The sequence below is a fragment of the Chenopodium album genome, chromosome 1 (assembly GCF_948465745.1).
Source record: "Chenopodium album chromosome 1, dcCheAlbu1.1, whole genome shotgun sequence".
NCBI classification, from domain to species: Eukaryota; Viridiplantae; Streptophyta; class Magnoliopsida; order Caryophyllales; family Amaranthaceae; genus Chenopodium; species Chenopodium album.
Genome location: NC_137834.1, coordinates 42,403,959 through 42,476,047, shown reverse-complemented (window position 1 = coordinate 42,476,047; position 72,089 = coordinate 42,403,959). Strand labels below are relative to the sequence as shown.

The window sequence follows — 72,089 nt, the reverse complement described above, 5'->3', positions numbered from 1 at the left end:
TTGCCAATATGCATCAAAGTGATTTTGCTTTACATATTCATGATTATTTATATATGAATTATATGTTAGATGCATGTTTAGGATTTCAAATGTTGTGATAATTAATTAAGTTCACTTAAATCAACCAACATAGAAACCCTTGGTCCCTAAATTTTGAGTAAATTTGTCGTTCCAAAACATCACTTATCGACCTATTGAGAGTAGTGATGGGCTACGCCAAAGCGAGGCATCACTACTACTCCCCAGACTCATAAGGCATACCGGGTATGCAAGTTGGTTTTGGTTGTACTCAACAGTATGAGTGATGGTGTCCTAACATGTCGTGGCAAAGTGGATAAATTGTTGAGAGAGCATTTGATGCGACGATTTATTCAATCAAGAGTGGTTTAGAGCCATTAGCAAAGTGTTGCTTACCTTGGGAGATTGAGTGCTAAGACAAGCCAAAGCATGCTTAGCCACTCTTTGTTTCCTTGGATCTTGGAATCGACTTATTCTCGCCAAATGGGGACAAATTTAATGCGTGGATAAGACGTTTAATAAGATTGAAAATTTGCATGAATACCTTTTAATTTTCAAACTTATTTTATTATTTACTTGATAAATGGTTATACATTGCACTTATATTTGTAGAATTCCTAATCAAACTGTATTGTTTTTCATGATTGGTAAAGGAAATCTTTGAGAATGGTTCTCAAAGAAAAGTTAAGCATTTCTAAAATACAATTCTCATAAATGACTTTTAACGACAGTTGGACATCATATATTCAAAATACTAGGTAGTTTTGATTAAACATGAAGTATTGAGTTGCAAACTCAAATTTTCAATATTGACAACCAACATATCTTTTCTCTTAATACATAGATGAGTAGGACTCATTGATGTAGTAATTCAAGCGTGAATTAAAGGAAAAGATGGAACTTTGGTTTACGGTGCATTAGATGCTTTATTATGCCTAACAAAGTATAAAAGTCAAAGACTTTTAAAGAAATGGTTCTTAAAGATTATGAGATAAAGTATGATAAAAAATATAGGAAACGAGGAACAAATAAAAGGAATGAGATTCCATTTTACTAAAGAATTCATGTTATTGAAGTTAACTTAGCAACTCATTATCTTCACAAAGTATCGGATACTGCTTGAGTGTTCCACTTTGAAAGTGACCTCAAACTATTGAAGATAAGCTAAGTTATCAACTTACAAGCTTAGAATGAAGCAAGTGGTGCTACATCAGTTGTAAGGTTGTATGCTTTGTTTAAAGACCTTTAAGCTAAGGCTGGAACAAATAAATGGTTATTGTGTTCCATAATCAGCAATTGATCCGTTTACACACGGAAAGACTCACATTCAAAGCGATGAGCAATAGTTGCAAAATTATTTGAATGGCATGGTTGTCTAAACCATGAGTCAAGAGTGCTTGATCATAGACAAACATTTTCTTAACATGATAAACTGGCAAAAGCTCAAAGTCATGAGCATGATTTGCGTTCTGAACATCTTTAGAAATGTCACATCAACAAGAACGTACTCAAGGCTCTATTAGATAGGCTCTTGATAGTTGATCGATTCGGAATCGTTCTAAGATAAGCAAGTCTTACTTGTTGAAACCGACAAAGTAAAGAGCTATTGTTCTTGGTATAGACAATTGACTCCGAAAGCTAAAGAGGATTCATTTACTTCAACGTTTCACAAAGAATTTGAAATAATATGGCTATATTCATCAAATGTGAACAAACTTGACCTTGAATAGTTCAAGAGTTCAGTGAAGTACAAAATCGACTTGGCAAGATATCTAAACGTCTAGATTAGATAGAGCGATATTTGCTTGATCCAAGCGTGACCATCACAAAGTCATGAAATTGAAATTTTCATAAACAACTCCACAAAGAACATAGCTTGTCTTCATGGAGATCTCGATGTCATTTGAAAATGACTTGAACAAAGATCGTTCACAACCCTTCCTATAAAATTCTTAAAGATTTTGTAATCCCCCGTATTTTTAAATAATTTATAAATGAAATTTTATTTCATTTATAATGTTTATTGGTATTTTTTTCTAGAATTTAATTTCAAAAGTTTCAAATTTTTAATTTGGATCGAAAATTATTTTAGTACAAGTTATTATATGTACCTTCATTCTATAATTCATGTCCAAATAAACAAGACCAAACTCACTTTACTTACTTGATTGACCCATTAATTTTATGAGGCCCAATCTTAATACTTACCATACACAACCCTCTCTCTTATAAATACCCCATTAATCCCCAAAATTTTCCCCACACTAAAAGGTTAGTAAATTCTCTTCTCTTTAATTTTTTTTCCCTTATTTTTCTTTTCCTTTATTTTTCTTTTCTTTTCCCTTTTTCTTGTCTTTTTCCTTCTTTCCCTTTCCTCCTCCATCACGTGAGAAACTGTCACTGCTGCCCTTGTTCATGGCTGCTGCCACCAGCCACCACCAGCGCGCCTCCCTGCTACCACCCATCTGACGCCTGCAACCACCAGGCAGCCCAGTCGTGGCTCCTCCTTCTTCCTCCTTTGTTTCATTACCCTGCTTAATGTTAATTCAATTTGTTTTGGGTTTTGATTTTGTAGTATAAAGATTATATTTTTAGTATCAAAATCATGTTTTTGATAGTTTCAACTTATAATTTCATATTATAATTGTTGTTTTAATTTTCAGATTTTATGAATTATAAACCTAGGGTTTTAATTTGTTTAAATGGGGATTTTAGGGTTCTTATGACTAATTAAATTGGGGCTTTTGTTCCTATTGTATTTCTAATAATTAATTAAGCATAAAAACATGTTTTTATTGAAGTTTTAAGGACTTTTAATCAAATTTATTGCTAGAAATTTGTTTAAGTGTTAATTTGTGATTATTGGTTGTTTTCTAGGAGGTGATTATTCTCTAGGAGACTTTTAAGTGACTAAACGTGGCACAAAGGATTATTTATACGAGGTACGTACATGTCTACTTCTTTGTAAGTAATATCATGTTTAGGTACCAAAGAAAAGAACTTAGTTTCATGATTAGAGAACACTTGGATGAAAATTGTTTGGTTATACATTTAATTAATTCATGTGCTTATGTTTATAAGACGTGTTTTGGTGATTTGATTATGTTTGTATGGAATTATGGATGCAAGCATGTTGAATTATATTGGATTAATTGTTTGTATGGAATGTTGATACAAGCATATTTTTATTGGATTGGTTTGTTAACCACATTTGGATTATTAAAGGATTGGAATTGAATGGTTTAAGTGGAATGAATTTATTAATTATTCCACAAGGTTGTTATTTATTTTATTTATTACTCAATCATGACTTGTTAGTATGTTGAGTAAAGGTGGATTAAGCCGAAATGGCTAGGTAAGTTGACTATGTTCAACAATTTTGGATAATTTGGAAGTTTAATGGAATTAAAGGTCAATTTGTGATGTGATCACCATTGTCCTAAATAATATTAAAAATGAATTGATGTATGATTGTTATGTATGGTCTACTTGGATGAGTCGGCTATTAATTAAAATTGTAATCACGTAAAGTGAAACATGGATGAGCAATAAAATCTGAAAAGCGTGCACTTCTAGAGTATTGACAATTATGGGTAGGGGTACACAATGGCAGCCCGTGGCTTTCCGAGGCTTGTTTGATCAACATGTCCTCTTCTCTTTTGGTATTTATATTTTTATTTTATAATGAAAGTTAGATGGGATCCTAGACTATCTTTGTGAGAATGGAGTCGCGCCTATTCTTGCATCGCACTAAACTTTATTTTAAATGGTCATTTGGGACCAAAATGATTTGGTGGATTGGACAACCTCGTCTATTGCTTACTCCAAATTAAATTAATTAAATTAAATATAAAGAGTCAAGTGTTTGGAATTGATTAGCAAGTATGTTGAGTCGATTGAATTGTTTAAGTGTAGGGTCTTGATTAATGAATTCGTGTTGTATGTTTATTTACTTTAATAAGTTCAGCATGCTAGGTTTTGTGATTTGTAGCTTGTATGTACTCAGCTTTGCTGATTGCGTGCTTTGTGTGTCTTTCTTTGGTCATGGCTTTCGCCTTTCAATGACCCTGTGATGATCCAATTATTACACTTGTACTATTGGGGAGCAGTATGCACAGGTTAGCTTGATGATGTGAAGTTTAGGGATTTAACATACGCATTGTCAAGGGATTGGTGTGATTGAGAGTATTCGTTCTTTGTGTTGAACTTATTTATGTTTTACTATTCTAATTATGTTTTGGGATTTTGATTATTGGTTTGGTTTTAAATAAGGGCCTTTATGGTTCCAATTTGTAAGCTTTGACTTATTGATTTTCTAAACTATGTTATTTTAAATACTTAAATTTGATTTTCCGCTGCGATACTTTGATAAAGCCTTAACGTTTTAACACGTGGCGGTAGCATGCCAATGATTCTCCACTATTTTATTTAAAGTAAGTGGTTTGGAAAAGGGAGAATTATTGGGGTGTTATAGATTTGCACAAATGACTAATGTTACACTAAACAAAATGTCGAAGCTAAGAAAGGACGTCATATTCAATTATGGATAGAATTATCTTCTAAATGTCTTTTCAAGTATATATCTAAAACTCTAAGCCACAGTGGGAGTTCACTGGCTCAGTGGGAGCTAAGTGACTCACTAGGAGCTCACCGGCTTAGCAAGAGCTAGGTGGTTGAGTGGGAGCTTAATGGCTCATTAAAGGCTAAAATAGCTCAAGTAGGAGCTAACTGTTTGTTTTACAACGAACTTTTACCCAAAGACAATATACATGTCTCTTTGTAAGAATTCAAGTGAGACCACGGGAATTACCTCCACAACCTAATTGAGAACATAATGTTTGTTGCTCTAAGTGATGTCTTTCTGGAAAGTAACACATTTCCAAAACGATAAGTGGGAGGAAAATGAATCTCGATGACAATCGAGCTTAGCAACAAACTAGAACTAAGAATCTCGAAAGACCTTAAAAGGGCTTCGTGAGAATACTTGATCAAGAATAATCAAAAGGACTTTACAAGTGCCTTAAAAGAGAATTCATTACTCACAAAACTTTTGAAAAGTTGGAGTAAGATCAATAAAATCAAAGGGCTTTGGAAGCGCCTTGAAACTCGGTGTTTGATGCAATAACCCCGTATAGGTATAGAATTCACCAAAGGCTTGGGTTGAATCCTATAAATTTTCTATTAAGTTAGAAATAAACCTTAGACTTACAAGCATACTATTTACTATTAGATAGTAAAGGAATAATGCCTTGTAAGATAGCTGCGACAAATCCAAATTCCGAACAATGGTTAGAGGCCATAAAAATCCGAAATAGACTCCATGTTTGAAAATCATGTTTGAAATTTGATTAATTTGCATAAAGGGTGAAAGACCCATCGATTGCAAATAATTTTTCAAGGAGAAAACTAACAAATGTGGAAATGTATATTCATACATAGCTAGATTGCGTTCCTTCTTGTAGCTAATGCTTTTCTGTAGCGGTTGAAAAGGATACAATTAAATTCACGGAGTTGATTTTAATAAAAACCTATTCACCAATCGGAATGCTAAAGTCTTTTCGTGATTGTTTTAGCAAAATTGCTCATATGAAATATGGGAAAATAGATACCAAAACCGCCTTCCTAAAATAAGATTTTGGAAGTGACTATGAAAATAGTCTAAGGGTTTTGAAAATCTAAATAAATTCTAGATTTAAAAGCAAGCTCAAGGAATCCGTCATGGGATGAAGCATTGCATATAGGAATTGGAACATGTTTTCTCATGAAGTTAATAAGAGGATTGACTTATGAAGAAACATAGAAATTCTTATGAATAAGAAGTTTAGTGGGAGCAAAAGTAAATTATATAAAGGTCCAACGAAAAGTTTATGAACTCTATATCAAATGCCAAATGCATAGATTTGAAAGTATTTTCGACAATGGACCAAGCAAAAGACGATACTTATTACATATTAGTATTAAGATCTATTATATAGACTTAATAAAATGTTTGAACGTGTAAAGGATTTTACCGTGTTAAACATGAATTGAAGGACTTTGAAAGACTTTCGACCCGTATGTATAAAACTAAGTAAATGTTGGAACTAAGTATAAGATAGGCTAAATACTAAGTCAAACAAGAAAGACTCTAATAGAGACTTTCGACCATCACACAGCAAACAGTTTAGTAATACTTAGTGAAACTGAATGAGCAAAAATGTCACATGGATGGAATAAGATTGAGAATTACTCTACAATTTAATCCATCATGTATGCTTTGATTGGAATCATCGCAGGACTTACTTGCTTAGAGCATGTGAAGTATGTATGTAGTATCAATCAACCTAAATCTATGTAATAGATCGTTAGATTGTGGCCAAGAACATCTAAAGTACTTGGATAAGTAACAGGATGAGTTCTTGACTTGTGGAAACAAATACAATTTGAGAATTGATGTTGCAAGCACAAACCTTAACAAGAATTAGATCCTTAACAAGGAAGCCGTTTATAAGCATGAGCTAACAATAAGTCGTGGCTTGAGAATGGTAACATGGACCTGCATCCATGTGTAATGTGAAGGAATTTAAGGAAAATTTCCATGATCACGAGTGATTAGGGTATCCCAAATCATTGTGAGCCGTTTGGAGTGAAACCCAAGCAAAGAATCATCAGGAAGTCTACTAAAATATATGTTAAGAATAGTGTTGCCTTAATGGCATTAATAAAGAAGATGTTCTATGGAAAGTTCGTTGCTGAACGTTAATGATTGTAGGTTGTCAAGTTGAAGGTCTCAATCATGAAAATGAGTGGGAGCCATCACTTGGAAAATAAATCCTAAATCACATATAATCCATGACACTCTCAAATTTTATCATCTTATTATGAAAGTGATTAGTAATGGAGATGCTATGATTAGCAAAGTAGTTATAACTAAACCTATGCAATAAGTGAACGACAAAATTCACAATTGCATGAAAGAAATCAAGCATATTAGATATGGGTGTGATTTCTATAGATGTTTTATAAAGAGTGATACTCTTAAAACATTCATAAAAACCATTAATCATAAGATGAACCATTCAGGTTTTGGAGTAATTTAAAATTTCATACAATTTTTATCACTCCGTTTGCTATTTAATTATGGTTTATAATTAAATAATGAGTCCATTCGATTCTTGGAATATTCAAAATAGGGTATCAAGACCAGTCTTGGTAAGGAAACACCTATTAAGTGAACGTTGAATATTATAATCAAAAATTATCCCTAATCGAGGTCATTTAAACAATGGACAATTAATGACCAGTTGAGATTAGTGTGTAGTTTTATTTATAGCACCGTTTCATGTGCTACAAAGACATGATTGTCATAAATCATTTGCACAGGTATTGGTTTAGAACCATACTGGATCAACCTATGAGAATACTTTAAGATATAAAAAATCGTCATAAGTATACTTCTCATTATTGCTATTGGAACCTTTTTCCTTGACCATGAGTATTGTGAGCTTTCTTGTTTGAGTACTAGTCCGCTTTGATGATTGTCAAACGACTGCCGTAACTGGGGATTATAACGGCATCACTCAGGCGGCTAGGTCCTCTTTGTAAGAGAAGCTACATTACAAGATTGGAAATGTCCCCCGATTAAAATTAGGGAAGATGTCTTTGTTGTTTACAAGGCCTCTCGTAGAGCGAGACTGTAAAAATGCGTGGCCGTGCTCGGATGTTTAGAAATTATTTATTTATTGACAATCAGACTCGGAATCGAGAAACACTTCTTGACGTAATAAGGATGACAAAATATTCTTACCTTATAGTTCATGAAGAGACATTAAGCGACATAGGAAAATGGCTATACACTAAAAGCACACTTGCCCGGAAGGACAAGTGGGAGATTGAAAGGAATGGTGTCCTTCGAACAAGTGTATTATTTTGATAGTGGGTTCAGAATTATTAGAAAGCTAATATATTAAGTAAGGTCAAGTGATCGGAATGCCTAGGTGGAGGTCGCTTCCGATAAATAATATTAATGTAAAATTAGAATTACAGCTTAATCTTGACTGAACCCTTTGGGTCACACCCAAGCAATTAAAGAATCAACTCGACGAATTAATTCGGGAGAAATTAATGAGTCGCCCGAGTAATTAATATTTAGACGTCGGAAATTCAAGCTTGGAGCGTCGAAACCGAGCGTCGGAGAATCTCAAATGTCGAGCAAAAATTTAGGATTTGGCAAGACGGGAAAATGCTTCAAGTAACAAGTAAAATTAAAGCCACGTGAAAGGCTAGGAAAGCCACCAAAAAGGAGCGTGCATGTGGCAGCACACATGGAAAAATGTCATGTGGCAGCACGCATGGCAGCACATGTGGCAGCCACCAAGTGGCAGTGCGCCACGTCGCAGCGCGCCACGGTGGCAGCGCATGTTGCAATGACTGTTAACCCGGGTGATGGGTCATGGACATAGGCCAAAAGAAAGTGGCCTAACCGAACCCAACTTGGGGCTCAAGGTTGGGTGACACATTGTTAATTCACAATGCATGTGAAATGCCTTGGGGACCAAGTGAGAAAGTGGTCCTCACCTAACCATGTGACACTTGTTACTTGTTCCTTGGTTTATTTAACTAGGGGTTGAATTCATCAAACTTTCCATGTGGGATCTTTTTGTGAAAAAATCCTACGTTGGAAGATGAGTGAAATTCACAAGATATCCTTCCTTATAAATAGCCAAAGCATGGCTTGAGAATTCTTTTCTTGAGTAGGAGTTCAATAGGGCATTGCATTTGCAAAAAACTCTTAAACTCATATAATACTCGGGTTTTGGTCGGTCCTCGCTAACCTCGAGGCAACGGACCTAAAAGTCGGAAGTCGTTTTTGCGAGTGGATTTCAATTGGAGGCTCTCGTGTTTTCAGGACTAATCTTTCAAGTAAGAGCCCATTTGGTCGGGCGAAGCACGCTCCAAAAGGTAATCGTTTTATCTTAATCTTGTGTTTAATTTAATTATGTTTATGGTTTTATTTATTGCGAGTGCGGTCTTGTTTTTGGGTTTGTTTCCGCGATGAGTCGGACTCACCAAACCCTAATATTTCTCTACCCCTAATCTTAGTAGTTTAGTTTCCCTTTCATAATATTATTTTGTTACTTAATAATTTAGATTGCTTAGATTAATTAGGAATAGAAAGACTTGTTTCTCTATGGATTCGACCCTACTTCCCTATCTACATTAGTAAGAGGATTTAGGTAATATTTTTGATTAGGTGATACGACACGAACAATTGATTTAGGAATTGCAATTATCGATTGGTTTGGATTGTGATTCTTTTAGTTTGTGATTCGTAGAGACATTTAGCTTAACTATTAGGAGATAGCTCTTTAATTCCAATTGATTGCTCTTATCATTAGTCTTCACAACCTTTGATTGGCATGTTTGTCCCAAGTTGTTGCACTTGTCATAATTACTTGTTGATCCCCATTCCAAGTGTTTTATTCTTTTGGTTGTTTGTTTGTTAGTTGTTGTAGAGAATATTTCAAGCATTACCCCAAACTTGAACCCCACTGTGATCATACACTTAAGCATGTGGCGTCCAAAGGGAAAGAAGCTAGAGCAAAAGAGTCGCCAAAAAGTTTTAGGAACTTGTAAACCGTTCATAGTGTGAAGGTTACACCCCTTAACGATCCAGGAGATCGTTAACTCCAATAGGTCTGGAACCAAGAATGGAAGTTTGGGGATGAAGGTACAAATCCAATCTAAAAGAGAAAGAACCTGCCCTAATAATAGGCCTCTACTTTATGCTTCTCGTATTCATGTGCGCTTTCTGACTAACATGCAATCAATAAGATTAACCCTAAACCTGTTTAATCTATGTTGGTTGAATATTAATGCACAAATAAAAATTTTATTGGCGATCACTTGAATTATAATCAAATTAACCCTAAACAAGATTATTAATCATCTTATTAAGCGTGATTACAAGAACCAATTCCCTTTAAACATGCATAAAATGCGTGATCAAGCAATAACAATAATGACAATCAAGCAACATAATATCAAATTATATACTCCCTCCGTTACATATTACTCGCAACAAATGGGTATTATTTGTGAGACATAAAATATTCCTTTGTTGCCAGTAATGTGTAAAGGAGGGAGTATAAGTTATCCGTCAATTAACAAATAATTTGAAATAATTCGTAAATTAACAAATTATGTAAAACAATTTATAAATTCACAAATTACGTGAAACAATTCGTAAATTAACAAATTACGTTCAATTATCTAATTTGACACAACAATAATCATAATCACAACAATTATAAAAATAATCATGTTCAAACATAATAATTATAGCAAGATCCTAGGCATGATACTAACAAAATTAATAAAAAAAAACCCTATCATGTCACTAAACATATAAAAATCAAAACTTTAACCCTAACATGATACTAACATGTTATTAAGAAAGAAATAGGAATCATTCTTTTAATCATACTTGATATTAGAAATATTAATTAACCCTAAACATGATACAAGGAATCAAAATAATAATCTAAGCATGATTTCTATATCATAATATCAATTTAACAATTAAATTACTTACTTGAATGCCTCGTATCTCTTTCTAATAACAAAATACACGCATTAGAAACTTCAAGGAAAATATAAAACAAACAATTAAATTATTAAATTAAATAATTGATAGAGAGATTTGGGACCAAACCCTCAGAAATATCAAACATTTCACGTCTTGGGCGAAGGCAACTTCAAACTTGGATAGGTGTGTCTAGTGCTAATGTATGAGGAATTGTGTTTGTAAAAGGCTAGGATAGAAAGAGGGAGAAAGGATAAGCTTTAGCTTAGAGAGAGAAGAATTAGAGAATTCTGGTTGAGAATTGATGATTGAAAACGGAGGTCCAAGGACCCTATTTATAATAAAATAGTCCGAAAATGATAAAAACGAATTAGAGTTTCAAAATGAATAAAACACGCCTCTGTCGCCAGGCGACAGGGTCAGTCGCTAGGTGACAAACATGTCGTCCGGCACTGCAAGACATTTTTTGCGGATTTGTTTTTTATCATATCTTTTGATCGATAAATCCAAATAAGTCATATAATATGTCGTTGGAAATCTCTTGAAGTCTAATTTTCAACCCAATTAAAATCAAATTAAAATATTTTGTAGATAAAAAGATATGGCAAAAATAGTGGAAGGGTGTCAGTTTTGAATAGAGTTTCGTATTCCATTCATATCTTTTTCGTTATAGCTCGGAATTAATATTATAAAATATCATTGGAAATATAATTTCAATATCTATCCAATCATATAAGATTTGGATGAAGATTATGAGTCACGAAAGTAATATCTGAACACATTCCATTTCGTACAAAACAAGGATTCTCAAAAGGAGTAGTTTTATTCAATTTCAAACTTTTTGAAACATAATTATCAATCCTAACTCCATTAGGATTTAAAAGAACCTTCTAGAGTATTCTAGAAGACTATAATCAATCCTAATAACTTTAGGAATGATAATTAATAATAGGCCCTGCTCTAGATCATTGGGACGTATGTAAGAACCAAACCGGGCCCAGTTTAGTATTTTGGCCATAACTTCCTCATTATTCATCGGAATTGGGCTTATAAAATATCGTTGGAAAGGTCTTTTACTACACCATTATTGGACCCATATCATGGACCAAACTAAACTGGAATGCACGTTTTTCATAAATAGGGTAAGAAAAAAATATTTTCAAAAACAGAAAGAGATATTTTAATAAAAACATCCTCATCACTATACTTTTCACACTTTCGCTTCGTTCGATAATCAAATGACATGAAAGGTATGCATCACTAGGTTTGGTTTTGGGGAGACACAAATGGGTGTTGTAGACACCTAAAAATGTCTCCCAAAAACCAAACCCGATGATGAACAACCTTTTACCGCCATTATTGGTCGGGTTGAGTATTTAATCTTTGGAGTGCTTAAATCCATATTCAAATCCATATTTTCATTTCATAAACCAACCCAATTCTATCCCATTTCCCCAAACCTTCACTTATTTTCCTCTTTTCGTGCCTTTAAACCCAAAATATGTCATTTCGTATCCTTTAAAATCATTCATTTCGTGTTCTTTTTATAAAACGTTTAATCCATTTTATTTTGGTCCATAATCTGGGTCCAATGATTTAATAGATATATGGGGCTTTAAAAGAGATTTCCAACGATATATTATAAGCCCAAATCCGAGTTATAACGAATAAGTTATGGACAAAATATTAAACTAAGCCCAAACCGAACCTAAGCCCACCTTACCTACGACCCAATGATCATGTGGAGGGTCCAAATTATTTAATCCAATTCCTAAACCAATTAGGATAATTGGAAGCTTCTACAAGTTTCTATAAGATCTTAATTATCCGTTTTGAAAAGATAAGATTAAAGAGTTTGAAATTGAATAAAACTCCTTTTTTTAAAAAGTCCTAATTTTATTCGAATTGAAAGACATTCAAAGATAGACAAATATTATTTTCGTGCCTCATAGTTTTTATCAAAATTTTATATGGTTGGATAGCCCTTGAAATTATCTTTCCAATTATATATTATAATATCGATTCCAAGCTATAACGGAAAAGATATGAATAAAAATGTCAAATTCTATCCAAAACTGACACCGTCTCACTATTTCGTCCATATCATTTATTATAAAAAATATTTTAATCTGATTCCAATTGTGTTAGAAAGTATATTTCAAGAGATTTCCAACGATATCTTATTCATCTTATTCCGAATTCTGGATCAAAAGATTTGATAAAAACAAAAACCGCAAAAATAGCAGTCTATCGAGTTTTATTTCGATTTAATTCGGATCTTATCTTGTTTTTTTCGACCCTTCTTTTTTCTCTATAAATAGAGGTCATATCACCCCTTTTTCAATCATCAACAATCTTGAGTATCAAATCCTTCTTTCTTTCTCTCTTTTACACCAAAAATCATTCTCTTCTCTCTCTCCCATATTCTAAGCCTTAAACCTATATTCCTAATTACATCATTCTTCCCTTAAGCACTCCAAGGAGTTCATACAATACCCAAAGTTCTAGACTTAAACCAAGGCGTGAAAGGTATAAATAACTGAGGGTTTGGACCAAATCACCTCTAGTTTTTATTTAATTTAATTTTCATTTGATTTATATTTTTTATTGAAGTTACTAACAGTTTATTCATGATGTAGCAATATAAAGGAACGCGCGAAATGTGAGTAATTAATTAATTTAATTACTCTTATTTTATTTTAATATTGCTAGCATCATGATTAGGTTATTTTATATTTGATTTGGCTAACGCTATTATGGTTAAATTGCTTCCAATATTAATGTTTATTCTATTATTATTTATTGATCACCATATTGCATGTTTAAAGGGAATATGTAATTGAAAATCACGCCTAATAAGATAATTTGGACGACCGGTTTAGGTTCCTTTTTAATCTTGTTGTCAATTGAAGTGATTACTAATATTTTAGAATTATGTGTTGCATTAATATTTAACCAATTTATCCTAATAATAGTTTGGAGCAAATTGAATATTTTGTTTGTATGCCTTTGAGATCGCAGGAAGCACTTTTCATTATAAGAATCGAGTAGAGGCCAATACGGGCGAATGTGACTCCATGACTCACTTCGTACCATCATCCCCGATCCTCCTTTCGTGGTTCCGAACCATATGGAGTTAGTAATCTCATGGATTATGAATGGGGTGTAACCTTCACGGGTCAATCGTCATCGTTGTCCTTTAATCGTGGTTGCCTTTTATGATCCGTGAACGGTTTACAAGTTCCTTAAAAACTTGTTAGCGGCTCCCTACTTTGCTTTGTCCCTAATCGTAATGTTAATTCCCACTTCCTATGATTGCCAAGCATATTCACACATGCTTTAACGTAGGCGCACTTCGAACGACGCCTACAGGTGTCTACAGTTGTTAGTGTTCTCTATTTACCTTTGGCTTTGACCTAGCTTAGGCGCCCAAATTGAAAGCACTTGAACAATACCGTTCCTTTTGGTTTGACCCCTAACTTGCCTCTATACTTGTATTTAGGTTTGTTAGTGTTTATAAATTTAGTTTGACTGAGGGAGGACTAGTCAACGACCTAGGTTCACCCTTCATCACGCCTAACGTAGGAAGGTGACAGGGTAAAGTCGTACCCCCTAATCAAAAGTAAATACCTAAATCACTAACTAAGGTAGATAGGGAAGTAGGGTCGATCTCCACAGGGAAACTAGTCTTTTTACTCCTAATTTATTATTATAATCTAAACTATCTAAGTAACCAATATTTAAAGTTGAATAAGAAACTAAACTAAAAAGAGTAGGAATAGGGAGAAAATAATATATGAAGGATCTAGGGCATAGGTTCACCAGTAAATAATACTCCAGGGTAAATCAGGGTAATCAATCATTGACAAGGCATAGATAACATGATTAACAGGCTCTCGCAATTTACTAATCAACATAGATCTAACAGGGTCTCGCAATTTACTAGATCTAAGTTCTTATTGAAAATAGCCTTTAATATCAAATTAACATCTGCTCGATTCATCAATTTAATATTGCTATACTTTTACAAGCCGCAATTGTAAAACATTAAAACAATCCAATAAGAAATTATCATGCAATACCAATAATCAATAATAGTCAATCATCAATGCATCAATTAACCAGATTGTAAAGGGCTCTCGCTACTTATTACAATCACACAATTAATTTATCGGTATTAAATCTCATCTCTCGAATCTTGACTTAACCATTTATAAATTAACTTGCCTATTGAAACTAGACCTAAATATTAATTCTCATCTCTCGATTCTTGAATCAATATTGTCAAACTCATGCATAAAAGATAGGCCTAATCTAGTCACAGAGCATTAATCCAATCAATAGGAAATTAATCTAGCATTGATAATCAACAACAATAATTTACCCCTTCATATTATTTATGGATCCCCACAAACCCTAGAAATTAAACTACTCACACATAATTAAATATATACTAAACAAAGCAATAAAATAAATCATGATGAAAGAAATAAAATAAATAAGATAAAAGGAAGAAAAATCGTTACCAAAATAAACTGGAATTAATGAAAGAATTAAGAACAAAAGTTTAGAGAGAGATTAAGATAGAGAAAAACTAAGTAGAAAGAGAAAGTCTAAGAGAAAGAGGGTTAAGAGAGGAAGAAGAAGTCCTAAAATCGTATTACGGAGGAGTATTTATACTCCGTACAAAAATCCTAAACTAAAACAAATTAAAACGACGTTAATCGTCTCCTAAATATACACGCGCCCGATCGGGCGAGGCACCGCCCGATCGGGCGCGCCTTTTTTTATCTCTAATAGCAATCTCGCACCCGGCCGGGCGCGTCGCCGGGCGCGTCACCGGGCGCTTCTCCCACCCGGCCGGGCGCGCCTCCGGGCGCCAGCCTTTTTGGCCGGGAGGATCATTTGGGCCACTATTTGGACTTCGATTGGGCTCCAATTCTTCGGGCCAATCTGGGTTTCCTCTTTGGGTCTTGAATACTCGGTCCAAATGCCCCGGTATCACCTATACCTAGCCCTTAATCACCGGTTTGATGGCTCTAACCGGCCCTGGTCTATAAAGTCTGGTCGTGCTTCTCCAACGCTCGTGATTGCTCCAAAATATCTCGGGAAAATACTCCAAAAGCATAAATCCCTGCAAAAGTCAACCAAATCTACGAAAACACTGGAAAACATCAATTAGTAATAAAAGTGGCTCTAAAGAGCCAAAAACACTACTAATTACGACCAAGGGACGGGGGTAAAATACTATATAAAATAGACACATCAGAAGGGAATCCCTCTCTCTGGTGCTCAAGTCGAGACTTGTTTTCTTGGCAAGGATATTCATTGAGAAGTTTAAAGCAAACAAGAAGGCAAGCCTCTTGAAGCTATCAACACATCCAGCTGGCAAGTTGTCAAACCATTGTTGGGCTATGCCCTTCAATGTAGCTAGGAAGCATCTGCACCACATGGCATCCTCCAACCCCTGCATGTTCATGAGGTTGGTATAGGCCATGAGGTGATCTTCAGGGTTGGTGGTACAATTATAGGCACCAACCAACAAATTCTTAACCTTGGCTGGCTGTGCCGCCTCATTTATCTCCTTGGTGAACGCAGAAGTTTGTTCACCAAGTTTGAGCAGACGGAGCTGCCTGTCCAAGGGTTGGACGTTATATGTTGCATGTCCTCTAAAGAGGTCCGGCTGCATGAAAGGAGAGGTGTATTGCCCGTATGGCACCGGAGGCACATAGGGGGCTAACCCAACAGTTGAGGGCCAGTGTGGACGAACTTGCCTCCTATATGGCTCTCATGCAAGGATTGAGAATTCCTTGCTGAAGTGTTTTTGAAGCTGTCTGGAAAACTTGATGTAGAGGCTGACTCAGATAGCTGCTAGCTCTGATTACGCTAGATGATGTGTCCAACATTAGAGAAACTCTTTGTGCTGCCATCTGGCTGGCAACCCGGATGACCTTCCTTTTGCCCGTCTGAGGCAGAAGGATATTAGACCACTCAATGGCAAGGGTAGCCTTCTCCTTTGGATGTGGATTAGGTTTCCTGTCTCTGATTGGCTTTCTCCTCTCAACTAGAGGAGTCTTCTTGGCCGACTGACCCTTGCTAGAGCCAGCCGACGTTTTGTTGATCAGGTCCTTGATTTCACCCTTGAAACTGGTCATGAATTTCATGAGTTCATCTCGGGTAACTGGAGCCTGACCCCTTGCGGTCTAGGTTTCCCCAAGCGGTGGTCCAGTAGATTTACTAGGACCAGCATCAACGTTGCTCTGTTCTAGTTTATCCCTGGTACGGGTGCGCTTAGAGATTAGTGACCCATCAGGGGCCACATGGGTTTCGACTTCACAGTCGTTGTCTGCATCATGTTCAAAATAAACCACCCCCTCGGCTCCAGGCCTGTTGGGTTCAGGTGGTGGTATAGAATATTGAACCATCTTAGAGGTACTCTCCCCATAATCGGCGCCAAATGTTTTGGGTGTTTTCTGGTCCCTCGGGAGAGTTACGTCACCAAAACTGGTTCGGCGCGCTCTGTACCTGCAAAAGACGAATGGTTGTAGGAGCTCTGCCTCCGACGATCAAGTTAGTATTGGTCGTGGAAGATGAAAAGGTGCGGAAAAGGTAAAGATGAGAACTTTTCGGATTCTTAGATTAGGTGTTTATCTGATGTAAGAGAATGTAGGTATGTTGTAATAATTGAATGTGTCCCAAAAATGGGGGAAATCTCTCTATTTATAGGGTCATTAGAAAAGGTGTTCTTTCTTAGGTCATTCTGACCCAAGTTTTGTGGGTTGCGCCGTATTACAACTTTCTTGGGATTTAGGCCAGGAAGGCAGCCTTTTCTCCCAATTGTTTGAATAGACACGTGTCATGAAGTAATTGATCCATTTAGACCTTTCATGGGTGACATGTGTCACCTTCTGATACGGCCACGCTTCTTGGGTAATTTTACCCAAAATACTTCTCTTTAGATTAAGCTAAGCTAACAAGAATTTACAAAAACATTCTAACTTAAGGCTTCTTTAGCCTGTAGAAATTGCTGCTAAAATCGAGCAAAGGTTCGGTTGAAAAAGGGGTAGGTTCGACCGAACCGTGGGTAGATTCAATCGGACTCCCTTGCACTTGGTTCGAACGAACTCTAAGAAGTTTTATAGAAACTATAAATGTAAGAAAACTTCCTAAGTTTCTTCCCTTTTTGGCTGTTTGACCAAACTTTTCAACGCTTCATTCGGACCTCATGGTCCGGCGAACTATTGAGAAGTTCGGTAGAAGCTCATGCATGAGGCTTCCCGTTAATCTTATCCTCTTCTCTTTGCCCCTTTGTCTTCATCTATGCTTCTAAGCTCGGCCAAGGAGCCCTCTAAGTGCTTAGGATCACCATGGAACCTACAATGAGACAATAAAGATTACAAAAGCGAGGGAACGATGAAAGAATACATCAAAATCATTAAAAAAAATGTAGATAAGTAAATCTTTCATCAAACACACAAGAAAGCCACAAGAGAAAATGAGATAGAAAAACCCAACAAAATAATAAGCCTAAACACTACCCCTAAATAACACAATTCCAGCCTTCAGTTTTTAGGAAAACTTGCTATGTTTTTCTTGCTATTGTTTAAAGGTTTTCAAAGCTTGTTAGTCGGTTGTGATTTACTAAAATTACATTTAGAAGTTTTCAAAGCACTTTAAACAAGGGCGAAAAACTACCTTGAACATCAAGGAAATATATGCTTCATAATATGTCTTTTGAAAGCTCGGGACGTCATCTAACCAATGCAAGTGATTTGACTAGAATCACAATTAATTTGGTTAGTTCACAAATCAACCAAAATTGTCGATTAGGTCGGCTTGTATAGTTTCCTAATCTAAGAAGATTTACCAATTTCTTTGCATATTGAATTAGGGAAAATTTTCTTAATTTTGTGAGGATTCCAAATGAGGCTCTCTATTATTAATAGCGGCTTAACATTCCTTGTAAAGATCGAATATAATAATTGAAATAAAAATTTCAAATTTTTTTTTGCTTATGCAATCACAATTCTTTGCATGAGCTATTTTTATGTACTCGTAGTATTTAGCTGATACGGATGTGTAGTGAAGATTAATAGGTCGAAAAACTTAGTTCCAAGAGGTGGTCTAAGTAATTTGACAATTCAAAGTGATCATTACATGAGGTGGTCATACTTATTTGAAATATCGGTTCATTTCTTCACACTAGTGCTTCAATAACTCTTCAAGGAAAGTTAAAAATCAAAGCTTTATTTCAAGATTGTTGAATTTCTAAAACTTAACTAAATAGCAGGTTAGGATACACATCCAAGTGTTGTCGGGTTGTTGCTTAAGATTTCTTATTATCTCCCATGCATTTCTCTTGCACTACAAGAAAATAACCTTTTCGTAGCGATTATTTTAACCTTTAGTATCGATTGTAATTGCAACAAAAAGCTTTCCCAACGAATGGTCATTCGATACAATATCCCTCGTTGCCTTAGCCTTTAGTAGTGGTTTTTAATATCGCTGGGGTTGGCCTCAATAATCGATACGAAAAACTACATCCAATCGTGGTGATTATTGTAGCGATTACAATCGCTATAAATGTTCAACTCATTTTCTTCAAAAAAAAAAAAAAACACGCGTATGATCTTTACAAGATTCGAACATGCAACCTCAAACACTTATATTAAATGTTTCACCAATAAGCTATGACATATTTTATGTATTCTTTGTCAAACAATATTTATATATCTAGTGTTGAAAAGGCTTTTCGTATCGATTTTTAGGATTTAGTGGCGATTGTAAATGATACGATTTCTCAAAATTATATAAATGTGTAAAAATAGTGTGGATATGTATTATTATGCTTTCCGTATCGATTTTGTATGGAAAAACCATGGCGATTGTAAAAATGATACGACATCCTTAATTATTTCACAAACATACTTGCATATTGTAGCGAATGAACAATCGCTACGAAATAATCGCTACGAAACACTACTACAAAACCCGCATATTTTAGACGCTTTTGCTTCGACGCTTTGGATGCGAGTCAGCGTACAATTTTTAGTTCCGCTTTTTCTCGACGCTTTTACGTGACGAAGGTTTTTTGCGACACAGAAAAGCGTCGAGAAAATCACGAGTCTTACACGTGACTTTCTCACACCCTAGCTACTGCCCGCAATTTTAAAATTTAGTGAAAAAAATAGCGGGCTTAAAGAATCAAAAAAAAAAAAAAAAAGAAATACTCTCAAACCCAATTAAACCACCCACTAAATACGACTGATAAAATTTTTTCGCCAAAAAACAATACGGAGCAAACTTTGCTCTCTACTGCTGTCTCTACTCATAATCAAAGCTACAAAATTCATCATTTTTTTGTGTTAAATTCTGGGTTTTCTTGCTAATCTTCAACGAATTTAGGAGATTTTGCTTTTCACTTTCAGAAATTTCAGGTAATTGAATCACAATTTGCTTCACAATTTTTGGTACCCTAATTGTTCATAATTTGGTAAATTTTGTTTATTTGGGAATTATTCTTTGCATGTGTTTGATTTACAATTGGAGTAGAACAAGAATCGATCTCTTATTGCAAGGTAATTTTTTGCCCTTAATTAGATAATTTAAATTCTTTTTTTGTTTTTTTTTTCGTGAATTTTGTTTTCAAATTTCAGATTTCCTTGTTCTTGTTGTCGTATTTTTTTTTAAAAGTTTTTTTATGCGTTTTCTAGGGTTTTAGTTTGGAATTTTTCGGCTATGTTTTGATATCACTTTCTTGTTTTGAAGAATGAGTTGAATTGTTTGGAAAAGTTGAAAGTGTTCTTGCTTGAAGAGGGTTCGTATGGGGGTGGTTTTTTGTAATTTCTCTTTGAATTCTGTATAAGTTGAAGGTGTCACTGATCTACAATTCTATATGAAGACCTTTATGAACATATTCTTGATTTTCCCTATATATATAAAAAAAATAAATAAATAAATAAAAAAACATAAACAATGCGAGTCTATAGTGATAGGTAAAGGAACTAGTAGTGAGGTAATTATATTTTGCTGTCACAGAATGCCAATCCACACACTTCTTCCTTTGTCTATTACTTATATTGTGGAACTTGGTGTTGCTTCATGTGGTCAAGTTGCTCGTATTATTTTATTTGTACTTTAGCTTTTCTTATCAGAAGGTTTAGTTTTATTCTAGAGGATATTTTGTTACTCGGGCTGTGAGTGGATTAGTTCTGTGGATTTTGTCTTTTGTTGGCTAGGATGGAAACATGTATGCACTTGAATTATTTTAACCAAATTAGATACCGTGAGTGGATAATATATATGTATAGTAAACAAATGTACATGAATTTGCATTAGAGTGGTCTTTCCTATTTTTTTATTAATGCTCACCTGGCTCAAGCTTAAAAAAAGTTGATTTTAGCTTCCTTAAGAGATTCTACTTATTGCATAAGTACTGAATATTAGATATGTGAGTTTGGGTGCTTTTTTAGTCAATTTATAGAGGCCTATTGCATCAGGATCTTACTCAATTGTTTAATTTCAATTGCATTGTTTCTGTTTTTCGAATATAAGGTCTGGTTAACAATTTATTTGTGACTTGTTTCCTTTATAATTGGTTTTTACATTTCGTTTTATTAGTTGCTAAATTAATGTCTTTGATATTGTCTAGGTTCTACTGTATTGTATGTTATTATACACAGCCAATCTCAAATCAAGGCCCTTTTGTTTTTCATATCTATGTTGTTTTGTTGTTGTTATGCATCTTATAATTGTTTCCTTGTATTGCGCAGTAAGGCTTTATTGTTTCTTCTACTATTACTAACCATTGTGCATTTGTAATTGAACATACTCTGGGGCTTTTTGGTGGTGTGCACTGGCTGTATAACTGTTCACTTCAGAGCGATTGTTGCATCCTGCAGACTAAATTGCTTCTCATAGGTAATCTTGTTATGCTTCTTTTGTATTTCCTTAAATACTTTTTCTAAAGGATGAATGTTATTCGATGTATCTGTATAATCTGTTAGAGGGGGATGATTTAAGTGCTTCTTTGGACTATAATGCATTTACACTTGCTTCTTTGCATCCTTCAAAATGTAAAAGCTTACCAACACTACCTTTTCTTTTTTTTCCAGCCTTGTTCAACATTTGGATTCGCACGCTCTTATTGTACTTTTGTGGCAAGAGAAGGTACACTCTACTTTAGACATTAGCTCAAAGTAGAATACATTTTTAAAGATGTTGGCTTGATTAGTGTATGTCATATACTTATTTCAATTGTGTAGGCTTGATTAGATTTCCCTAATTGGATGTTTCATGTACACTATCTTCTAATTGCTTGAAAAACTTGTATAACTTTTTTTATTTTTTTGTTGCATGTTTCTTTCTAATTTTCTTCTTTCACCCCTCAACAAGTTTGTAGGCTTGAATTACTTACATTATTTATTAGTGGATAAACTTGTTGATATTATAAGTTTTGATGGATGTCTATTTACTTGGTGAAAGTGATGTCCTTAGTATATATTGGTTTTAGGATCCTTTTATTTTTGTATTGTTTTCAATTAGCAATTAATTATATACTTCTTTGTAGACATGGATACTAGTTGGATTGATTTACCAAGAGGTGATCCTGGTTATTTTAAAGGTTGCATGAACTTCTTGAAACTTGCTAAAGAGACTCTTTTACCAAATACATGGGAAATTAAATGCCCATGTAATAAGTGCAAGTTAAATAAAACGAATTCTGTAGAAGAAGTTGGAGGCCATATTTTATTTTATGGTTTTTATAAAAACTATAGAAATTGGATATTTCATTGTAAAGATGAAGGGAGTAAGACCTATGATCTACGTGATGATCAAGTAAATGCAGTAGGTCGAGATGATATGGACGGGTTACTAAGAGCAGCTTTTAGAGTTAATACACGATAAACTGACAAAACTCAAGATCCATCATTTTTTGAACAAAGTATTGAAGATGACAATTCATATGACATGGATGAGGGCTTTACCATTTATCACGAGGTAGATGATGAGTATGAATCAACTTTCTCAAATGAAGAACAGGCAAAGTATAAAAATCTCATGGAAGCTTCCGAAATAGGCCTGTACGAGGGGTGTACTACTTTTTCAAAACTTTCATTTCTATTGCATTTGTTTCACCTAAAGTGTATGTTCCATTGGTCTGCAGAGTCATTTAATAAATTACTTGAACTTCTAATTGACGCATTTCCCATTATTAAGGAGTTTCCATCGTCCTATTATGAAGGCATGAAGATAATAAATGATTTAGGGTTAGGATATGAGAAAATCCATGCATGTCCAAATGATTGCATGTTATATTGGGGCGAATTCGCAAATAAAAGTGAGTGTCATATATGCAAGACATCAAGGTGGAAAAATGTGAAAGGAAAGGAGGGTGATGTAAATGAAAAAGGAAAAGAAGCATGTAAGAAAGGCGAGGCAGCTAAAGTAATGCGGTACTTTCCCCTTATCCCTAGATTAAAGAGGCTTTACATGTCATCTAAAACTGCAGAGGACATGAGATGGCACTTTAATCGTAAGGATAATAACATTCTACGACACCCTGCTGATGGCGAGGCCTGGAAAAAATTTGATGAAAAATATACAAAGTTTGCCGCTGATCCTCGCAGTGTTAGATTAGGCCTAGCGAGTGATGGTTTTAATCCATATCGTCTTATGAACACAAATTATAGTACATGGCCGGTGGTCCTCATTCCTTATAATTTACCACCATGGCTTTGTATGAAACCATCATCCTTTATTCTTTCTATAATTATTCCTGGTAAATTTGGTCCCGGTATGGATATTGATGTGTACTTGCAACCACTAATCCATGAATTGAAATTATTGTGGGAAGGTGTTGATGCTTTTGATTCTTATAGTGGAAGCAACTTCAAACTGCGAGCAGCCCTACACTCTACTATTAATGACTTTCCGGCTTATGCTATGATGTCAGGTTGGAGTACGAAAGGCTACAAAGCTTGTCCTTCTTGCACTCATTCTACTTATACAGATAGATTTGGTGGCAAAATTATCTACACTGGGTATCGAAAATGGTTGCCTATTGATCACCCATATTGTTCACAAGCTAATTTGTTTGATGGGAAAGAAGAATATGGTATTGCTCCGATAATTCGTACCAGCGGGACCGAAGTTTTGAAGCAACAAGAAGGTGTAAAGTATGTATATGGGAAGACAAAAAAAGTTCCTAAAAAAAGAGGGAAAAAAGCTGCCAAAGAACTTGATGATGATTGCGATCCCGATGGTAATCATATTCTTTGGAAAAAGAAAAGTACATTTTTTGAATTAGAGTATTGGGAGCATAATCCTCTTAGACATAATTTAGATGTTATGCACATTGAAAAGAATGTGTCCGATATTTTATTAGGAACTCTTTTAGATATGGATAATAGTAGGGATGATGAGAGTGGCAGAGAAGCCCTACAGAATTTGAATATAAAACCTCATCTATGGATCGACCCTCAAGGTTACATCCCGCCGGCTGCATACACCATGTCTAACGAGGAGAAAGAACGATTTTTGAAAGTCTTGAAAAAGATGAAAGTTCCTGATGGATATGGATCTAATTTGCAAAGATGTGTGAATCTAAAGCAACGGAAACTTATTAATATGAAAAGTCACGACCATCATATTCTCATGCAAGATATCCTCCCGGTTGCTTTAAGGGCTTCGAATGCCACAAGAGTTATTGACTTGCTTGAAGAGTTGTCTGACTTTTTTAAAAAGATATGTTCAACTGCTATAGATACAAGAGAATTAGATACCATTCAATCAAAGCTCGTGCTGACTCTTTGCAAGTTTGAAAAAGAATTTTTACCTACTTTTTTTACAATCATGGTTCATCTTCTAATTCATTTAGTAGAAGAGGTCAGACTAGGCGGACCGGTTCATTATAGATGGATGTATCCTGTTGAAAGGTACTTATTACTATTTTTACTATTATTATTATTATTATTATTATTATTATTATTATTATTATTATTATTATTATTATTATTATTATTATTATTATTATTATTAATATTCTTTTTATTTGTATTATTTATTTTTATATAATAATTTTTCCTATTTTTTCACATTCACATACAAAATCGTTACTATAATTCAAGGTACTTGGCCTTTTTGAAATCTCATGTAAGCAATAAAGTGCAACCGGAAGGATCTATAGCGGAAGGTTACCTTTTGTGGGAGACAATTGCATTTTGTTTGAGATATTTAGAAAGTGTTGAGACTATGTTCAATAGACCTAGAAGGAATGAGGATGGTGTATCAAATATTGACAACTATTTGTATAACTCTGGTGTTCGTGTTGTTGGAAAAAAAGAAAATGTCCGTTTGGATGATAGAAGTTTAAAGCAAGCTCATCGCTATGTTTTACTTCATTCTGATGAACTAACCCCGGTGCTCAAGTAAGTAGCATTATGTGTTTAGATAAAGCGTCCAATATATACTTGTTACTAACATAAAATTTACAATCTCGATAGTGAGTTCCTAAAACTAAAGAGGCAAGAGAATGACGTTGGAGGAAGTCAAGCTGATGAATCTATTGAAAATCAGTGGATAATTGATGAATTTGCAGATTGGTTGCAAAGCCAGGTCATATGCTTTTACATTTAGGGTCTTTTTATTTTCATATTATACAACTTTCTAATTCTAACTTTATTATTCTTGAATTATAGGTCCATAATTTAGATGATAGCACGGTAGATGGAAAGTTAAGAAAAGCCTTAGCCGGTGGCTTGAGTAACCACGGGAAAAGGATGAAAAGTGTTATTATCAATGGTTACAAATTTGATATTGTGGATCGTGAGCGATTTCGAGTAACTCAGAATTCAGGAATCATGGTGGAAGCAGAGGGTCACGAATATTATGGAAAACTCAAAGAAATTTTGGAATTAGATTATTATGGTTCATATAAGGTTGTATTGTTTCGTTGTGATTGGGTCGATATCCATAGGGGTATCAAAACAAATCCGAATGGAAGTGTTCGTATCAATTTCTCAAAGTTGATGCACACTGGTCGATTTTTGCGTGATGATCCATTTGTTTTCTCATCTCAAGCAAAACAAGTTTTTTATATTGAGGATGAGATACAAAAAGGGTGGTGTCATGTTGTGAAAACTAAGCCTAGGGACTTGTTTGATATTCTTGAATAATTTGTATACAACTTTTATTATAATTTATTATAGATTTGAGTTCATAAATTTGGATGGGTGTGTATTAATTTTTATATTTCATTTAGTTATTCAATACTTGTTTCTTATTTCAACTGTACTATGTTGCTCATTTATTTTTCTTATATATATCAGGTAAAGTATGATGTACCGAAGCAAGAGAGCAAGGGACATACTTGCTGCCACAGCCAAGTCACATGATCAAGTATCATCACAGTCACCAATTATCTCTAATGCACATACTTCTTCTGCTGCTGAAGCTTCACAACCCACCAAAAAACAAGCTAGAAAGTCACCACAAACTGAGGTTCTTAGGGATGACAAATGGGGACCTTTTTCTCCACCCATTTCCACTACAAAATGTGACCACCCACCACCTAATAATTTAGGATCCATTTGGAAAAACCATCCTGGTTCAACGTTAAATTCAGTTAAGGAAGCAGTTACGCAAGGTCAGCAAAAAAAATACCCACTAGAAGTTTCATCTTTAGTCCCACCTAATATCCCACCTAATGTTCCACATTCAATTGTACCAGACTCATTGAACTCCCCTTCTACTTCTCACAAACCTCCTGAGCGCCTAAAACCTGCTACACGAGGAATCCGGAACCGTGAAACAGGTGCTGTGAAAACTTCAGCTACAGCTCCACAGGATAATCATGAAAGACAAAAAAGTAGAAACGAATCAGAAGAGATCCCGAAACAATGTAAGTCCTTACGACCAAAAGCACTTCCGGATTGGCGAGATGACATTGATTTTGACGACAAGGAGGAGGTTCTAACCATAGGTAAAGGTTTGTTTGCTGATGCTTGTTGTTGTGGTGTGATCCTGACCAAAAATGGAGGGGAAAGGGAGGGGAAGGATAGAGGAGAGAATATAGAGAAGTGAGGAGTAAAGAGAAACATGTGGCATACATTATATTAATTCTTTCAATTAAATTTTGAAAGACTTAAAGTACTTTGTCCAACTGCAATATATGTAGGAGAAACCTCCTGTTCAAATCCCTCTGATTTCAGCTCTAATTTCAGCTTTTTACTTAAAGTACTTTTTACTTCATTCTGATTTCAGCTCTGATCATCAGAAATGAATTCTAAAACTGAAATCAGAACTGAAATTCAAATCTGAATTCAGTTCTGGATTTCAGTTTTGATTTCAGCTCTGAACATCAGAAATGAATTCTAGAACTGAAATCAGAATTGAAATTCAAATCTGAATTCAATCTGGAATTCAGTTTTGATTTTAGCTCTGAACATCAGAAATGAATTCTAGAACTGAAATCAGAACTGAAATTCAAATCTGAATTCAGTTCTGGATTTCAGTTTTGATTTCATCTCTGAATATCAGAACTGAATTGCAGCTTGTGTGTGTGTATTTGCAAAATTCATTGGCTACAGTGTTGGGTTATTTTGTAGATTTTTTCTAAAAATTTTTGTTATCTGCTTCTCTGTTAGAACATATTGTCCACTTAACTGATTATTTCTTTTAACTTAATCTTGTTATTTTATTTAGATGCCAAGGGTAATACTACATTAGTAAGTGGTATTATTCTGCCAATTGACGTATGGAGTAATAACGGCGTCCAGTACTATGTCGAATTCAATGATTTATGCCTGCCAATTAGGAAGGGTGGACATATTTTGGTTAAATTCATTAGTATGATTGCGAAGATGGAGTCACATTGTCCAGTTGGGGAAAAAGATTGGAAAGCAATCGACAAGCATTTTAAAGGGAAAATAATTAAAGACATAAGAGTTAGTATATATATTCATCCCTAAGACATCCCTTGTCATTGCCTAAACACACATACTTAGACGGTCTCTTACTTCTAATAGATTACTTACTGATTTATATTTTTAACTAATTATTTTTACTGAAGGACCGTTTTGTGATTCCTCCTGGTGTGGAATATGACAACCAAGCTCTCAAGCGTGCCAATAAATGTTGGAGGCAGTTCAAATATTCTCTGAAACTGATTCATTACAAGCCACTAGAGAAGAAATTGGATGATATTTGTAATAATGTGCCACATGGAATTACCAGTAGTAACTGGGTTAAGTTGGTAAAATATTGGGATTCGGATTACGGGAAAGTAAGGACAATATTTACCTTATTGTTTACTCTATTAAACGTTATTTAATCTCTAACTAAAAAATCTGAAAATGTGATTGCAGACTATGTCAGCATGCGGTAAAAAGGCACGAGCTTGTCAAAATCAGATTCATACATCTGGCTCTAAAAGTTTTGCAAACCAACAAGCTGATTATGTACGGAATATATATGTCATTTTATATTTACTTAGGATATTAGTAAGAGAAAAGCCAAGTTATATGCGTTATATACTATTGTACACATATTTAATGCTTGTTTTGCCTTATTATTTATAGGAAGATGAACATGGACAAAAAATGAGCTTGTTAGCGCTGTGGATTAAAACCCATGCGGGTAAAGACGGAAAATTTCTTCCTGACACAGTCACTCAAGATTTTGTGGTATGGTTTTGTGACAGATTTCTGGAATCATTTTGTGTAGATTTTGTGGTGTGATTTTGTGTTATTTGTGGTCTTACATTACTCCTAAATGTTGGTATAGGATGATGTTAAAGCTAAGGTTGAAGAGTTGAGGATGGTGCACCCTAAGATGTCTGAACAAGAGCTCGAAGATGAAGCATTTCAGCAAACTATGTATGGCAATGAGATTCCCGATCGTCCGGTGGGTTACGGACTAGGGGTTAAAAAGGGGGACATTTACGGAGTACGTGGTGTATTAAGGAAGGAAGGCTATGGAAAAGTTCAAAAGAGGACTATTGTGATGGATAGTGTTAAAGAAGAAGTAAATGCGTTGCACAAAAAAAATGATACACTATCTCAAGAAAATGAAAAGCTGAAAGACGAGGTCGGACACAACAATCTTCTTCTTAAAGCGCTTGTTGGACAATTTTCTCAGATTGTAGGTGCAGTTCGTCAAGGGAATGCATCTCCGAGTCTTCTAAACAAAGCATCAGAAATCTTAGGAAAGGCAAAACATCAGGTAACAAAGTCACATTTCTCTTTATGTGTGTGAAAGTAAGAGCTTGTGTGAATGCTTGCTTGTAGTGTGTGTGTGTGTGTGTGTGTGTGTGTGTGTGTGTGTGTGTGTGTGTGTGCCCTGCTCCCCTGCTGCTTTTATACTGCTTGTCTGAATAAAGTAACATTTAGAGCCACTTTAAGTGTTAGGCTGATTAGTCTGACAGGCACATGGCTCTAATTAGTCTGACAGGAACAACCCTGTAATTATTTAGCAAGAATTCTTGTCAATTTAGCAACTTCGAAACAGAGATAATATTTGTAAATTCATTAGTTCAGTCCTCCCTCCTCACCTTAATACCCAACATTATCAACCTTATTTAGCAAGCTTTACAAACAGAGATAATATTTGTAAATCTCAGACCTTATACGGCAAAATAGATAAATGAGTAAAATTCTGAAGATTGAATCCAGCATAGACTTTTAACTGCACAATAGGTAGTAAAAATAAGTAAGAGATTGAATGCAGAGATGATCTTCAGAATTCAGTTCTGAATTCAAGAACTGAACTCAGAACTGAATGCAGAGTTGATCTTCAGAATTCAGTTCTGAATTGCAGCTCTTCAGAATCCAGTTCTGGAATTCAATTCTGAACATCATAATTCAGAGATGATCTTCAGAATTCAGAGCTGAACTGAATGCAGAGCTGATCTTCAGAATTCAGTTCTAAAATTCATCAGTGTGTGTGCGATTATATTTCAGAGCTTGTGTGTGTGTGTGTCATCAGATTTTGTCTTTTTGATCAAATTTATTTCTTGTTATTTCAAATATGATGCATTGATGTTTGTTGTTCTTAAGTGTTGTTGCTGTTTGTTGTTCTTAAGTGTTGTTGCTGTTTGCTTTTTGTCTTTTTGATCAGATTTTGTCTTCTTAAGTGTTGTTGTTGTTCTATAGTGCTCTTGTGTAACATACCAGTCTGTTTCTCCGTAGACCACACTAAGTAATTAAATAATTGACATAATGCCTTTGAAAACGAGGGCTTATGTGGAAAGGATCCCTCTATCCCTTTCATCTTATGTCTTACCAATCAAGAATTGATTTTTAGTTGGTGTAGCAAGAAGTTAGTATGGAGGACTGGAGGAGATTCTTGAATGGACCCAATGATCTATTTTTGGTTACTTGGCTTTTGATTCTTGAATTCAAGTAGAAGAATATTTATACTTGGCAGGGTTGCCAGAAGTCTAGAACTATTATCAATTATTGAAACTAGTATGTTCTGGTTGTTGATTTTTATTTAACCACCCAAATTGATTTTCTTGAATTTTGTCACTGAAACAAACATTTGGATTGTAACATCTCCAACTTCTTCTAAAATTTCTACTGAAGTTATTCTTATAGAAAGTATGAGAACCCACTTAAGGCTTTAAGCTGTGGATCATCCAACACATCATGAATTGAAATTTTCTGAGTAAATTGAATTCTAACAAGTCATTTTTTTTTCTGTAACTTGGCTCTTGTGTAATCTAGATTTGTATATAGTAGCTCTGTTTTATTTACGTATTTGTGCATAAGAATGGATCATGTTGCGTAGGGGGCTATTACTAAGTGCTTTTGGTTACTTAATAACCCTTTTAAAATAATAGTTTCCCCAAATTACCAAGCTTAGAGTGTAATGTACTATATTGTGTAATGTACTAATTTATACTTTGTATTTTTTTTTTTTTTTTGAAGATTGGAAAAGGCAATGTAGGTGCAACAAGAGAATAGGCCAGGACACTTGAGCATCAACAAGCGACTATATCGTCTATAAGGACATCGTCTATCTATTTTGGTTTTTAGTCTTATATTAGTGATGTAATTATTTAGGGACAAGCTACTATAATATGCGACTTTTTTTTTTTTTTTTTAAATAATTGTGTTGATGTTTTCTTTTATAAATTTGGTAATTAAGTACTACGTACTCTTATTACTGTTAATTAATTATTTTCTTTTAATCTAGTTATATAGAATATTTGTTTATTATTATTTTTATGTTATTAATTAATTTAATTTATGATAAATTTAAATAACTATAATGTATATATATATGTATGATGATAATAATTTAATAAAAGAAAAAAAAAAACTTTAAAAAAATTTCTAGACGCTTTTTAACGTCTACATATTTGCTCATTTTCAAATTTCAAAGAGTTTCCCGCCATACCATAGGCTGACACAAATAAACGCAAGACAACAAAAAGCGTCTCTAAATTTGATTATGTGGACAGGAAAAAGCGTCGCTAAAAAAACTACACATTTGGGATATTGCGCGAAATACGTAATTTTCGACGCTTCGTATATTAGTTTGGACACTAAAAGGCGTCGAGAATCTCGACGCTTTTTAGTGTCCTTGAACAATTTTCGACTCAAGGATTTTCGACGCTTTTTTGCAGCGTCGAGAAATAATTTTTGGACGCTTTTTAGCGTCGAAAAAGGGCCTAAAAAGCGTCCAGAAAACGCGCTTTTTGTAGTAGTGAAAAGTGATTTTTCTTGTAGTGTTGATTTCAATATCAGTCTACACATACAAATTTCTTTATTGTATGATTTTTGTATTTATTATTTTACTTGTTGACACACTAAAGATTATGATAGGAGTAAATCTAAGTTCAACAAATTAATGAAAGTAGTTTGCCTTAAGTTCAGTTTTATAAAAATATTACACCACTATTTCTTCTCCATAATTTTGTATTCACGTACAAACCTACTTACACCATACTCCGTATTTTACACCATTCAAGTCAACTTCAAAAACTATGTGAAGTTAAATTGATGCAATTAAAATTAAACCAATGCCCCAAGAAAAAAAAAATCATAATAATAAAAAAAAAAACTTAACTGATCTAATGAGTCATAAAGCCTAATCAAATTAATCAAGTCCTACCTCTAATCCTTGAAAATTTGGAATTCCAATCCCTTTTTGGACCATTGCGCAGTCCTAGCAATAACCCAATAAGACCCTGTTCTTTTGAACTTCTGGCAGAGTAGAGCAGAGCAGGGGTCAGCAAAGCAGAGCAGATTTCAGGATAGCAGAGCAGAGCCGAGCAGAGCAGAGCCGAGTAGAGCAGATTTCAACATTATTGTTATTGTTATTGTTATTATTATTATTATTATTATTATTATTATTATTATTATTATTATTATTATTATTATTATTATTATTATTATTATTATTATTATTATTATTATTATTATTATTATTATTATTATTATTAAGTGCATATACGATTTAGGTGAGTGAAAACATAAATATATGTGTACCATATTTAACATATGTTAATAGTAGAAAGATAAAAGACAACGGTTTACTTATATTTATTTCACAAAAATTTTAAAATAAAATTATTTAATGAGTACTAATGATTTTACTTATAAATTTGTCTTAATCATATATTTTTTACCTTAAAAAAAATAATAATAAATAAAGTACTACTTGAAAACAACCTCTTTATTTTTTTAGAATCTTAAAATGTATGGAAAGATTTAAAAAATAATTCAATTCAATGAACTAACAATCAATACCCACATAAAATGTTTCTACACATTGTGATTCTAATATCAAATGTTTATAAAATAAGTTGTTATTAATTGTTATTATTATTATTATTTATTTATTTGAAAGAATTGTTATAATTATTAGAAATTATCAATTAATAATATTATTAAATATTATTAGTTTGAATTATTATTATTATTGATAATTATTATTATTAATTATTATTACGATTAATAAATATTAATTTTTATTAATATTAATAATTATTAAAATTATTTTTAATATTAATAATTATTATAATTATTCAAAATAATAAATTAATATAATCAATACAATATTAATTATTATTATTGAATATTAATTATTATTGTTGTTATTATTAATTATTATTTGAAAATAGAGCAGAGCAGAGCCGAACACTTCTTTTGAGCAGAGCAGATTTGATTTGAGCAGAGCAAAGCAGAGCAGAGTCGAGCAGAGCAGAGCCGAACACTTCTTTTGAGCAGAGTAAATTTGATTTGAGCACAGTAGAGCAGAGCAGAGCAGCTCTAAAGAACAGAGCCTAAGTCCCGTGTTAATTGGGCAAACGAGCTGCACTATTTTTTTGCCTTCCAACAATAGTTTTGATTATTATCAGTTAAATTGATCATTTTTATGCTTTCAAAGTCAAATTTCCCCACTTTGACTTTTCTGGACAAAAGTTCGTTGGAAAGCTCCTACAGAGATTGCTTCAACAAACTTTGCTTTGTTCATTGTTAAGATAAAATTCTAAAGCTTCATCCTAGTGAACAAATTTTGTTCATTGTTAGTTTGTTACCATCTATTTAAACCTAACTCTAAACGGCAGTACAAACAAGAAAATAAAAATGCGTTGCGAAGAGTTGAACATAAAGTTGCTCTAGTTTGATACAGGTATTTACCAGAATCATGACCATTTATGTTTGCAGATACATGAAAGTTTCTGTAATTGAAAAAGATCAATGCACATCCACCATGCATTAAAAATACGCTGGAAAGAAATGATTGCAAAGAAATGATCAATGACGAGCATTTGTGAAAACTTTTTAGTTAATATTAACATTGTAATTTGTAAGATACCATTGAATTGTTTTGTTCCTAATGCCACAAATATAAAGCCAACAACAATGAATAAATGTCAAAATCTTAGTATCCTGGAATATGCTGCTAATAAGATTTCCCACAAAAGGAGATCAAAACAAAATACGGGTACCATAAATCTGAAAAGAATACCCCAACCAATTCCGTCAAAATCAGCACGGTTTTTTCAGCCAGAAAACAATTCACCATCAGTTGAAATCATATTTAACGTGTCCAAGGTATAAGCCGCAAGCAGGAGCCATGGGACTTGCAGCAGTAACGGATCTTGCATTCAGGATACATTTCACTGACGATAATTTATCACATTAGTCTCAGAATTAACCCTTACAGGCCTCATACACAAAGTGAAAAAAAACAGGAAACAGTTAACAAGTTAAAGTAAATCAAACAGAGACACACACACACGGAATCAAAAATGAAAAAAAGAAAAAACTAAAAGTTTTAAGGTACAGAAAGATCAAGGAGAAAGAGATTCAAATGTATAACCAAGTACAAAAAACACACCATCAGCAACTGTTATTTGTCCTGTGCCAACACACTTGAGAACACCAACGAGCAACCTCACCTGAACAGATTAGGCATATCCATGAACACAAATAATTAGAAAAAAAATTATTTAAAATTCATGTCATGGGGTAGAAGCAGTCTACATAGGCCATTTTCTTATTTAAAAAAGTTCAATCCAAGAATATAATATAGGGTTTTTCTATATAGTAACCCTGTTAATTTCCCTTTTCTACGTTGTGCCCCAACATATATAACTTTCCACACTGTAACCCCAATATACATTTTGTTTTCATACGATAACCCTGCCGTTATCCTGCCGTTATAAATTCCATTAGTGGAGCTCACTCTCAATTTATTAATATTTTTTTATCGATTTGCGTGTTGGAAAATGTTCCATTAAAGGTTTTTGGGGCTATTTTGGTTCTTAAGGAACCAAATTGAGCTCAAATTTGGCAAAAAAATAACTTAAATACCTCGTTTTGCTTATTAAGTAATGTTTCGATTTACGCGTTCACGTTTTAATACTTATAACGAGGCATTTACATTTTTTTTTTTTTTTTTTGTGAAATCTGAGTTCAATCTGGACCCTTAAGAGCCAAAATAGCCCCCCAAAACCTTTAACGGAACATTTTCCAGCGCGCATATTGATTAAGAAAATATTAATAAATTGAGAGTGGGCCCCACTAACGGAATTTTTGACGGCGGGATAACGATAATGTTACCGTATGGAAACAAAATGTATATTGGGGTTACAGTGTAGAAAATGATATATGTTGGGGCACAACGTAGAAAAGCGAAATTAACAGGATTACTATATAGAAAAACCCTATAATATAATATTAAATGGTTTACTGAGATTTAGGGTAACACATTCATGAATTTATTTTACTTAGAAAATGTAGTCTGGTTTTCATATAACTCTTGCTACTTTTCAAATAACCTTCAATACTATTTCCTATCTATCATTCCCCTCTAGCTGCTGGGTTCACTCATTCCTATGAAGTTTTAATATTAATTTTTGTTCATATATACACTACACATGACTTTCATTAGCAGTAATATTACAAGTCTTCACAGAACCACAGGTAAGGGGTAAAGGATACCAGCATAACGTAACACTGCTCATTCTCTTTGACATTTGCATTGCCAATGATCATATATACACAGAACTTAATAAAAAGACATTCATAAATTTTTATTAATGTTGTCATAGCTTTCATGTTAGGCATAAAGCTAGATTATTGGTGCAGCTTCCAGAAAGCTTCTGTTGTATACATAAATGCATATTAAGGGAAACTAAAGAGAATGCACCCACCAAATCCCCCCTCGAAAGATTCTGAAAATTTTTTAAAAAAAAACCAACCTGATGATATAGAAAGGAGCGTGAACGTGCTTTAACTACCAAGCAACGGTGTCCTCTCCTAATTCCAAACTGTTGACAAGATTCAGTGAGCTCTTCTCCATTATTGTTTGGAGAATCCTGAACACTGATATTACACTGCTCTCTCTCAGCAAAGGATGGAAAATACGGAACAGAAACAGATTCGGTGACATGAAGCTCATCTAATGTTCTAATGGGAGACTTAGCCTGTAATATTGAAGAAAAGCAGCAATTAATAAAACAAGTGTTATCGTGAAAACTGAAAACACGATATAAAAGAAATTCCTTTTAATAAATTTTTTAGTGCCAAAACAGATGATACAAGTTTTTTGCAACAAAAAATAAATCCCTTTTCACGTAAATTTACCAGCAAACCCTTACTTTCAATTCTTTCAACACATTAAACCATATATTATTAACTTATTAACCTAACTTAATCATCCCTCAATAAAAACTCTAACCCAGCTCTCCTCCCTCACACCACATCCACCCCCCACACCAACATTTTCTCTCTCTTCTCTCTCAAGCCACCCTCACCACCACTTCTCTCTTTTCTGTCACAGCCACCACCACCATATTTTCTCTCCCCTCCCTCACCACCACCATTGGTCATTGTCTCTTCATCAAATGGGATCAGTGCCACTTCCTCCTCCCCCATAACAGTCATCACCGCCGCCCCTCCACATTAAATTGGGTCACCGCCGGGATCCTCTCTCTTCTTTTTTGTTTCTACAACACAATTAAAACTTAGGGTTGAGGTTTTTATTGTTAAAATTTGACCATGAACACTCTAGACAAACTTGACCAAATAAACCATTAAATGATGATGGAAAGGTAATAATTTCCAATTTTGATCTTTTTTCTATAGGGTGGTTAGTGGTGGTTTGGAGAGAGGGGCTGAGTGGTGGCTGGTTTAGGGGAGAGGGAGGGTGAGTGGAGGTGGTGGTGGTTTTGAGCGGGGAGAAGGAGGGTGAGTGGTAGTGGTTTCGGCTGAGGAGATGGATGGTAAGTGGTGGTGGCTTCGAGGAGAGGACAAGTGGTTGGTAGTGATTTCAGGGAGAAGGGAGGATGGTTGGTTGTTGTTTTGGGGAGGAGGGTGGTATTGGTGGTTAGAAGGGTGGATGGTGGTGGCAGGGTGGTGTTGAGAAAGGGTGGGTGTTTGAATTAGGTGGATGTTCCAATGTATAAAAAGCTCAAGGCGCACTGAAGCAAGAGGGGTTTGGCTGCGCCTAGGTGCGCTTCTTTGAAATGAGGCGCAGTATATGGGCAGTCACAAAAAAAAAAAGTTTGCTTCAAGTGCGCCTCATGTGTGCCTTGAGTGTGCCTCGTGCACTTTTGGTGCACCTCAAGCGCATTGTTTGCGCCTAACCCAAAACACCTCGCCCAGACTAAATTAACTAATTAAGCGCTCACCTTGGTGCAAGTGAAAGGGTACAGGTATTGGTGGTGGTTGCCCTTATTTTATTAATTATCCTCATTCTCCCTCCTAAACCTCAATCACAAACCTTTGTTGGAAATGTGTCATTAATTTTGTTGCACAAAATAAGATATAGAGGTAGTATATATATAAACAAAACATTTAAGTCTATAATAAAGGGCTATTGGTAGTATAAAAAAGAGTATTGTATATAATTAAAGGGATTTGAATCTTTTGCTACTTAAGAATACAATATACAATTAAGGGGGTACCAATAGTTTTAAAAGGGGCATAGTGTTCAATTAAACGGTTAATACTATCGACTATTTTCAATCATATCAACTGTCATTTAAATCTTTAAATCATGGTAAGTTTCAGGAATAAGATACCATATAGACCTAAAACAAGTAACATAATAAGAGCCCTTTTGCCATAATTGAATCAAAATTAGTGCCAAAGTAAACAATATTTTTCATTATTACTTAAATATAAGAAATTCAACCCCTAAAATTTGTTTTCACGATTTTTATGATTGCCTTAAAGAGGAGAAATATTGGTTGCATAATATCATCTCCTAATACTTAATAGGCTCGTTGGTCTTGAGATACACGACATGCTTACATAATTTCTTGCAATACCCCCTTAATTACACAATACTCCTTGTTAAACTACCAGTGTCCCTAATCTTGAATATTTAGTATTTTCAATCTTCATTGTTAGACTTGTTTTCAGCGTATACGATATACACTTTCACCGAAACATAGTTTTAGGTAAATCAATTCACTATAATATAATAGGAAATTTTGGTAAAAAAAAAAATTTTTAAAAATAAAATAAAAAAAAAACTTTTAAAAGCACCATTTTGCGAAAAAATACCTTTTAAAAGCTTTTTGATTAAAGAAAATCACCATGTTCATATTTTTTGCAAAAAGAAACCTGTTTACTTAATTAAACTCTAGTTTACTTAATTACTCTCTAATTTCTTCTAATTACCCTCTAACCCACCTAATTATTTAATTATATTTAATTTATAAAAAAAAAAAAAAAAAAACCAACACACCTAACCACCAGCCAACCACCCCCATCTAAACCCGCCACCCAGGTGGAGGTAGGCGACCGGCCCTTTCTTTCCCCCTTATCCCCGCCGGCGACCACCCGAAACCCTAACTAGAATTTCACCTTCAAGATTATTAGCACTCACATTCAACCCTTGCAACTGACCTAAGCAAAACATTTCCGCCGGAATCTCGCCGGAAAATTGATTTTTCTGTAAGGAAAGCTTGTGAAGCATCTTCAAGTTTCCAATTGCCGGTGGTACTTTCCTGGTGAACCTATTACTAACAAGTCAAGCTCGCCGATGCAACCACCGGTCATCTCTGCCGGAAGCTCGCCCAAAAACCTTGGCCAACTCGGCAAGTTAAATATTCCAGCGGGAATCTCCCGAGAGAGCTTATTATTTGAGATTCAAAGCCGGACTACCCTTCCCCTTCCCTAACATGGACAGCCCTCCCCCTTCCCTTCCACCACCATAAAACAATCCCTGTTTTCTCTCTCCTCTCTTTTTAGCCATTGTTAAATGTTAATGATGGAGAATTGTGGTCGTTGGTGGTCGATTGGGGCACGAACAGAGCTGGATTAGATGGCAAATTGGGCTGCTGGGTTGGTTGAGGGAGGAATTGCTGCTGTGCGGTTGCTGGTGTAAGGTGGTGGCAGTAGTATGCGGCAGCTGTGCTGTTGGGGTTTAAGTGAGAAGAGAGGGAGCAACGGGCAGGGATGGTGGCAAGGTATTGTTGGGCTGGAGATGGAGCAGTGGAGGCTGCTGCGATGGAGGTGCAAAGGTGGTGAATGGTGCGGCAGTATCCTAATTGTTGTTAGGGGAGGAAGAAAGGGAGGTTGGTGCAATACACCAATACCCTCCACCCGTGAATTTTGTGTACAGCAGGAGACAAAAGAGGCAGCCACTTACCACCAACAACAACAAGCCTTAAGCCACAGCAAAGAGGGAAAACAGAAAACAGAGGACCGTTAAGGGGGCAGCAGGGGAGACAAGCAGCTTTAATCTTTTGTTTGTATTGTTCTAAATTAGTATAAGGACAATAGTAGCAATTGTAGTAATTAAGGGCTATGTTGCCTATTCTAGTAAGGTAATTGTAATATAAGAAGTAGTAGCTTAGAATGAGGAGATTATCGAGAAATTTGTAAGCCAACACTTGGAGAGTTATGGCCTAAAGCCATATTTATCTTTCGAAAGCTTTAAGCTTAGCAATCAAACACAACCTACAACTAAATTACTGTCTTAATACGCTAGTCCGTTGCACTTGGTATCAGAGCGGGAATGCCTCCGACACCACTGACGGTGACGCCGGAGAGGGTGGCGGCGTTGGAAGAACGCGTAGAGGAAATCCTTGAGAAAGTCAGGGATGGTGAGAACTCGATACAGAGGGTGTTGAAGAAGGACCAGGACGCATTCTTTGAGGAGATGCGAAACCTGATGGCGGCATTGCATCATAAGGAGGGGAATCAAACGTTCGGTGAAGGAAACTACAACGAAACCCCTTTAGGCAACGGTGGCCTGAGGTTTGGAAACTGGGAGCTTGGGAACGGCGGTGGCATCAGGCATGTTAACCACGGCAACCGTGAAGGGGGTGGGAATTGGCGTTATAGAAAGCTAGAAATGCCGACCTTCAGCGGATCCGACCCCGATGGGTGGATTCTCAGAGGTGAACAGTTTTTTCAATTTTATCGGCTGTCGGAAACGGAGAAATTGCAAGTTGCGGTGGTAGCAATGGACGGAGATGCGCTCTTGTGGTATCAATGGGAGAGCAGGAGACGACCTATGGTGAGCTGGGAGGATTTGAAGGGCCGCATTTTAAATCAATTCCGGCCGGTGAACTCGGGGTCTCTTCACGAACAATGGTTGGCGGTGGAGCACGTGACAACGGTGGTAGAGTACAGGAGGTTATTTATAGAGAAGGCTTCCCCGTTGTTGGATGTGCCGGAGAGCATAATGAAGGGGCAATTCATTAACGGGTTGAAAGAGGAGATCCGAGCCGAGATCCGCATGCTGAATCCATTAACCCTTGAAGACGCCATGGACCTTGCGATCCGGGTCGAGGAACGGAATCGGGTCAGCAGCTTGAGGAAAACGGGTGGGGCATTTTCCAAACCCGGACCCTATTCATATTTTAACCACAACCAGCTTCTACTCTTTTGGGTAGTGGGCCGGCCCAGAAGACAACCACAAACACCCCTACCTACAGCCCAATTCGACCCAGCTCTCAAACCAACCCATACCATAATCCAACACTCAGCCCAAACCCATCTCCACAACCATCATCTGAACCAACCTTCTTCATCATACTCCGGTAGATCAAACTCTAACACCACCCGTTTCAACGGTGAAGTCCGCCGACTTACCGAGAAAGAAATCCAAGATAAAAAGGCGAGGGGCCTTTGTTTTCGCTGTGATGGTAGGTGGACGGGGCCAACCCACGTATGTACGGCAAAGGGGTTGAGCGTATTGTTAGTAGATGAGGATGAATGCGAGGAAGAAGGTGAGCTTCAAGTCTTGGAAAATTCCGAGGAGCAAGTAGAGGAGGAAATTCTGACCACAGCTTCGATGAATTCAATTGTGGGGCTCTCTAATCCCAAGACAATGAGATTGACCGGGTTAATCAACAAGCAACCGGTGGTGGTCATGATCGACCCGGGAGCAATCCATAACTTCATTTCCACGGCGACAATTGAGAAACTCGGCTTACCAATTAGTGGAACTCAAACGTTCGGGGTGTCATTGGGAAATGGAGAAAGCATCAAGGGAAGGGGGCAATGCAAAGGGGTGCACTTAGAGTTAGGCAATGGTGTTGAAATAGAGGAGGATTTCTTACCCCTCAAATTGGGAAATTCGGATGTGATCATGGGAATACAATGGCTTGAAAAGTTGGGAACCGTTATCACTAATTGGAAAGAACAAGAGATGAGCTTTTCTTTGAATGGTCGAACGGTGGTGATTAGGGGGGATCCGAGTTTGACAAAGGTGGGGATAACACTTAAGGCAATGATTAAGACCTTAAGAAAAGAGGAAGGAGGTATTTTGGTAGAGTTGAATCGGATTGAGAAGCAAGTGGGCTGCCCAAGTGAATCTGGGCCCAAGGAGAATGGGCTGCCAGAATTTTTGAGGGGTGTAATTGATGAGTATGCTGAAGTTTTTGAGAGTCCGAGTGGGCTCCCTCCCACTAGAGGCCATGAACATTCCATCATCCTCAAGGAAGGAAGCAACCCGGTTAGTGTTAGGCCCTATCGCTACCCACAATTCCAAAAAGACGAGATCGAAAAACTCATCCGGGAAATGCTTCAAGCGGGCATCATAAGGCCTTCCACTAGTCCTTTCTCAAGTCCGGTGCTTCTCGTCAAAAAGAAGGATGGGTCTTGGAGGTTTTGTGTGGACTACCGGGCTCTCAACAAGGAGACCGTTCCGGATAAATATCCGATTCCCGTGATTGATGAACTTTTGGATGAGCTTCATGGGGCGCAACTCTTCTCGAAATTGGACCTCAAGGCCGGCTACCATCAAATCCTAGTTATGCCCGAGGACACTCATAAGACCGCCTTTCGGACTCACGAGGGTCATTACGAATTCCTCGTTATGCCCTTTGGTCTTACCAATGCTCCGGCCACCTTTCAATCATTAATGAATGAGGTATTTCGCCCCTATTTGCGTAAATTTGTACTTGTTTTCTTTGATGATATACTCATATATAGTGCTAGTGAGGATGAACATATTAATCATGTGAAATTGGTGTTAGCAATTCTTAAGAAGCACTCACTGTTTGCAAACTTGAAGAAGTGCGAATTTGGCAAGCCCAAAGTTGCATACTTGGGCCACATAATATCTAGTGAAGGTGTTGCTGTAGATGGAGAGAAAGTGGGCTCTATGGTGAGCTGGCCCAAACCGAAATCCTTAAGGGATTTAAGAGGATTTTTGGGGCTAACAAGTTATTATCGAAAATTTATTCACCACTATGCACACATTGCTAAGCCATTGACAGAGCAGCTTCGGAAGGATAATTTTGGCTGGACTCCGGCGGCCGACGAAGCTTTCCAGAATTTAAAACAAGCCATGGTTTCCGCCCCGATACTCACGATGCCTGATTTCTCGAAAGAGTTTGTAGTGGAGTCCGATGCCTCGGGGTACGGCCTCGGAGCGGTGCTAATGCAAGAGGGAAAACCTGTGGCTTTCTTTAGTAAGGTGCTCGGTCCACGGGGTCAAAGGAAATCGATTTATGAGAAGGAGCTTATGGCGGTGTGTTTAGCGGTGGAGAAGTAGAAACACTATCTTTTAGGCCGAAAATTTGTGATCCGAAGCGATCAACAAAGCCTCAAATATATTACTCAACAAAGGGAGATTGGGATGGAATTCCAAAAGTGGGTGCGCAAATTGGTGGGGTTTGAATTTGAGTTGCAGTATAAGCCAGGGGTGGCTAATAGGGTGGCTGACGCCCTCTCAAGGCGGGGCGGTGATGAAATTGAGTCAGGGGAGGAATTAAATGCGCTAGTAGCCACGCAAAGGGTGGAGTGGGAAAAATTGAAAGAAGACATCGCCAAGGATGCGGAAATTCAGAAATTGCTGGCGGAGGTGGAGCAAGGAAAGGCACTCCGAGGGTATACGGTGGAGAACCGCCAACTGTTGTATAAGGGAAGGATTGTTTTGCCCAGGAACTCAATGCATGAATCAGCCCTGTTTCGGGTCTATCACGACTCCCCGGAGGGAGGTCACACCGGCGAAACCAAAACGTACTTAAAAATGGGGGTGGATTGGTTTTGGAGCGGAATGAGGAAGAATGTGGCGGATTATATTCGAGGGTGTTCGGTTTGTCAGCGAAACAAGTTCTCACAGCAATTGACGCCGGCAGGTTTATTGCAAGCTTTACCCATCCCGGAGAGGATTTGGGAGGATATAAGTATGGATTTTATTGAGGGATTGCCGCGGTCGAAGGGGGTGGATACAATATTCGTGGTGGTGGACAGATTGTCGAAATATGCGCATTTTATAGGGCTCAAACATCCATTCACGGCTTACACCGTAGCTGAGGTATTTGTGAGGGAGGTGGTGCGCTTACATGGAATTCCAACAAGCCTCGTTTCGGATAGGGATAAGGTATTCCTAAGTATATTTTGGAGGGAGTTGTTTCGAATGCAGGGGACGGAGTTGAAGCGGAGCACTTCCTATCACCCCCAAACCGACGGGCAAACGGAGGTGGTGAACAAAAGGGTGGAGACGTATCTTCGATGTTTTGCGGGGGGACAGCCTAAAAATTGGGCTAAATGGCTCCCTTGGGCTGAGTATTCATATAATACTACGCCGCAAGCTTCCACTCAAGTGACTCCTTTCATGGCAGTTTATGGGAGAGAACCACCCAAGTTAATTCGCGTGGGAACAGGGCAGTCAGCGGTGGGTACGGTCGATGAGTTACTGCAGGAGCGTGACTTGATGTTGGATGAATTAAAGAGTAATTTAGTTCGTGCTCAGCAAGTTATGAAGAAGTACGCGGATGGGAAGCGTAGGGAGGAGGAATTTCAGGTGGGGAATTTTGTCTACCTCAGGCTACAACCGTACCGTCAAAGGTCACTGGCTAGGAGGCCATATGAGAAGCTGGCCGCGCGTTTTTATGGACCATATGAGGTGGAGCAGCGCGTGGGTAAGGTTGCCTATAAACTACTTCTTCCCGAGCAATGTCGTATACATCCGGTCTTCCATATTTCTCAATTGAAACGCGCAATAGGAGAGGTCCCTAACAACCCTACTATTCCACTTCAATTGACTTCGGAGCTCGAAATGATCGCTGAACCGGAGCAAGTTCTAGAGGTTAGGCGCAAGGGAGGGAGCAGTGGCAGCATTGAAGTGCTCATTAAGTGGCTGGGAATGCCAGAGTTTGAGGCTACTTGGGAGGAGGTCGAAGCAATCAAAGAGCAATTTCCGGACTTCCACCTTGAGGACAAGGTGGCACTTTTGGGGGGCGGTATTGCAATACACCAATACCCTCCACCCGTGAATTTTGTGTACAGCAGGAGACAAAAGAGGCAGCCACTTACCACCAACAACAACAAGCCTTAAGCCACAGCAAAGAGGGAAAACAGAAAACAGAGGACCGTTAAGGGGGCAGCAGGGGAGACAAGCAGCTTTAATCTTTTGTTTGTATTGTTCTAAATTAGTATAAGGACAATAGTAGCAATTGTAGTAATTAAGGGCTATGTTGCCTATTCTAGTAAGGTAATTGTAGTATAAGAAGTAGTAGCTTAGAATGAGGAGATTATCGAGAAATTTGTAAGCCAACACTTGGAGAGTTATGGCCTAAAGCCATATTTATCTTTCGAAAGCTTTAAGCTTAGCAATCAAACACAACCTACAACTAAATTACTGTCTTAATACGCTAGTCCGTTGCAGTTGGCTGCTAGCTGGTGGTAAAGGTGGTGATTTTTGTTTATTTTTTTAAATAAATTAACTAAATTATTAAATGATTAAGTGAGAGCTAAAGGGTAATTAAAAAAAATTAGAGGTTAATGAAGTGAATTAGAGGGATTAGGTTGTCTTTAACAAAAAAATTCACATTCGGGTTTTCTTTCGCAAAATGGTGCTTTTAAAAGTTTTTTTTTGACAAATTTTCCAAAGATGAGAGTAGGGCAAGTAATGTATTAAAAAATTGTAAAAGAAAATAGTGGAGTTAATAGTTTATTGAAAAGTAATGTATGAAAAAAATAATGAGAAAAAAAAATAAATAAATAAAAAAAAAAAAGGTAGTCCCTCCGTGTTTTTTCAAGTGTTAACACTTTCCATTTTCGATCGTGTTTTTTTAAGTGTTATACTTCCTTTTTTGGTTCAAGGCTACATTAAAATATTATATATTTCTCCTCTCATGGTTCCCACCCAAACCTATTACTACTTTTTTTATTATATCTTTTCTCTCACATTCATTACTTTTCAATAAACTATTAACCCCACTATCTTTGTTTTACAATTTTTTAATACTTCAACTACCCCACTTACCTCTTATTTTATTTAAGTCAATTAAATTGCCTAAAACTATGTGTCGGTCAAAGTGTAACACTTAAAAAAAACACGGAGGGAGTAACGAGTTTGAATGGGGACCATGAGAGGAGAGAAATATAATACTTTCTCCATTTTTTTTAAATTGTACCATTTAGGTTGGGCACAAAGAACAAGGATTAAATAAAATCACAAAAATGCCCATGTGACTACAAACAAAACAACGAGAGTAGGTAAATACCACATGTGAATAAGAATAAGATGGGTATTTGGTGTGTGAACATAAACAAAAAGTGTATAAAAGCATACCAAAAATAGAAATGGTGCAATTAATATGCAACTTCCAAAAAAGGAAAATGGTGCACTTAAAAAAACGGAGGAAGTATTACAATATAGTTTGTCAAAAATGGCCGATTTTAGTAAGTTTAACACTTAATAAAAAGAGAGAGGAAGTATATGGTATCCTTGTACAATCTGTACTATTCTGCTTTTCCAGTCAATAAATGCAGGTGAAACATGCTGTAGAATTTTTGTTTTGGGAAATTTTATCAATACTAGTCAACACATAACAAGTTTGACATGAGCAATATGATCCAACTTTTTGAGGGAAGGGTTCCTGAAGCTGGTTGATGATAATATGTTAAATTTAATTCATACAAAAAAGACCAACACCAGTTCCTTGCTTCTACACTAAAAATTATAGAAAGAAAAAAAAAATTGTGTTAACAGAAAAACGTACAGTTCACTAATATGCTTGAGGTGAAGTGTGTACAATCTACATCACCTCAAAGTATAAACAATGAAGCTAAATTGCAATAGATGACAGTCAGAAAAAAGCAACTACATGAAGCAAACTAAGACATTCAGGTTCAGTTGAGCATCCATTCTAGCAAAAGTTAACCAAGTCAAATCTATGTCCATAATGTTGATGAATTTGTACATTACTTGGAACATCTGGGCAATCCCAGGAAAACATTACAGGGAATTTATCAGAAAAATTACCAATCTGTTAAATACACTAATGAGAATGAGAACCATGAAATTAGTGATTATTGAAGGTTGTAATTGTTCTGTGGGGGCATAAAGAGATAATTTTAACAGATATGTATTGCCCTGTAACACAATGCATGACTTTGAACTATCAAGTGTCGAGAAGGGAGAATGAACCTGACAACCAGCAGCCCTGAATGAACTGAAATCATGGTGTCCAACAAGAACCTTGCATGCTTCCTATGGAAAAAGAAGATATCACAATTAAAGCACTCTAAAACATTAATATTAATAAAAAGACAACCACTTCAAAGTTCAAACCGACCTGCATAGTTTGAAGGTTTAGTTCCTCGGGAACATGCCACACCCGATCTCTCTCAAATGTTGACAGTGATTCTGGACCTGATAGCAAGCGATAATAATACCTACATACAAAATTAGAAAAACTCAGATTTACAATTTCACACAGAACATTACAAGTCTTCAAATAATGAAAGCCAATTACATTGAATGCCATGACAGCTTTAGATCTTCTTCAATGTTTATCTGCTTGCTGGAAAAGCCCTGGAAGAATGCTAAACAGGAACCTAAAGCAACCTTTACTATAGAGGCACAGTTTATAGCATGTTTGAAGAATCTAATCATGCATTATAGTTGCAGAAAGTTGCCACTATGAATTGTAGATGGTATTGAAAGACCTCTACAGAAATTAAGCGACAACATACATACAGTGTTACTGTTTAATAACAACAAGCGCTCATCAAAGACAAACATATTGAAATTAAGTTCCATGTTAAAGAAAAGAGTTTAGACAAGAAAAGGTGTCTATGGAACATATGCGAACAAACTCTATGGTTGTGGATTCCCTGAAAAAGAGATTAACACCAAAGGTCTTTTGTGAGCGTATTGCTGATATGGGTGTAATGTTCAGGTCTATTGGAAACTTGGTGTTTAGATAACTCATGCCATAGACACGATTATTATCTTTGGATAATAGTTTTCTCAATTTAAAAAGTTTGAGTTTATGGTTCACTCTAGTCTATTTTACTATGATCTCCCAAAACAGAAAAGTTGGACTAGTTGGAAATTGGCAAGTTAAGATCACTTTAAATGAAATTTCCATTCAGAAAAACTGGGACCTGATTCGATCAGACAACTGTGATGCGGTAAATAGCTTCTTTAATGGAGTTCATTGTTTGGGAGGAGAAGAGTAGAACGTTCATCACTTTTATTTCTAAGAAACGCAACGCCAGTAAAGTGAAGCAATTCCGACCTTTTGGATTGTGCAATACAGTTTAAAAGTAATTTAAGATCCTTGTTCACAGAATGATGCTAATCATTAGGGAGATTGTAAGAAAATTTCAAAATGCTTTTGTCCAGCAGGGTAGACTCATGGCTGAAAACAACACGTTAGCTCATGAACTGGTGGACTGGATTAGACATTAAAAAAAATATCGGAAATGATTTTGCAGCTGTGAATTTGTAAGAAGGGACTTTTTTTAGAGAAAGTCCAACAGAGAATGAACTTCCCAAAGTGGGTCAACAGGCTAATGCACTGTGTCCACAAATTCCTATTCAATACAATTCTGGTGAATAGAGAATCAACATGGCTGATTCAATAGCAAGTGGGACTTAGACAAGGGTACCCATTATCACCACACATCTTCCTTGTTTACATGGAAGCCCTATCAAGTGAGCCTTAGACATGAAGAGCCTAGAATCAATATCTGATCAAAGCTGCTGGCAATACTTCATCACGCATTGACAAAACCTGCAGCTCTCTTGGATAGGAAGTTAAAACAGGCACTAAGAAAGCAATATCGCCATGTCGGCCATCCGAGATCCTAATTTCGTGGAGCGGACATTAAGAACCTAGAGATACATATCAATCACGTATGACTCTAATAAGTAATAACCTTAATTATTTTTGTTGTCAAGTTCCTAGAACGATTGTGCTAAAGACCATAACCTAGCAACATCTACTTGGAGAAAGGCCTAGTTTTCTTCTTTCTTTACAAAATGAAAAAATAAATAAATAAATAAATAAAAATGAAATTTAGACAAAGCTTGAAGTAGATCTAGAATTATCCAGCATAATTGAAATCCATTAGCAACTTCTAAAGAAAGAGTATCAATAGTTAGTAATCAATAGGGAGTTTCCTGCCAGGAAGGGGTTGCCAAAACAATTTCAAAGCTGCATCTGAATTATTGCATTCTACTGGTAACAAAGCTTGGTTTGCTTTTAAGATAGATTTGGAAAAGGCTTATAATAGGTTGGACTGTTGGAGTGACCTTTTATTAGGAAATGCCTTGCTAAGAATGGGTTTGATAAAGACACTTGTGATCTAATCATGAGTTGTGTTTCCTCCTCTTCCTTTCATGTCATGATAAATGGTAGGCCCACAAAAACATTCCATGCCTCTAGAGGAATAAGACAAGTAGACCCCTTATCTCATCATCTGCATGGAATACCTCTCCTCTTTTATCCAAGAAGCCTGTGATGAGAGCACATGGACTCCCTTCCAATTCAAAAGAAATTATGTGGCCATCTCACACCTTATGTTTGCTGATGACCTGATCCTATTTGGGGAAGCATCTCAAAAAACCTTAAAGACTCTGTAACTAATATCCTTAACACCTTTTCTATCTCTAGTCAGAAAATGAACAACTCCAAGAGTTAGCTTGTTTCCCCTAGCTCTGACTTAGGTACTTACCTTGGATTCCTTCTCACTGATAAGAGACCCACCCCAAACCAAGTAAGCTACATTGCTAGAAACATGGACTCAAAACTGTCAACTTGGAAATCCAAAACCCTGTCCAAAGCCAGTATTCCCCAATATGCCATGCAAGCCATTTCCCTCCACTCCTCTGTTTGTAAGAAGATTGACCAAATTTGCAGTAGATTCTTTTGGGGATCCACTCATGAACACAAGAGATGCCACATGATTGGATGGGATAGCATCTGCACTAACAAAGAGACCTTGGGGGCTTGGGGTTTAGAGTTTCTAAGCTTCAAAATAAGACCCAACTTGCAAAACTTTGTGTCACTCTGACTCCTTAGCTACCACCATCATCAAAACAAAATATTGTTCAAGGACAAATCTAAACTCTTTCAAGTATGGATCTAATATCTGGAAAGGTATGGGTAAAGGGTGGGAGGTGTTTCAACTTTTCACTCAATGGTCCATTGGGAGTGGGAATCAGTGCCTCCTTTGGGATCATAACTAGAGAGGGCATGGTCCTCTAAGATCCTTAATCCAAGGGCCCCTGATGCAACATGAGGAAATGAAAACCCTGAATAATTAGTGTAGCTATCTCTCCCCACATCCAACAACTAATCATATCTACTCCCTTCACAAGCCAGGGGGGTGACTTCCCCTTCTGATCCCTCTCAAAGGGCAATTTTTTTGATGCAAGCCAAGCTTACTCCCACCTCTGGCAAAGGTTAAATGCCAATTCAGCCCCCCAAATTCCATGGGATAAGATGTGGAATTGAAACTTCCCTCCACAATCAAAATTGTTCCTGTGGCAATGTTTGTGGGACACACTGCAAGAACCTCTTTTTTAAACACATCACCCCTTCTCACTATTGCTTTTACCTTGGCATCATTGAGGATGGCATCCATGTGCTAAGGGATTGTATAAGATCAGTGGAAATCTGGAGAATGGCAAATCCCCCTACAAAGTTTGACCAAACTGACATTCAATCCTAGATTGTGCATAACATTAAGCATAATTCCCCCCACCTACGTGGGATACCATGGAGCTTCTCCTGTCATCCTGAAGAAAATTTGGCTGAGAAGGAATGACTAGATCTTTAATAAGAAATCCAAACCCTTACAAAGCTTCTGGGTCACCACCATTCACTCCATCAAAGAACTCTTCTACTTTTCAAACACCAATTCTCCACCAACCATCCCCAACAACCCATCCCTCATACTAGCTTGTATTTGTAGGACTTATTCTGGGGTTTGGATCCAGGGTCTAGAAGGACATTGCTTAGCTCCTAATTCTTATATGGCTGAACTCTATGCTATCTTAGCTGCTTTAAATTGGGCTAGGGAGAATTCTTGGATGAACATTCTTATTCTCTCTATCAACGGGCTGTCAATAGTATTTGTGATACTCATTTTCCCCTGATGAAGGCCATCTATTTGTGATAGACTTACAGAAGAAAACTGTAGCTCTTTTGGCCAGAAATGGCATGACTATTTGGGTGTTGCGTCACCAATCTAACTCCTAATGTCTATGCTTTTGCTTATGTATACTTTCTTGCTACCTCAGAGGGGTAATATTATTGCTAATCAAATTTTGATCCTTTTCAACACAAAAAAAAAAAAAAAAAAAAAAAAAAAAAAAAAAAAAACACTATTTTATACTACCTCCGTTTCTTTTTAGTTCACACGTATTCCTTTTTAGGAAGTTTTTTTTTAGTTGACACGTTTCCTTTTGGGGTAACTTTTTTACCTTATATTTACAAGCTACCCCACTTGCTTTTTCATTCTCTCTCACTCTCTCCTCTCCTTAATATATGTGCCTAAATCAAACGCGTCAACTAAACAGAAACGGAGGAAGTATTAAGGTTTCTATAGCATGCATATACTATTTCATATACTCCCTTCATTCCTTCTTTTGTTCTACTTCGATCTCCTTTAGGGTGCTCTATTTTTCTTTTTGTTCTACCCCTTTTAATTTTATACATATAAATATTTAACAACGTGTACATGCAATTCCATATACTCCCCACAATACCTACTTTCTATTATGAGTATTCTATTTTTATCTACCCAATCTACTTTATCTAATTTATTATACACACTTTTTACCATCTTACTCGCTCCCCTTACCCCGTAATATGTTCTTTACACACAGCCACCTATGCTCTCTTCATATTAGAGGGGCACCAAATATTCAGACATGCCATATATTGTTCCTAGGTTATAGTTCTCGACATCAAACAGACACATACACCACACATAAATGGATTGAAACAAAATATTGTCATACTTTAAAAAGAGTAATTAATTAAAAAAAATTATCTAATTCACTCAAATTGAGTAAAAGGATAGGCATAAAAAAATACCTACGTGCGCTCTTGAGCCTTATATCTGGCATGAAAATCAGAGGGAACACTACGTACATCAATAACCATTATGTCACCTTCTTTCTGCCACACATAGTAGAATGTAATCAGTACTATTGGACGAGCATAAAAGCAAGAGGCAAGAAGAAAAAATGTTGAATATAAATAAATGATAGTAGGTGACTGACATAATAGCTGTTAGGAAAAACAATAAAAAAAACTCACCTTATGAAAAACAAAGCAAGTGATCAATTGAATATTTGTTAGACTATTCCTCTTTGCATCATAGTGTATATCATTTAAGGTGACAATATTAGCGACACTCATCAGAATTCACAACACACAACATCTAAGAAACTTATCACCTCTCTCAGACTCTAGACTCTCTCTGCCTCTAAATTAACCAATTGAAATAAAATATCAACAATCAGATACCACGAATTCCCAAAAAAAAAATTGTATTTTCAGGGTGAAGTGAGAACACTAATACACGCTTTTAGCACAATCATTAGGAAACATAATTCCTTTTTTATATATTATACGAGTAAATTAAATGTTGACCATTTGTATTTTAGATTGCCTAATCAATATTACAAAACTATGTTGATTCATTATATTCAAATATACTTAAAATTGTGTTTAAAAGTAGAAAAATTCATAATATCAATAATCAATTAGATACAAATGATCTAAAACTATCCTACTCATGTAGATTACAGAAAGCCCAAAGGGTGAAGTAAGAGCACTAACATAAGCATTCAACAGAATCATTAGGATGCATCATTCCTAATTTATAAGATTGTCAAAAGACCTGTATGAGAATCAATAATCAGTTAATCATCCATTTTCCTCACTAAACAATTGACGAAAAAAATATATATCTTGGAAGCAAAAGAAGATACAAAAAAAAAAAAAAAAAAAAAAAAAAAAAACAAACTAACACTTTGTTTAGATAAGAGGGAATGGGTAGGATATTCCATTACTCGTTAGTAGACACCAGCCCTCTAAAATTGAAGGGATTAGGAGGAAAAACACTCCCCCTCCCCTTCCCCTTCCCCTTCCTCCTCTTTCCCTCTCCTTTCTAACCCTTTTATCTAGCTATCCACACAAAGTGAAAAGGATAAGATACAAATTTCAATTTCAATTCCCTCCTTTCAAAAAGTGGTTCTATATCTAGATAACAAAGCGAACCAATTCCAAAATAAAAACTGTGTCATGGACAATTTTTGGTCTCATATGATCCCTTGATCCCTTGTCTGATCAACTGTTTGTTAAAAGCCTTGGATTCAGTTAGGCGATATGAAATATATTACTTTGTATTATCGATTCACTATTATCTATGAAGAAAATATTATTCAGTTAGAAAAAGTTTTATTTGTGCGAATTACTGAAATTGTCAAGAAAAGAAATTTATATTTTATCATGAGTGTGTTATGAACTTATCTTGTATGAGGATGCATTGTCTTGATTGAAATCATTTAAATCAAGTTGAACCATACAGGGCCTAACGTGTCTGTTGCCTTCTTATACTTATTGGCGTTGTTTCAGGTATCATAATCCACACAATGTCCACAAGAGCTTGCAGACATTCGTAAGCTAGAGGGAAAGTTTATCCATTTAACATCTCATTCAAAAGCTGGAAAAAGATGAAGGACAAGAGGGCTTATCGTGTGTTGACCACAAGACATGAACAGTCCTTTGTACAGTAAAATACAATGGTAATAATAAATATATATACTTTGTATAAATCTAATGTACAAACCACAAATTTCTTTATAATAAAAAAGTCTGAACAGCATTAAGTTACCTGTAAAAAATGGTTCACAGCTCTTCTAACAACAGAAGGTTCGTGCGGTTGCAACTATATAAAGAAACAACAAAGAATTTGCATATCAATCAGAAAAGGATTTATAATAGATTTGAAACACAGTTAATGGGTTAAAACAAAAGATCAAGTGAAGAGATGAATGGGAGGAAAGGGGAGGGGAATGCCTCATGCCAACAAGTGGAAAAAAAGACAACAAAAGATGCACAGAACCAAACAGAACAGGTTAAAACCTCTTGTATCCTATCATTTCATTCTACAAATTAATACTCTCATTTTTCTCTCTTCCTCCAAACTCAAACTCAACTTCAATGGCTGCCTTCTCTCTCTTCTCTTTTCTTCCTCCTTAAACTGTCAAATTTAAGGGAACCCTATCCATGTTGTTGAATATAATAAATGCCAAACCTTAAACTATATGATTCCTTTGACCATGTTATAAATTAAATACTTAAAACCTACCCAGGGGTCAACATCCTATATAGTATCAAGTTGCTGAGAAAAAAGAGCTACTGATTTAATAATTTACCCAATGTATAACAAAACAAATAAAAAATAAATAAAAAATAAAAAAAACAGCCTCAACATCTGAAATCTTAATTTAGTGGACAAACCTTTAATGTTTACCAATTGAACCTTAGTCCATAGATATGATCATTTACTCAATCATCTTCACAACAGTCAAGACCATTCCAAACAGCAACTTTCAGGCCTATTTCCTAGTTCTGACATGGATTCGATGTTTGCAATTGGATCTGGTCATGTTGGCACACCTCATACGAGGACGAGCATCATAGGATTAAGGAAATACTCCTCGTTCCAAAAGAACGTTTTTTATTTCTATTGGGAACAAAAATTTAGGAGAGAATTAGGTCTTTTTTTTTAAAAAAAAAAAAAAAAAAAAAAAAAAAAAAAAAAAGTGAATCAACAATATAAAGATTGTTTGCAAACAGATTGCAGCCACCAAGACAGGATCTTAAGGAACAAAAATCTCAGAATAATTAGCTATGACATATGGTTGTGAAGATCCTCTGCAAGTAGTTTTAGAAGATTGCTTGCCATGCTATAGCTAACTAATAGGTATAACAGAAACCGATTACTCAAACAAGATTTTTCTGTTTAAGCTCACTCTGACACCAAAAGAAGCAATACTGCATAGATATAGAATCTTTTCAGTTCGTGTTCTCACACTGAAAGTACAACCAAAGGCAAACAGTACTCTAGCAATATCAGGAAGCAGTCATAACCCGTTACCGGCAATAACATTATTTCCTAAAATTTACGGATTTTTCACCAAATGCCCATGAGTTATTTTTTTATTCACCACATACCCATGAAAATTCTCAAATTCACCCTATACACTTGAGTTTCACAAAAATGTCACCAAATGCCCCTAATAATTAACGGCAGTTAATTTCGTTTGTCATTAAAATTAATTATGACACGTGGAAGTATGTTATTGGTTTTTTTTAAAATTAATTAATTAGTTCCTATAAAAAAATGTTTAAAATTTTTGAAAAAAAAAATAAAACACCACCACTAACCCCCACCAGCTAGCCACCTTAGCTACCACCGCCACCCAGCCACCTACTATAGACGGCGCCTACACCCACTCCTCACCGCGCCAGTGCCAGCGATGCCATTCCTCTCAACCCTGAACCAATGCCCGCCCATTTCCCTTAACCACCATATCCCCTCCCTCCTCTTAAACCGTAAAAACCCCTCCCCAACCTTTCCACCAAAGTCGAACAACAGGCAACCACCACAATACCCCTTCGCCGGCAATCCAAGTTCCCTCCCCCATGTCGCCGCTGCCACCTTAGCTAAAAACCACCACCTCGAAACCCTAAAACGCCAAATTCAAAACCCTTAAAATCAAAATCTAGGGTTTTGAATTTGGGTTTTTTTTATTTTGGGCTTTCGAGTGATGGTTCAGGGGTGGAGATAGTGGTGGTTCAGGATAGCAGGGGGAGCGGCGGTTTTGGCTCGCCGACAAGGGAATGGGAGTTTAGGCGGCGGTGGGGAGGGGAGGGGTTTTTTAGGGAGAGAGGTTTAGGATTAGGGAGTTGGTGGTTCAAGGTTTGGGCTAGTGCTGTCACGGGGGTTTAGGCGACATCCGCGCGCCGGCGGGACGTGGTGGACTGGCGGGGACAAGGTGGTGGCGGTGCTCGGCTGTGGTGGGTGGGGTTTTTTTTTATTTTTGATAATTCATAAAATAATTATATTAAAATTTAGGAAATTTTTTCAGAAAAAACCATATATAACAACTATTTTGTTGGGAAAAACCTTATAAAAATTTTTTGTCAAGGAAAAACCACATTGTAAAATATTTTTGTTGGAAAACAACCTAAGATCTCTAATCAGTGGCGGAATTAGGGGGTGGCTGGGGGTAGCCATGGCCACCCCTGTAAATGGTAAAGTTTAATAATTGTTGAATAAAATGTAGTGGTAAACTTGGCAAAGTTGGTTTCTTTGGGTTCAATTAGTGTAGAACTTTTTTGCTGAGCTGTGTTTATAATTATGGCCCCCTCTATATAAATTTTCTGGTTCCGCCACTGTCTCTAATCACTCAATTAACCACTAACTTCCCCTTAATTCTTCTAATTAGTCATAACTTTCACTAACTATTTAATAATTAAGTTGATTTATAAATTAAAAAACAAAAACAAAAACAAAACCACCCTTACCACCACCAGTCAACCACCCTCTCCTTCTCCCCCTTCCATGTTAGCAACCCCCTCCTAACCTCCACCATCCCCAGCCGCCGCCTGGAACCCCTCACCCCCGCCAAACCGACCCCCTCCCTTTCCCCTTGACCCTCGCGGACCACCCTCCTCCGCAGAACCACCCGCCAATACTACCTTCTGCCATAACTACAACCCAAAGAACCACCCTAACCCCAACTGGAGGACAGAGAAAATCTGCTGGAAAAAAGCGCCGCCGAATTCGATAACGGAAGGAAGATAGGAAGAAGTGAAGGAAAGAGAATGAGACGAACATAATCGTCAACTTCAACGGTCGAACAATGTTGCATTGGGAAGAAGACGAGATAGAAAATGGTGAATTGGGGAAGAAGAGGAGAGAGAGAGAGAAAGTAATTAGAAGAATGGTGAATTCACTGTTCCGGAGGAGGGTGGTCAGCGAGGGTAAAGGAGAAAGGGAGGGGGTCGGTTCGGCGGGGGTAAGGGGTTCCAGGCGGCGGCTAGGGATAGGGGAGGTCGGGAGGGGGTTGCTTCCATGGGAGGGGGAGGGTGGTTGACAAGTGGTGGTGAGGGTGGTTTTTTTTTAATTTATATATCAATTTAATAATTAAATAGTTGGTAAAAATTATGACTAATTGAAAGAATTAAGGGTAAATTAGTGGTTAAATGAGTGATTAGAGATCTCAGGTTGTCTTCAACAAAAAATATTTTACAATCTTGTTTCTTCTTGCCAAAAAAATTTTATAAGGTTTTTTCAACAAAATAACTCCGCCAGTGGGTTTCCCGCTGCCAGTCCCAAGCCTGGATAAAGGAGGAGGGTTACGGTAGGCCAGTGACAGCCAGTATAAAACTTCGTCACATCCCATGACATGAGCCAAACATGAAAAGGCATATCAGGAGGTTTATGAAAAGCTTGATTCCAAGGAGGGAGAAAGGATCATTTATAAGATGGCAAAGAGAAGACAAGAGGCAAGGAAGGATATTGGCATGGTGAAGTGTGTCAAAGATAAGAACCAAATGGTCCTAGTGCAAGAGGAGGGCATCAAGGACAGGTGGAAGGGGTACTTCGATGAATTATTTAATGGAAGTAATGGAGTTGTGATAGGAGATACCTCTATGAGTGATGAAGAAATCAACATGGAGTATGTGCGAAGGATTAGGAGAGTAGAGGTGGAGATTGCACTGAGGAAGATGAAACCTAAGAAGGCGGTTGGCCCTGATGGGGTACCGATAGAGGTGTGGAGGTGTTTGGGTAAGATTGGTATTGATTGGTTAACAAACCTTTTCAACAAGATTTGGACGGCTACAAGGATCCCACAAGATTGGAGGAAGAGCACCTTGGTCCCGGTTTATAAAAACAAAGGAGACGCTCAAGATTGTTCTAACTATCGAGGAATTAAGCTTATGAGCCATACTATGAAGTTGTGGGAAAGGGTGATTGAACAAAGGTTGAGGGCATGCACAAGCATTTCAGATAACCAATTTGGTTTTATGCCTGGGAGATCTACTATGGAGGCAATCCATTTGATAAGACAAATGATGGAGTTTTATAGGGTAAAGAAGAAAGATCTTCATATGGTCTTTATTGATTTAGAGAAGGCATATGACAAGGTGCCAAGAGAGATACTTTGGTGGGCAATGTTGAAGAAAGGTATCCCACGAAGGTATGTAGACCTAGTTAAGGATATGTATCGGGATGTGTCAACAAATGTGAGGACATGCGGAGGGTTGACAAAAGATTTCCCTATTACAATCGGATTGCATCAAGGGTCTGCATTAAGCCCTTTTCTTTTTGCAACGGTTCTAGACGAATTAACTAGACCAATTCAAGATGAGGTTCCATGGTGTATGCTGTTCGCAGATGATATCGTTTTGGTGGATGAGACTAAGGATGGGGTTAATGTCAAGTTGGAGCAATGGAGGCAAAGGTTGGAATCTAGAGGGTTTAAGCTAAGTCGGAGTAAGACTGAATATTTGGTATGTCGTTTTGGCACTCAGAGGGGGACAAGCAATGAAGTGGTGAGTTTGGATGGAAAGGATTTGACCATGAGTGAATGTTTTAAGTACCTAGGGTCGATCATCCAGAAGAATGGTGACATTGATCAAGACGTGACCCGCAGGATTAAGTCAGGGTGGCTTAAATGGAGAGCGGCCACGGGAGTGCTATGCGACCGCAGCATTCCCTTAAAGTTGAAGGGAAAATTCTACAGGACTGCCATAAGACCAGTGTTGCTCTATGGTACAGAATGTTGGGCTTCTAAGAAAGAGCATATTAAAAAGATGGAGGTTACGGAAATGCGCATGTTAAGGTGGATGTGTGGAAACACTTTAAGAGATAGAATCAGAAATGAGGTTATTCGCAAGAAAGTAGGTGTGGCGGGCATTGTAGATAAATTAAGGGAAAATCGTCTGCGTTGGTTTGGACATGTAAGACGGAGACCCGAGGGTGCACCGGTGCGAAGAGTGGAAGAGTGGGACCATGGAGGGATTAAACGAGGAAGAGGGAGACCAAAGATGACTTGGTTGGAAGGAGTGAGGAAGGATATGAAGTGCATGGATTTACGTGAGGATGAAGTTTTGGATCGTAAGGGATGGAGGAGAAAGATTTATGTTGATGACTACACGGAATAATCAAATTTGGTTCATGTTAGCCGACCCCACTTTTGGGATTAAGGCTTTGATTGATTGATTGATTGATTTTTCAACAAAATAGTTGTTATAAATGGTTTTTTCTGACAAAATTTCCTAAAATTTAATGAATATAAATGTTAGGCAATCACAGGTTGCCAAGTGGCAAATTTACCCTTTAATGACTAACGAAGTTAACGTCTGTTGGTTATTTGGGAATTTTGTGACATTTTTGTGTAACTCAAAGTGTACGGTGAATTTGAAAATTTTCATGGGGATATGGTGAATAAAAAAATAACTCAGGGGCATTTGATAAAATAACCGTAAAATTTATAAATTCAATGTCATTATAGAAAATTTAATTTCAAAGTCACTCTCTTCCCCCATCCACATGCCTTAGGGAAATAAAAGGTTGGTGGTGGAAACTGCATGTTTCATAACAATTTCTGCAACCTAAGCATGTCAAACTTTGCAATCTTAATATAGATCTACATATTTAAGGAGATTTGCATAAAGAAGAAACCAGCATTGATGTATACTGAAATCACATTGACATATAGCCTCCTTAGTCATAAGGAACTATCATGAGTTACATAAAGAAATAACCACAAAAAAATGATCTGGGGTTGACTAAAATGAATTATCATAAGGAACTAACCACAATATATATATATATATATATATATATATATATATATATATATATATATATATATATATATATATATAGTAAGAAAAACACAAAGGCCATGTAAAATTAAAACCCAAAAGTTAATCATAAAAATAATATTGAGAAATTTTAATGAACAAGTAGTAAGGGGGGATAAAAGAGAGGAAAATCAAGCAAATAAAAACAAATTACAAGTTTGGGAAGACTTTACATAGATAAATATATAGAGAGCATATGTACGAAATAAATTAACAAGTCAGTATTACCACTTCACCTGGCTTCCTCTTACTAGTACGTTCAACATCTACATGACATACATTTGACAAGGCATGAACTCCAGCATCCTGCATAACGGGAACATAATTATAAATTCCCCTTTTACTTTGACTTATTCCTTAAGTTTTTTATGTGGAATAAGCAAATGAACGCATAAAATCTACAATACTATCCACCAAATTATCCTTCTTCACAAAATAAGAAGATAATTATCATAAGCATAGATAAACAAATAATTATTCAAGATGTTATTTTACATAATTAGCTGCTATACCCTGCTGATACCTTTGCAGGACCATAAACTGCAAATTGTGAATGCACACTGAATCTTAAATAATTAACATAAATTTCCATGGTGAGAAAGAGTTTTTGCATAGCACTTGATAAAAAGAGTCCCTCGGTGTTGATTTGAGATAAGAGATAATTACTTTTAGGCCTTATATGATAGCTTCCACTTCTAATCTTCCCCAACTTATAGGCCTTCACTCTAGATTGTTTCAACTACAGCTAAAAAGGAGGGCTTGAAGTTCCCACTTTATTAGGTCGACTAAATTAGCCTTGACTCAAAAAAATAAATAAATAAAAAATAAAACAAAAAAAAACTTATATAAAATTAATAATCGTAACTCAAGGAGAAATTGTTATAACAAATCTATACTAATATATTAAAAAGCATTCCTAATAATGTGTGTCACGTGTCATTCGTTTCAAACACTATAAACATGCCACATCACCTGGACAAGTATAACATATATTAGATGTAATAACCAACCAAAAAATGCTTATACTAAGGCTTGAACATGAGACCAACAAGTGTTACATTACAAGTATACCATCTAGCCATTCATTACTATGATTTCATACCAAACAAAAGTATAGTTAACTCACATATGATGAGTGCCTAAGTGCCTAATTGTAATATTTTGTTTCCTTTATGAAATGATCATAGCATTGTAGCACCTTTAATTTTGGAAAATTGTATTTTTATTTTATTCGATGAAATATAGGAAGTAATAATTTTATTTTTCGGTTAAATTATCAATAGTTGTTGAATATCTTTATATCATAACATACTATTGAACATGGTTCTCCTAATACAAACAGCTGAAAAATAATATAGAACAAAATTGCTCAAAAAGATACACCGAATCAGTCAATTTAAAATCTTTTTTCAAGATAAGAAACTTTCAAGATAATTTTCAGAACACTAAGGAAAAATTAAAAGTCAAACACGATTTCAAACTAAACAAGTACAAGGCCACACACTAGTCATAAATTTAAAAGAGGGTTAAGGAGAAATCACCTATATGGACCTTAATTCTTCAGGCAACATTTGTAAGCTTAACTGCAACAAATCAAGACAGACCACCTACACTTATTACCTATGCCATTACAAGATTGTGGACTACAATGTAAAAGGGAAATGTAGCTAGTGAGAATGGCATTCAGGGAAAAAAATAAAATAAAAAGTGTAATCTGGTATCTTGGGAAAGATGTAGTCTCTCAAAGCTACTACCTTGTATTGTGTTTTGCTATATCTAAACATAAAGTCCCAATCTTTCTTTAAGAACTTCTAGTGCATTCCTGTTATTTTTGCGGTGAGGTTAGAGTGTATTGCAATTCAAGGACTTAGCTAGTAGGGTTGAGGAAAGAATGGGATTGGTGGACTGTAGAATGGAGTAATCAAAGCAGTCAAATCTAACTTGACTATGGGCCATTCTAAATCCTTCAGGCAGGCTGCCAAGCTGCCAGTTTACACTTGCGGTGCTCAATCCAACCCAAGTGCTGGAAATGTGGGAACTGAATTCCCAACAAATCCCAAGCCTCTATAAAGCATAATTCCAAAGTTTCTACACTTTCTAGTTTCTACTCAGAAGAGAGGAGAAACAAAGAGACTAGCATAGCATGTGCTACAGGAAAAAAAGGACAAAGGGCTATGCTCACAATGTCACTGAGAAATAGGTAAATAGATATGTATGTAATTAGGAGTTGAGTGTGCTTCTGGCTGCGCTATCGCGGCTGAGAATCTCAAAACCTGGGAAAAATGGCTACTTAATATGAGCAAAGTACTCCTGCAATACCTCGCCCCATATACCTCAACTAAGGGCCTATTCACATTTACTTAATTGAGCTGAAGTGATTAGAGCTAAACTAGAACTGGGACCTACCTGAACTGAATAGAGCTGAAATGAATATTATATGAGAGAAGGAAATTAGGAGCTGAACTGAACTAAAATTAAGCTCAAGTGAACAGGCCCTAAACATACACCTTTCAAGGTTGTGCACATGAGGGACCAACTGAAACTAATTAAACCAAGAAAGGGCATACTCCAGTTTATACTTTAGAGGAGAGGTCGTAGGTGAGTGATTACATACTAGATGAGCTCCACATCACCCCTAAGATAGCATAGTTCCTCTCTTTTGTCTGACTTAAAAGGCACATAACTCCAACATATCTAGTCAGTTGATTTTGAAAGAGCCATTTTTAGGCTTAAACAGCAACACCTGACCGACTGACACAAATTTAAGCTTATAACCATCTGTGGATTTATTTGATGTTGCTGTAAGCCCAAAATGAATAAATCATGATTGAATGAAATATTGTGTTAATCAACTTGTCAAGCATACAGCAAGATGAGGTAAACACTATTATTAAAGCTGAAGTTTGGTACATGCATTTCAGCTCATTCTTCACTTCATTTAGCTTAGCGGTTAAGCTTAAAAGTGTGTCACATATAATTTGTCACATTTCATATTAAAGGAGAAGAAGGCGATAGAACATTAACATACTGTTCTACTAGAGCCAAAGATTGAAACTGGTTGCCCCACAAATTTCTGAAAAGCATTCTGCACAAACCACAACAAAAAAATATAAAAACGTTTCATCAACCAAACATTAACTATAAATGTTGCTGCCTAGTGAGCAAATTAAGAAAATTTTGAATACAAACCTTGAATTCACAAAAAAGCAAACCATCAACCACTTAAGAATCATTGCAACTACGTTGTTGCCTCTATAGAAAATACAAGATAAATATCTTCGGCCCTTTTGGTAGCCGGTACTAAATTGAGGTCATGGAGTTAAATTTTAAGTGTAATTTAGTATGGAAAACAGCCAATAATCTCCATAAGAACACATCTCAAATTCTCATCCCCCAAGCATGTGTATTGTTCATGTTTTTCCATTCCCACTTGGAAGATGGCATTAAGTGGGAATGAAATTTCATGATTTAGAATTGACAATTTTGATGTCATCTTGAATGATCATGGGAATGAACATTGATTTTCTTTTCAAATTTACATACAAATTCATTTTCTATATTATGAACGGTTACCAAATTGGCTATTACAATACAAAAAAGCAAAAATCCCATATTAAAAAAATTAAGAAAAATCCCAACATAAACCTTGAATTTGCAAATAAGATATATTTACAACAACCATTTATGAATAAATACAACCATTGTGTTGCATAAAATTTAATAAGATTGTAGATTAGCCTCAAATTCAAATTCATAGATAAGCAAAAATATTATCAACTACTTATGAGTATTCCCTATTGGCAATGACTTTGTTGCCTCATTAACAAATACGAAGTATATGATTAATCTCATATACAAAGTAATTAATACTTCCTTTGTTATCTTATACTTGCAACACCCCTTTTTTAGCATGTTGTTTGAAGAAAAGATTAGAAAAGGTGAACAAACGTATAAAATTATATTATAATAAAACTTAAATTGTAACAAGTTAACACTTTTTTCTTATCGGTGATAAGATTTTTTTGAGTAAATTTGTCCATTTGTTGACACATTTTGACTTCAACACTATTCACACACTCTTCTTTGACCGACTGCATTTTGTCCTTTATATGTAATTAAAATATAGTCACGTGGGATCTGGTTAGATTCATCACAATATATATTTTCAAAATATCAACTTTTAAAAATTTTTGCTTGTTGGTAATTAAAGATATTAATGGTTGAATTTATGCAATGGCAAATGTGACTAAACAAACGTGTCAACTAAATAGAAACGGAGGATGTATTTTTTTTTTAATGTGTGTCACTGGTGGTACAAATCAAATACCAACGGAGGAATATCAAATTCAAGTTCACATAATGGCAACCTTTGTTGCCTCATTAGCAAATTTATAAAGGGCATATGCTTAACATCACAATCGAATTCTCAATACAGCAAATCCCGTCAATCATTATAACTTCACAAAATTAAAAATAAAATTATATATATATATATATATATATATATATATATATATATATATATATATATATATATATATATATATATATATATAAAAGAGTGAAAACTTTGTCAAAAAAATAAATAAATAAATAAATAAATAAAAGAGTGAAATGAGGAAGGAGAGAAAGACACCTGAAGAACACCAACAGCAGTTCTCTGATCGCGTTGTTGCTGAGAGCCGGAAAAATGGGTGCCAATATATTCAAAAGCAACAAGATAACGCTGTAATCCAGGTTTTGGTGGCTTCATGCTTTCAACTTGTTGTTCTTCTTCTTCGATCCTAGGGACTTTGGGCGGCCGTTGAGGTTGGTCGCCGTTATCCGACGACGTTGATTCTCCCTGGATAGCACCACAGTCGACAGAGCTCATCGTTCTGCTGCCAATAGCCTCTGGAAACGCTCACTCATTAGTATCGTTCAAGGGTTTGGGTTTTATTTTCAAAATTTTCATGTTTAAAAAAGTGCTTTTTCTCTTTGTTTTGAATAAACTAATTGTATCAGTGTGCGATTAGCCCATCTTGTGTGCGGTTGATGACCACATCTGGCTACTTGTAAAACAATAAATTAACCCCTGTAATATTTACTAAGTAATTCTTGTAATACTGGGTGAGTAACTCCTGTAACATTGACGAAATAACTCCTGTAACACAAACCAAATAACCCCTATAAAACTGACGAAGTAGCCCTCATGTTGGCTGGCCACACATATAAGAATTTGTGTTACACCAGCCCAATTTTATGATTATTGTCTCCATTTTGTATGAAATTTATATGGTATCGTACATCTGGCACATGGTGCACCTGTAAAGAACATTACATATATGTATAAAGAACACGAACAAAAAAAAAAGGAACACTTGTTTAGAGTAAAAATACCCTAGACATGAGGGCCAATCAGGTCATGAGACATGTCAACCTTAGAAGCGCCCAAAATGAGCCAACCACGATAAGACACGTGTCATATCCATCATCATTAGGAAAATGGCAGCCTTCATGGGCTCAAATCCCGAGGCACCATTAAAACAGCATAGCCAAATCACCTAGGTTAAATGACCTAAGGTAAAGGCACACACTCCCATGCCCTATAAAGAGGGACATTTATTACCTTGGGATGGACACTTATGAATTATTACACTATTCACTCACAACAGTGAAATCTCCTAAATCTTAGAATCTGAGAAGATCAACTTTATTTTTCGTATTTTACTCAATTTTGACAGTTACTAACTTGATCGTCGGAGACGGAACTCCAAACAATCGAAGCCTCCATTTTTTGTGGATACAAGCGCCTGAAGATCCAGTCTTGGAGTTGTAACTCTCCCGAAGGACACAACAGGAAACCGCAAAACATTTATCGCCATCTATGGGGAGAGTATATTTAAGATGGCTTCGGAAGAAATTGTACCACATCTGAATGGAGCAGAAGTTCATTCACCACGATACTGAGTAGGAATCAAAGGTTAAAGTACATACGGTCGAAGATGGTTTCCTTATTACTAACACTAGTAGAAAAATGTATTTTAGCACCGGTTCAAAACCCCCATAAGACATCGATATTGAACCGTTGAGTTTAGGGGTGTACATAAACAGGACCGGACCTGAAAACCGACCTGACCCGGACCCGTAGATTCAGGTCCGGTCCCGGTCCTTAAAAATCAAGGTTTCCGGATCAGGTCCAAACCCAGGGTTTTCAGGACTTGAAACCCGGTAAAAATGCGTTTTTTCATAAAAAAAAATCCCAAATTTCAAAACAAGTTAATTGTATTTTTGTAACCCACTAACCCTAACTCACTCCTCACTCACTCACTCTCACTCTCTCAGCCGACACCACACCAACACGGCAAGACCCACTCCCTCACGCAGTCACGCAGCAGATCTGCACACCAGACCACCGCCCAAACACCAGTCGCCACCGCCCACCAGACCAGCAACACGAAAACCCCTACACGCTGCATCAGCTAGGCTACCACCTACACGAAAACCCCTTCACGGTGGGAAATTGTAAGTTCTTTTTTCAATTAAATCTAATTATATTTGAATTGGGTATTTTGTATTTGAAATGTTGAATTTAATGTGAGCATTTATATGTTTATTCATGTTTCAATTGCTTATAATGATTGTTTGATGTTTGCATGTTGAATTTCTATTTTTAAGTTCGAATTCATGATTTTTTTTTTAGTTTTTTATTTATTTTAAGTATCTATTTTTTTTCGAATTCATGTTTCAATTGCTGGGAGTAGATTGATAAATTTGAAAGAGTTAGAAGAAATGGAGAAAGGTAGTATTAATTTTATGTACTTGTAATTTTGTTACACCAAATTTATTATTTCATTGTTATCATTCATTAATATATTCTATATTGTTTTTTTATTTAGAGGTGCAACATGATGTATCTAACGATGGGGACGATGAAGTTGTTTTCGTGGACTCATTAGTGTGAATCACGCAATCAAAGGGAAAGCAACTCACCAAAATTCAAGTTGCCTTTGGATAATTTATGTATTTCTAGTATTTGAGACTTAGAGACTTTATGTAATTTTATGAATTATTTGTTATATTTGAGACTTAGAGATTTTATGTAGTTTTTATGAATGATATTTTCAGATTTTATGTAAACAGGTCCATAAACAGGTCCAACAGGTTATTTATTTAAAAAAAAAAAACACTAAAAAACCCACAAACAGGTCTGTTCAGGTCTAGACCTGACCCGGACCTGATTGTTCAGGTTTGGACCTGACCTGGACCTGTAGAATCAGGTCCGGTCTCCGGTCTTCAAAATTGGTTGATTCAGGTCCCGGTCCTAACAGGTCCGGTCCGGTTTTGGACCGGTGTACAGCCCTAGTTGAGTATTTGAGGGATGCCATTTCATCCAAAAAAAGTCACCGGTTCAAAATCGGTGGCAATTTCTTAAATTGGCACCGGTAAACCGGTGCTAATATTTATTTTTGGCATTAGGTTATTGGTGCCAAAAAACCTTACCGCGTTTTTTAAGGGGTTATTGGCATCGAATCCCGTTTAGAACCGGTGCCATTAATGGCCAAAAAAATGATTTTTTTTTTTGCATATTTTTCACTTAAATTTATATATAAACACTAACATATATATATAAACTTACATATTTTCATAAAAAAAAATGTTGTAATATTACAACTTTTGTCCAAAATAAAATAAAATAAAATACAAGGTTACAAACAAAGAGCATGCAATATGCAGGCACAGTAGCAGAACAGGAGCACATAAGCAGCAACACGGCAACACAGAAGCAGCAGCAACACGACAATAGTGTGATTGTGTAGGTTCCATGATAGTCCAAATAAAACAGAAATGGCCTCACTACCCAACTTACAAATTGGCTGACATTTTTCACCTATAAGTTTGTTAATCTCGAATACAAAACTTCAAAAAAGTACAACAATGACAACCCAATGAAATGAGATAGATGACTTTCTCTTTTATTTTTCTTCCTGGTCTCTTTAGTTGTGGTGAGAAGGGAGGAGGGGGTGTTACGCAATCAAACTCTGAGATAAATAAACAATTGCTAAACCTGACCTTTTGAAGTGCAAATATAATAACAAAGACAATACCTTTTCAATGGGGTAAACAGTTTTGGAACAAGTTGTACATTTTTCTTGAGTCCCTAAAAACATGCTCGCGGCTTTGCTTGGTGACCTTGTCTGAGACCAGATGACATTATTGGATATTAGAGAAACAACTAGGTAGCCCATTTTTATCAAAGAATGAAGCATAATAATGGAGGAGAATTTTACCAACTGAGGCTTCATATCAGGTGACTTTAATTTCCAGCTAGTAGTCTTATAGGCGCTGTTGAAATAACATACACATATTAGTTAAATAGTACAAGAAAATACTCCATGATTCAGTTAAATGGTCAAAAACTATAAAGATCTTAATATCAGGTTTAAGGAATTGTAAAAAATCATACGAGACTGAAAGCTCTTATTGAAGTTCCTTGACTCCTTCAATAATTGCTCAAAGTGAGGCTTGTAGTATAAAACACCCTTCACTGAAAAAAAATTGTGCAGCTGTAAGCAATATGGAAGATACATTAGCCATCATTACTGACCACCTCAACCATATACTGTTGTACAAACCCAAATAACAAGAAGACTAATTACACGATACACGAACAACAACATTAAAATCTTCACTTTCCATTTGTTAATATAGTACACGACTCTTTCATCTATAGTTCTATACCACCACATTAACAGTATACATAAACCTACACATATAAAGACTTGTCAAATAACAAGCTAAACAGTCAGACAAAAATGGCTAAGATTCACATCAATGAAATTCATTAATGTTAAAAGTCTTAATACAACAACATTTATTCTTCTTCTAAAGTTTAATAGAATATGCTTATCCTTCACTCCTCTATCTACTTTCTCCTACATAATTCGTACAAAAGTATGCGTGTCAGATCGTTTTATTTTAAAAAGACATTTGAGACACTAAATTGAGTCATGTGAGCTACATTACAGACTACATTCAAATAGCTCAATAACAAGTCACCAAACCAATCTACACAAAAGCAAATTATCCTTCTCTTTTGGTCCAAAAAAGGCACAATTACAGAAAAAGATCAATTGAACATCCTAGCTAGTTGACATCCATATGACAAAAAACCCTTATAAAATGACATAAATAGATCAGATAAAAATAATTAATCGACAAAATCTAATTATTCACTTGCACAACAAGACGAACAACTTTGAATTTTTTAACCCAGAAAAGCTTAATTGTCATGGGCATAAACTTCTAACTCCCCACATTGTCAATTACAATACAATATTGGAAAATTGCAACAAAAAATAAGTCTTAATGCCATATATAAATAAATAAATAAATAAATAATAATAATAATAATAATAATAATAATAATAATAATAATAATAATAATAATAATAATAATAATAATAATAATAATAATAATAATAATAATAATAATAATAATAATAATAATAATAATAATAATAATAATAATAATAATAATAATAATAATAATAATAATAATAATAATAATAATAATAATAATAATAATAATAATAATAATAATAATAATAATAATAATAATAATAATAATAATAATAATAATAATAATAATAATAATAATAATAATAATAATAATAATAATAATAATAATAATAATAATAATAATAATAATAATAATAATAATAATAATAATAATAATAATAATAATAATAATAATAATAATAATAATAATAATAATAATAATAATAATAATAATAATAATAATAATAATAATAATAATAATAATAATAATAATAATAATAATAATAATAATAATAATAATAATAATAATAATAATAATAATAATAATAATAATAATAATAATAATAATAATAATAATAATAATAATAATAATAATAATAATAATAATAATAATAATAATAATAATAATAATAATAATAATAATAATAATAATAATAATAATAATAATAATAATAATAATAATAATAATAATAATAATAATAATAATAATAATAATAATAATAATAATAATAATAATAATAATAATAATAATAATAATAATAATAATAATAATAAGAGGGAAGTGATACAAAATGATACTCGTAGAGTCAGTAGGTTATCAAAGGTCAAAAACAAATTAGACAGTTTAATTAAGAGGTTTTCGATGAACTTATATTAATATGGGGACCAAATAATTGATATAGACAATAGATTTTAATTAGAAAGCTAAAATTATACAGCTAGCCTGATGAAAAAGTTCCCCTGATGTAATTCATATTCTCACTTCAACCTGAATAAAAGCCTTGATCCTACTATGTTTGAAAAGATCCAGTAATATAATGCATAAATAGAAATCTACTTTTCCTCGAATGCTTCTATATTCTTTCAATTTTTCAATTTTATTTTACAAAAGTAGAATATTCAATCATTTTATTAAATCTAAGTACTATGCCAATATTCTAAATTGCATTTTACCCACAATTCATCCAATAACAAGCATGCAAACAATCATGAATCATCAAATCATCATATTGTTATTTCACAATTACCTTAAAATCTAAATTAAGGATCCCTAAACCAAAAGCATAAATTATACTGAATTTTCACATTCAACCCACTACCATACACTTAACATTAATTAAAAACAATCAAATTCATATTGAAAATTAAACAAATTACGGAGTAATTCCAAATCAGATCAAGTAGCCAAATCATGAAAATTTATAATATAGATCAAATTACAAATTCAAAATCTATCCCTTGTTATACCCTTGAAATTAAATCAAATACTCAAATCATGAACCCAATTCAATAAAATTAGCTAAAAATTAAGAAATAAAATTAATTCGCCATATATTCTCTACAAATCATATAAGCCAATTCAGATCTTAAAAATTCCTCAATTAAACCCTAAACAGAAACAAATCCATAATTTTAAAGCAACCAAGATTTAAAATCAAATCTTAAAAAAAAAACCCAAATTACAAAACCCTAAAAATCAATTTCATACATGCGACTGCTTTTGAGGGAAAACCCGGATTTCATGGACACAATTCTTATGCAACCTAAGATCTGAAGCATCAAATTCTATCCATCAGGAGGATTCGAGAAGAAAACTCTAAAAATCCAACCACGGATTGCTACCACCCTCACTATCACCGCCTTTGAGACAGGGGATTCGAGAAGAATGAGGAATTTAAAGAAAAGAAATAAAGAGATGGCGTGGGCTGGTGATGGAAGGTGTAGTGGTGGAAGTGGTGGCGGTGGAAAGCTCGATAAAGAGAGAAGAGTTAGAGAGAGAAAGAGACAGGGGGTGAAACAAAGAGAGAGAAATCAGAGTGAACGAGGGTTTATTTGTTTTTTAATTATAAAAGGGTTTATTTATTTTCTTAAAAAAACCCACTGGTTTGAACTGGTGCCCTTTAAGTAATTTGGCACCGATTTGGTTTGAACCGGTGCCAATTCTCTTTTCTCCAATCTCGCCCATTTTTTCCCCACCGGTTTTAAAAAACTGGTGGCAATTACGCGGTGCCCAATTATAATTTTCTACTATTGTCAACACGTCTGCTTTAAGGACAAAAAGAAGCAAAATGCTAAGAAGGCTGGTGCGAGCAAGTCTACTGGCAAGCCTCGTGCTGAAGAGCTAACTTCTCACATTACCCGTTCTAAATTTTTGAAATTCATGACTAACTTCAAAGGGGAGATGAAGAATTTCATCAAAAGTTAGACGACTACCCAAGCATGTGTCAGTCGGCGAAGAGGCCTTCTCACTTCGAAAGGCCAAAACCGTCAAGCATATATAGGTAACCTACTCCTTATCCCAAGTAGAAGGACGGGGTCAGACCCTTCATTTAGTGGACGAAGATACATCTCCCTAAAACGTCAAAATGGAAGCCCATTCATCATTGTAAACCAGATGGAAGCAAGAAGACTTACACTAATGCTCGATAGATCATCGAGTACAGGAAAAGCCAACAATTGTCCGACATAGCTTTAACGCTGACTATGTCGGGCACCATCAAGAATACCTCATTATGGTATTCCCACTTGGAGTAAGAGCACTTGTCAAGCAGCTCGCCCGTTCGAACAGGTCCTCATGTGATCAGCTCGGCACCGTATGTGCCCCATCAATCATACGATCCGTATACTCAACCACTCCAGCAACCTTCCCTCTACGAGGGTCAGGCAGCATATCAAGTCCAACCCTTGGACTAACAACTCCGTCTACTCAAGCTTGGGAAACAAAAGCAAAAAATATACATCAAGAATACAGACGACATATAATGACTTCCAGTAGAGTTCTAAACAACTGTTTTTGCTTGCTCATTTAGTTTACAATATACATTTAAAATCAAATGACCAGTATAATGACTTCCAGAGTTCTAAATTTGCGCACAGATACTGGTCACTTAAAAGACTAGTATCCGAAATTTGATCCATTTTGAATTTTTCTTACAGTTCCGTGTGTTGTTAAATGTAATAACGAGCGAATTTTCACAATCTTTATATTACTTTGCATATTTGACAAGGGAATAAACACGTCGTCAAATGCCTATCCCTAGATCAAATAAAATTTACACAGCCTAGACAAACTTAATATGAATATAAGGCAAGCAAGGGGTCGGACCACATGGAGGGTCTAAACACCGCGATCATTACTAACAATTAAGCTATCTTGGGACGAAAAACAAAATTATCTAAGAGATTTAAGCTAAGAATGAAATGAACTAGAGACAATATAAAGAGAACACCAAGAGAAATGGGTAAATGTAGGCTTTACTTGAACATGCAATAACATGGAAACAACTTAATCATGAACTAAACATGCTTGGATATCGATATAAGGGATCCAATCTAGCCACCTGTCGAGGTCAATTGGCTTCTCCTAACATAGCCTTTATGTTGTCACATTAGAATCATATATTGGGAGGTGCAATCAAGTAACAATCGATACAAATGAACTTAGCTAAGTCAACTATCGCTTCATTTAGCATAAATTCACCTTCAATTAACTAACAACATGCACTTTGCAAGAAGATCGAAGAACATCAAGCAAGTAAAGACTTTAATCACAAGCAACTTGAATTCCAAACCAAAAGCATGAACAAACTCCAACTACATCATCCCCACACCCTTGGCTAAAGAACTACTCACTATCCATAGCAATTAACAAGTCAATCATGATATTAACAAGCAAAGGCATGATAAATGAGTAATTAACAAGACAAAAGCAATCTAAAGCAAAATCAAACAGCAAAATAAAGAGAAATTAAAAGTGAGAAGTTCTCAAGTTGAAAAACTCCTTAGTAATAGTGTGCTGACAATTTTGCCCCTAAAAAAAGACAATTACGATTTTGC

General features: G+C 35.6%; 3 protein-coding genes across 9 annotated transcripts; 2 read left to right on the top strand and 1 right to left on the bottom strand.

Annotated features, from left to right (window-relative positions):
- The first annotated feature begins 22,552 nt into the window (after positions 1 to 22,552).
- Positions 22,553 to 25,758, top strand: LOC145631776 (uncharacterized). The gene is made up of 5 exons (XM_081683956.1): positions 22,553 to 23,846; positions 23,970 to 24,519; positions 24,712 to 25,011; positions 25,087 to 25,198; positions 25,282 to 25,758. Exons 1-5 carry the CDS (start codon positions 22,553 to 22,555, stop codon positions 25,756 to 25,758), a joined length of 2,733 nt encoding a protein of 910 aa, XP_081540082.1.
- Positions 25,759 to 27,270: 1,512 nt separating this feature from the next.
- On the top strand, positions 27,271 to 30,804 carry LOC145582900 (uncharacterized). Its single transcript, XM_081639989.1, has 6 exons — positions 27,271 to 27,528; positions 27,654 to 27,866; positions 27,949 to 28,041; positions 28,162 to 28,266; positions 28,367 to 28,804; positions 30,511 to 30,804. Exons 1-6 carry the CDS (start codon positions 27,433 to 27,435, stop codon positions 30,544 to 30,546), a joined length of 981 nt encoding a protein of 326 aa, XP_081496115.1. The 5' UTR covers positions 27,271 to 27,432; the 3' UTR covers positions 30,547 to 30,804.
- A 2,522-nt stretch (positions 30,805 to 33,326) lies between these two features.
- LOC145555644 (uncharacterized) lies at positions 33,327 to 70,117 on the bottom strand. Of its 7 annotated transcripts, none has more exons than XM_081617395.1 (14): positions 69,742 to 70,117; positions 67,159 to 67,258; positions 66,983 to 67,037; positions 66,800 to 66,889; positions 63,349 to 63,555; positions 61,741 to 61,797; positions 58,941 to 59,018; positions 52,660 to 52,713; positions 50,857 to 50,936; positions 46,095 to 46,194; positions 45,947 to 46,009; positions 35,301 to 35,525; positions 33,935 to 33,995; positions 33,329 to 33,716 (listed from the first exon to the last, which is right to left on the bottom strand). In XM_081617395.1, the coding sequence occupies exons 3-14, from the start codon at positions 66,995 to 66,997 to the stop codon at positions 33,619 to 33,621; spliced, it is 1,128 nt and encodes a 375-aa protein (XP_081473521.1). In that variant the 5' UTR covers positions 66,998 to 67,037; positions 67,159 to 67,258; positions 69,742 to 70,117; the 3' UTR covers positions 33,329 to 33,618. The 7 variants fall into 7 exon arrangements, with proteins under 7 accessions (XP_081473536.1, XP_081473521.1, XP_081473529.1 ...); XM_081617403.1 differs by having other exon boundaries at positions 67,159 to 67,234; XM_081617390.1 differs by lacking the exon at positions 69,742 to 70,117 and having other exon boundaries at positions 67,159 to 68,117.
- Positions 70,118 to 72,089: the final 1,972 nt, after the last annotated feature.

Excerpts from the sequence above, each read along its gene's own strand:
- LOC145631776 (XM_081683956.1), top strand. The coding sequence starts at position 22,553 with ATGGATGAGGGCTTTACCATTTATCACGAGGTAGATGATGAGTATGAA. Across the intron at positions 24,520-24,711 it reads TGGATGTATCCTGTTGAAAG|GTACTTGGCCTTTTTGAAAT; the intron begins GTACTTATTACT and ends CTATAATTCAAG. Across the intron at positions 25,012-25,086 it reads GAACTAACCCCGGTGCTCAA|TGAGTTCCTAAAACTAAAGA; the intron begins GTAAGTAGCATT and ends CAATCTCGATAG.
- LOC145582900 (XM_081639989.1), top strand. The coding sequence starts at position 27,433 with ATGATTGCGAAGATGGAGTCACATTGTCCAGTTGGGGAAAAAGATTGG. Across the intron at positions 28,042-28,161 it reads CAAACCAACAAGCTGATTAT|GAAGATGAACATGGACAAAA; the intron begins GTACGGAATATA and ends TATTATTTATAG. Across the intron at positions 28,805-30,510 it reads TAGGAAAGGCAAAACATCAG|ATTGGAAAAGGCAATGTAGG; the intron begins GTAACAAAGTCA and ends TTTTTTTTGAAG.
- LOC145555644 (XM_081617395.1), bottom strand. Across the intron at positions 63,556-66,799 it reads CTGTTTACCCCATTGAAAAG|GGAGAATCAACGTCGTCGGA; the intron begins GTATTGTCTTTG and ends GGTGCTATCCAG. Across the intron at positions 33,717-33,934 it reads ACAAATAACAGTTGCTGATG|TGAAATGTATCCTGAATGCA; the intron begins GTGTGTTTTTTG and ends AATTATCGTCAG.